This window comes from Oncorhynchus kisutch, linkage group LG10 (genome assembly GCF_002021735.2).
Source record: "Oncorhynchus kisutch isolate 150728-3 linkage group LG10, Okis_V2, whole genome shotgun sequence".
Lineage (NCBI taxonomy): Eukaryota > Metazoa > Chordata > Actinopteri > Salmoniformes > Salmonidae > Oncorhynchus > Oncorhynchus kisutch.
The window spans coordinates 57,106,708-57,158,232 of NC_034183.2; the positions used below are offsets into that span (position 1 = coordinate 57,106,708).

General features: G+C 40.0%; 5 protein-coding genes and 1 pseudogene across 5 annotated transcripts; 3 read left to right on the top strand and 3 right to left on the bottom strand.

The window, feature by feature from the left end:
* Positions 1–2,303: 2,303 nt before the first annotated feature.
* LOC109898490 (DNA-3-methyladenine glycosylase pseudogene) lies at positions 2,304–3,913 on the top strand (annotated as a pseudogene).
* A 113-nt stretch (positions 3,914–4,026) lies between these two features.
* Positions 4,027–15,809, bottom strand: LOC109897609 (GATOR complex protein NPRL3-like). Its single transcript, XM_031834123.1, has 13 exons — positions 15,300–15,809; positions 15,151–15,220; positions 12,799–12,931; positions 11,341–11,415; positions 9,774–9,927; positions 9,425–9,506; positions 9,192–9,329; positions 8,455–8,611; positions 7,680–7,801; positions 7,402–7,531; positions 6,797–6,989; positions 6,301–6,493; positions 4,027–5,781 (listed from the first exon to the last, which is right to left on the bottom strand). The coding sequence occupies exons 1-13, from the start codon at positions 15,496–15,498 to the stop codon at positions 5,616–5,618; spliced, it is 1,812 nt and encodes a 603-aa protein (XP_031689983.1). The 5' UTR covers positions 15,499–15,809; the 3' UTR covers positions 4,027–5,615.
* A 12,250-nt stretch (positions 15,810–28,059) lies between these two features.
* Positions 28,060–28,954, bottom strand: LOC109898492 (hemoglobin subunit beta-1-like). Its single transcript, XM_020493478.2, has 3 exons — positions 28,809–28,954; positions 28,373–28,595; positions 28,060–28,255 (listed from the first exon to the last, which is right to left on the bottom strand). The coding sequence occupies exons 1-3, from the start codon at positions 28,898–28,900 to the stop codon at positions 28,127–28,129; spliced, it is 444 nt and encodes a 147-aa protein (XP_020349067.1). The 5' UTR covers positions 28,901–28,954; the 3' UTR covers positions 28,060–28,126.
* Positions 28,955–29,919: 965 nt separating this feature from the next.
* LOC109898493 (hemoglobin subunit alpha-like) lies at positions 29,920–30,863 on the top strand. The gene is made up of 3 exons (XM_020493479.2): positions 29,920–30,142; positions 30,355–30,562; positions 30,672–30,863. Exons 1-3 carry the CDS (start codon positions 30,048–30,050, stop codon positions 30,798–30,800), a joined length of 432 nt encoding a protein of 143 aa, XP_020349068.1. The 5' UTR covers positions 29,920–30,047; the 3' UTR covers positions 30,801–30,863.
* Positions 30,864–33,292: 2,429 nt separating this feature from the next.
* On the bottom strand, positions 33,293–34,335 carry LOC109898494 (hemoglobin subunit beta). Its single transcript, XM_020493480.2, has 3 exons — positions 34,070–34,335; positions 33,671–33,893; positions 33,293–33,542 (listed from the first exon to the last, which is right to left on the bottom strand). The coding sequence occupies exons 1-3, from the start codon at positions 34,159–34,161 to the stop codon at positions 33,411–33,413; spliced, it is 447 nt and encodes a 148-aa protein (XP_020349069.1). The 5' UTR covers positions 34,162–34,335; the 3' UTR covers positions 33,293–33,410.
* A 1,556-nt stretch (positions 34,336–35,891) lies between these two features.
* On the top strand, positions 35,892–36,820 carry LOC109898495 (hemoglobin subunit alpha-4). Its single transcript, XM_020493482.2, has 3 exons — positions 35,892–36,059; positions 36,255–36,462; positions 36,553–36,820. Exons 1-3 carry the CDS (start codon positions 35,965–35,967, stop codon positions 36,679–36,681), a joined length of 432 nt encoding a protein of 143 aa, XP_020349071.1. The 5' UTR covers positions 35,892–35,964; the 3' UTR covers positions 36,682–36,820.
* The last annotated feature ends 14,705 nt before the right edge of the window (positions 36,821–51,525 follow it).

Consider the following 51,525-nt stretch of genomic DNA (forward strand, 5'->3'; position numbering starts at 1 on the left):
GGTAGCCTTCCACAAGCTTCCCACAATAAGTTGGGTGAATACTGGCCCAGTCCTCCTGACAGAGCTAGTGTAACGGAGTCAGGTTTGTAGGCCTCCTTGCTCGCACACACTATTTCAGTTCTTCCCACCAATTTTCTATAGGATTGAGGTCAGGGCTTTGTGATGGCCACTCCAATACCTTGACTCTATTGTCCTTACGCCATTTTGCCACAACTTTGGAATTATGCTTGGGGTCATTGTCCATTTGGAAGACCCATTTGCAACCAAGCATTAACTTCTTGAGATGTTGCTTTAATATATCCACATAATTTTCCTTTCTCATGATGCCACCTATGTTGTGATGTTCACCAGTCCCTCCTGCAGCAAAGCACCCCCACAACATGATGCTGTCACCCCCATGCTTCACGGTTGGGATGGTGTTCTTCGGCTTGCAAGCTTCCCCCTTTTTCTCAAAACATAACGATGGTCATTATGGCCAAACAGTAAACATTTTGTTTTATCAGACCAGAGGATATTTCTCCAAAAAGTACAATCTTTGTCCCCATGTGCAGTTGCAAACTGTCTGGCATTTTTATGGCGGTTTTGGAGTAGTGGATTCTTCCTTGCTGAGTGGCCTTTCAGGTTATGTCGATATAGGACTCGCTTTACTGCGGATATTGATACTTTTGTACCCGTTTCCTACAGCATCTTCATAAGGTCCTTTGCTGTTGTTCTGGGATTGATTTGCACTTTTCGCAAATCGCTCATTTCTAGGAGACAGAACGCATCTCCTTCCTGAGCGGTATGATGGCTGCGTGGTCCCATGGCATTTATACTTGCATACTATTAATTGTGATACAGTGAAATAATCTGTCTGTAAACAATTGTTGGAAAAATGTCTTGTGTCATGCACAAAGTAGACGTCCTAACCGACTTGCCAAAACTATAGTTTGTTAAGAAATTTGTGAAGTGGTTGAAAACAAGTTTTAATGACTCCAATCTAAGTGTATGTAAACTTCCGACTTCAACTGTACATCCAAGGGGCAGTCATGCTGTCCTGTTCTGAGCCAATTGCAATTTTCCTACGTCCTTTTTTTGTGGCACCTGACCACAAGACTGAACAGTAGTCAAGGTGGGACAAAACTAGGGCCTGTAGGACCTGCATTGTTGATAGTTTTGTTAAGAAGGCAGAGCATCGCTTTATTAAAGACAGACTTCTCCCAATCTTAGCTACTACTGCATCAATATGTCTTGACCATGACAGTTTACAATCTATTGTTACTCCAATCAGTTTAGTCATCTCAACTTGCTCAATTTCCACATTATTTATTACAAGATTTAGTTGAGGTTTAGTGAGTGTTTTGTTCCAGATACAATGCTTTTAGTGTTAGAAATATTTAGGGCTAACTTATTCCTTGCCACCAACTCTGAAACTAACTGCAGCTCTTGGTTGAGTGTTGCAGTCATTTCAGTTGCTGTAGTAGCTGACGTGTATAGTGTTGAGTCATCCGCATACATAGAAACTCTGGCTTTACTCAGTCAGTGGCATGTCGTTAGTAAAAATTTCAAACATCAAGGGGCATAAACAGTTACCCTGGGGAATTCCTGATTCTAACTGGATGATATTCTATAGGCTACAATTAAGACAAGTAACTCTTTATCCACATTATAGCAGGGGGTGTAAAGCCATAACACAAGTTTTTCCAGCAGCAGACTTTGATCGATAATGTCAAAAGCTGCACTGAAGTCTAACAAGACAGGCCCCACAGTCATTTTATCATCAATTTCTCTCAGCCAATCGTCTGTCATTTGTGTAAGTGTTGTGCTTGTTGAGTGTTCTTCCCTATAAGCATGCTGAAATTCTGTTGTCAATTTGTTTACTGTAAAATAGCATTGTGTGCTCAAACACAATTCTTTCCAGAATTTTACTAAGGGTTGGTAACAGGCTGATTGGTCGGCTATTTGAGCCAGTAAAGGAGCTTTACTATACTTGCGTAGCGGAATGACTTTAGCTTCCCTCCAGGCCTGAGGGCACACGCAGTAGGCTTAAATTGAAGATGTGGCAATATCGTCTGCTATTATCCTCAGTCATTTTCCATCTAGATTGTCAGACCCTGGTGGCTTGTCATTGTTCATAGACAATAATTTGTTCACCTCTTGAGTTGAATGATCTAGCTAAACATGGTAGTTAAAATGTGTGTTGTGTATTCCTGTATCAACATTGGAGTCCAGCTAGCAGTTGCACAGTCATTGGCACACATACACCATCAGCAGGGCTTATTGTGACCCCACACATGTAGTCTAGTTCTCTTCAGAGACAACAATAGCTCAAGTTCCTACTGAAGACATACCCACTGAGGACACACATGAAATAAAGTCTTTATTTAGGCCATCCCTTGTTTGTGCTGCAAGGTATTGGTGCGTCGGAGTGCAGATGGCACTGAGCTGAGAGGGAGGGTGGTGGAGACTGAGGCCTACCTGGGAGGAGAGGACAAAGCCTCTCACTCTGCTGGGGGAAAATGTACTGAGAGGAACACAGCGATGTTTATGAAACCTGGCACCATCTATGTGTACCCCATCTACGGCATCTACCTCTGTATAAATGTTTCCAGTCAAGGTAAGACCATACAACAAAACAGTACAACAGCCAGGCTTACCCTGAAGGCAGTGGAACAAACCACCAGTAATAAACCAAACTGCCATTAAAACCACAGGCAGTAAAGTTCAGTGTGTTGGCCTTATCTGTAGGAAAATCACCTAATTAGAGACTAAGTAGTGTTGCATCTCCCAGGCTCCCCCATGTTACTTTCATTAGGCCATAGTTCTCTTTTTTTCAACTGTTTCTCATTATTGAAGACGTTATATTATATGTTGCACCATGTTATTATCCATTCATTCACCCTGGAGAAAGGGCAGAGGAAGGAGATAATATGGCTCCACTCTATCATTCCCTGTGTGTGTTCTCTCTAGGGGAGGGTGCTGCTGTGCTTCTGCGGGCTCTGGAGCCTCTAAATGGCCTGCCTCTTATGAAGCAGCTGCGGACAACCAGGCGGAGGGAGGGGGCCCGGCCCCTGAAGGACAAAGAGCTATGCAATGGTCCCTCAAAGCTGTGCCAGGCCCTGGACATACCACGCTGCTTCGACCGGAGAGACCTTGCCTCAGACCCAGAGGTGTGGCTGGAGAGGGACACCCAGATAGGACCGCAAGAGCCAGGCCTCAGCGAGGTGGTCTCAGCAAGACGGATCGGCATTGACTCTCATGGGGAATGGACCAAACCCCTGCGCTTCTATCTGCATGGTCACCGCTGTGTGAGTGTAGTGAACAAACAGGCAGAGACACAGATTCACTCACTGGCAAACAATGTGATATCAGACTTTGCGTCCTCCTCAGTGGACGTATGTGATGGTGACACAGGACAGAGTTGAAACTGGGAATATTTTTGGAATTGTATCAAACCATGATGAGTATATACTTAATGTTTTTACAGACATAATGCAAGTGAAAAATGTCAGCTATGAGCTATTTCAGTAATTTGGTCTAGCTATGGGGAAATCATTGCAAAATACCCAAAGCCAAAATGTTTGCTATGAGGGGAATCCAGATTCAATATATAATTACGTCTACTTAGATACACACATTGTTGCCCAAACACAAATCCCACAGATATGGAATATGCCATATTTGTATGCTACAAATGATTAAACTACATTCCAAACATCTGTAAAATATTTGATCTAGCCTCCCCTCCCTGCTATCAAAGCAACTAGAATTTCCATTCCAGTCATTCTCATTAATAAACATCCTTGCTGGAAAAGTTCTCTTGGAATCATTGATTTTGCAGATGTTTGGAACGTCGTGCTCCTTCTCTCAAAGCAGAAACAGCATGTCTGATGTTTGGCATCTTTTCATTCTTTCCCTCCCACTGAGACTCCTAGGGGAGGCAGCCTTGCCTGCAGCCTGGAATGAGCATTAAGGTTGTTTTCCTACATTGTGTTTGTTGGAGATGATTTAGCACTTTTGGGAATCCCCCAAATGGAAAGGCTCAAGTGGAGTACTGTGTTTAAACTGCCCAATTTATAGGTATCACTAAAGCTCTTCACACACTGTTATTCAATCATGTACAGTAGTATTGAAAACAAGGCATTGAACGTAAAACATCTAAGAGAGAAAGGGACAAATTAAATCATCTAAAAGCTCCATATATTCACTCCCAGTCCCCTAAGCAGAGCAGACAGTTATTCTTTTAGAAATCTTATTGTTTTGGGTAGCATTGATATGAGTACAGTTGGCTAGAAGTAATGAGCACCATAATAAGGCCTTTGTACAGCAGCAGTCCGTATCATTCTGTCCGTCTGGTATTTCAGAAAGGGTCCCTCACCTCATGACAGACCTGTTTACTCTCTCTACCCTCTACTCCAGAAGAGAGTGGAAGGGGGAGATGACAGACCTCTCTACTCCAGAGGAGAGTGGAAGAGGGAGATGACAGACCTCTCTACTCCAGAAGAGAGTGGAAGGGGGAGATGACAGACCTCTCTACTCCAGAAGAGAGTGGAAGGGGGAGATGACAGACCTCTCTACTCCAGAGGAGAGTGGAAGAGGGAGATGACAGACCTCTCTACTCCAGAAGAGAGTGGAAGGGGGAGATGACAGACCTCTCTACTCCAGAAGAGAGTGGAAGGGGGAGATGACAGACCTCTCTACTCCAGAAGAGAGTGGAAGGGGGAGATGACAGACCTCTCTACTCCAGAAGAGAGTGGAAGGGGGAGATGACAGACCTCTCTACTCCAGAGGAGAGTGGAAGAGGGAGATGACAGACCTCTCTACTCCAGAAGAGAGTGGAAGGGGGAGATGACAGACCTCTCTACTCCAGAAGAGAGTGGAAGGGGGAGATGACAGACCTCTCTACTCCAGAAGAGAGTGGAAGGGGGAGATGACAGACCTCTCTACTCCAGAGGAGAGTGGAAGAGGGAGATGACAGACCTCTCTACTCCAGAAGAGAGTGGAAGGGGGAGATGACAGACCTCTCTACTCCAGAAGAGAGTGGAAGGGGGAGATGACAGACCTCTCTACTCCAGAAGAGAGTGGAAGGGGGAGATGACAGACCTCTCTACTCCAGAAGAGAGTGGAAGGGGGAGATGACAGACCTCTCTACTCCAGAAGAGAGTGGAAGAGGGAGATGACAGACCTCTCTACTCCAGAAGAGAGTGGAAGGGGGAGATGACAGACCTCTCTACTCCAGAAGAGAGTGGAAGGGGGAGATGACAGACCTCTCTACTCCAGAAGAGAGTGGAAGGGGGAGATGACAGACCTCTCTACTCCAGAAGAGAGTGGAAGAGGGAGATGACAGACCTCTCTACTCCAGAAGAGAGTGGAAGAGGGAGATGACAGACCTCTCTACTCCAGAAGAGAGTGGAAGAGGGAGATGACAGACCTCTCTACTCCAGAAGAGAGTGGAAGAGGGAGATGACAGACCTCTCTACTCCAGAAGAGAGTGGAAGAGGGAGATGACAGACCTCTCTACTCCAGAAGAGAGTGGAAGAGGGAGATGACAGACCTCTCTACTCCAGAAGAGAGTGGAAGAGGGAGATGACAGACCTCTACTCCAGAGGAGACTGGAAGAGGGAGATGACAGACCTCTACTCCAGAGGAGACTGGAAGAGGGAGATGACAGGGTCCTCATGGTTGGTGACCACCAGAACACTTCTGAATTTGTCAAAGAGGGTCTTCAGCTGAGATCGCCTCATGTTTTCATTATACATGATCTCCTCCAGGTGATGGTGCCCTCGGAAGTAGTGCAGCAGCCTGGAAAGAAGGAAGGAACATCACACAACAGGCCGAGAAATGAGACTAAAGCAAAATCTTCACCAAATCATTAGCTAAGTAAATCTAGCATGAAGCAGCACTTGTTAGAGCCAGTAATCACATTAGTGCATCCTGCACACTATGCAGTCACACTATTGATTCACTGCTTAGGGCTTTGGCATTTTCCTTCAAGCTTTTTCTCACTTCTGCAACTCAGCAATTGTTACACAACTGAAAAATAACATTATTTTTCCCATATATTCTTGAAGACGGGATGAGATTATTATTTTTTTTCAAAGCCTTGAACAAAAATCCTTTAATTCCCCACAAGACCAAGCTGACAGATGTATGTTTGTTCTGAAGATATACTAGTCACAAGAGCCTCCAGCCCCGGTCCTTCAAAATGAACCAGCCCACCTGTCATACTGGCTGTTACGCAATAGAGGGCGCCATTACGCCACTAAAAATACAGTAGCCCACCTTGGTGCCAACTAGTAAAGCGCAGGGGACATACTGTACCTGGCAAACATGCGCAGGTCTTCAGGACTTTGTGCAGCTGGGATATTGAGGATGACTTGGCGTTCGTGCTCTGTCAGGCTGGCCAGTAACGTCTCGGTCATCCTCCTGTTTAGTGGAGAGTCTCCACCAGGAAGCAGTTCTGCACTGGAGTTATCCATACTGGGACTGGTCAGGGTCATGTCATCACTGCTGGCTACACAGAGAGAGAGAGAGAGAGAGAGAGAGAGAGAGAGAGAGAGAGAGAGAGAGAGAGAGTGAGGGGTGGAGAGAATGAGAGAGACAGACATTGATTGAGGAGAAGGAATGACAGACAGGGGTTAATGATTAGCTGACTAGAGGCACAACTGTAGCAGGTAACCCTTTTGAACAGGAATTGAACAGGTTAACCAGGTACGGTAGTATATTAAAACATACTCTATCATAAAAACAGAGCGTACTTCATCAACACTTCACCCCCAGAGTGCAAGACAGCTGGTTGAAGGGGAAGTTCACATACTTGGAGATCCGAAGCTGAGTGCGCTGGGCGTGCTGAGGCTGCGTCCCCCCACCCGGGCCACCAGGGGGAGCTCCTCGTCCCGCAGCAGACCTGGTGCCTCCTCACTGGGGGGGACCAGCAGACACACATAGGTATGGAGCTGGATCAGCAGGCGCCGCTGGAGCATCCACACCACCATCTGGATCAGCTGGGCCTGGCCAGAGGTGGAGGGGAAAGGAGAAGGGACACACTGGGTTAGAGGCACCACTCAAAGAAAAAAACTGAACACGTGGAACTGGAAGAAGTGTCACCCTGTAACTGGGCGCATCTGTTTCAGACAGAAAGGTTCCAAACTGGCCCAAAATAGAGCCAAGAAATAGCTGCGTGTTCTGGTCCTGTTCTCATGAAAAATAGATGTTGAGAAGGATGGAGTTGATGTGATGTCTTTTATAATTTATCATCTTCGCTTAGAGAGCTCGGCCGTACCAGGATGGGTCTGAGAGAGAGCCCAGACGTTCTTTCTGCTTCAGACATCAGCATTTCTAAGGTATCAATTATATACTGAGTAGCTTTCTGGAAGCTATCTTTTAGTCAAAATGAGCTTGTGTATTTCCTAATAGACCTACCTCCTGCACAGACGCATCCAGTGGGTTCCTAAACTCAGACAGTGAGAGGGGCAGGGAGAACTTGGCCAGCATGGAAGGCAGGTCATGACCTGGGAACTGCTGGCCAAACGCCTCAGCCAATGGAGAGTACCTATGCAAGAAGAAGATAAAATGGATGTACAGATTACAGTGTCTGGTTCATTAGTTTAGTCAACTCTCAGCACACACCCTGTTAATGAGGCATGGCAGGAATGAGAGAAGGAGAGAAAGGGAGCACAAAGCTGTTCAAACACTCACACACACACAGATACTCACAGGCTGATGTGGCGTGTGGGGACAGCATGTAGACATTGTTCTCACACAGAGGGTACACTATGATGGCTTTTCCCCAGTACACCAGGTGAGCAGCAATCTGGAAGATCTGCACACACAACGAACAGAAACAAACATGTAACTGTGAAAATGCATTATTGGGCATGGACAGAACCTGTCTGTAAAGAAGATTCCTAATTTACCCCACTAGATGGCAGTATGAGAACAGCAACATTATGACACCAACAATATGATGTGACATTGAGGACAATTTGTAATGACTTGCTATTCTTTATATCGACAATTCTTTATATTGCAGCATGTTAGTGTTCAGCAACTTACAATCAAATATGTTCAAAAGTGGGCCGATGTCAACTAAACCTGGCTTCAAATACTATTTAGGGTATTTCAATTGCTTTCAAATACATTTGGAAGTATTTATATTTTATTTTTAAAGACAAGTAGTTGAATATTGGAACTTATTTGGAAATACACTGACTCAAATACACTCCTATGCATTAAATCTGGCCATTTTAAAAAAGTGTTTGAAAATGCTTTCAAATAGTAGGCTATTTATAGGAAATTATTTGAAATACATTGACATACTTCCAATAGAAGTATTTTATTCAGCCACATTATTTGAAAATACTCAAATACACAGAAAATAAGTATTAAAATAATAAACAATCAAATACCCATGTATTTGAACCCGATCAAATACCCATGTATTAGTGTGTACTGATGCAAGGTGCTCCTACCAACCTGTAGCAGGTTCAGGTCTGCATCCTGTGCCAGCTGCTGCAGGTTCTTGACTGCAGAGCAGGTCTTAATGAGGCGCACCAGAGCAGGAGAGCAATCCAAAGGCAGCTGGGCCAGCAGAGCCTTCTCACTGTCCAGCAACAGCAGAGCATGATACGGCCTGGGGGACAACAACACATACGTTTAACACAGAGCCCATGTTAATGACTAATTATCACTAGTTACATTCTATATAGTCTGTGAAGTGTATGGAAATACACTTAGCGCCCCTTTGTTGCTACAAATGTACAACATTTTCTCTCTTGGAAAATACTATGGCTTATATTTAAGTTCCAATGCATGTTTTACTAAGGGCAAAATTGTAGTAGCAATTTGAGATGAAGATACTAACATTGGTCTGACTAAACATAACCATGTGAAAGGCAGAAGAAGTAAATAAAGAATGCCATTAGGTGGCGCTGTGGCCTACAGGAAATTATTGGTGGAGCTGCTCACCAGATGCAGTTAATAGTTGCACATAAAGAAGCAGGCCACAAGAGCTAACTGTTACCACAAAGACTTCTCTCTCACAGCCTCGGTATATAATTGCTGTAAAACGTTCCATAATACAGATCTGATCAACCTAATGTCCACATACAGTGAAAGCCTACAAAGTTCTGCCGTCAGTTACAACTTGTAACCCACACGTCTCAAACAGTGTTCAGTAGCTCACAAAAGGACAACCTCACACACATACACACCTTATGGCCTTGAGGCTACGCTCCAGAGCCTCTGGGGGTACGTGGTTGCCCCCTACCCGGTGGATCTTGTGAGGTAAACAGAAGCTCACCTCCAGCCAGTTGTTGATATGGAGCCTCACCACCCCTGTTGTACACAGGCTAGACACACAACACAGACTCTATTATTACACCTGCACTGTAAGAACAAAGAAACTATCCACAAATACATGACTTTGTAGGGTGTTTTTACAAACCTGTCATATGCCTCCTTCAAGTCCCTGGCAAGCTTGCATTTAGGAAGGATTTGTCTGAACGGTGACTGAGGGCTGCCATCAGCTAAGAACGAAAACACAGAAAATCAAGTCACATACATTGACCTCTCCATGACATTGTAAATCCATGTCGTGTGAAGACTTTGACAGACACCTCTCATCCCCATCTTCTTTGGAACAATATGGAGAGGAAAATATATGCATTGTTCTGTAAAATGATATCAGAGTAAAGTAGGTACTTCATGGTATATGGTACTTAATGGCTGGTACTTTATGGTACTAGACTCAATCACTAAGTGGTGTGTTTTGGGTAATGTAGTATGTGACTCACTCTCGGTCATGTTGGTGACCTCGTCCTGCACGGCCAGCATCAGCTTGGCCTCTCTGGTGAGGTACTGGCAGCGGCGCTCCTCGTGCTGCAGGGCGATGGCGATACGCCGGGACAGGTTGTGCATGCAGCTGATGACGGACGGGTCGGCGTTGGCCTGTAAGAGGCGCCAGGACAGAGAGACGGCATTATGAGACACTGGTGCAAAGCAACTGGAACACTGATCACACTTCAACACTGGGTTAAAGTGATACTTCGAGATTGTGGCAATTTATCTAATTCCCCATAGTCAGATGAACTCGTCGATACCATCTGTCTCTGCGTCCAGTATGAAGGAAGTGAAAGGTTGTTTCGTGAGCCAATGCTTACTAGAAGTTTATAGACTTCCAATCATTGCACTAACACTAGTTAGCAATTGCGCTTGAGCTAGTTAGCAACTTCCTTCAAACTGCATGCAGAGACTCTGAAATATCCCTTACTTTTTTTACTACTAAAAAGTACTTTATTATTAGTTTATAGATGATTAGAAATCTGTAATGGTTATAACACATTGGTTGACATTGTGAGCATCTACTAAATTATTACATTGTAATTGTAACAAATAGGGAATCTATGGTCCGGCAAGTCAGTTCAATAATAACTTAATAAAAATGTGAGTGGTAAAATGGCCCTAGTTCCAAACTGCTAATTTAAAAAATGTGAGTGGTAAAATGGCCCTAGTTCCAAACTGCTAATTTAAAAAATGTGAGTGGTAAAATGGCCCTAGTTCCAAACTGCTAATTTTAAAAATGTGCATACTATAAAAATATATATATATGATATTTTATCAATACATTCATGTCAAATTGTATTTATTGCAGTTAAATAATTTTGGGTGAACCGACATTGAGTGACATTACTTATATGAATATAAAAATATGAATCAATAGCGTATTTAAACAAATTACTCATATTTCAAAATAAAAAACAAACAAGTCAAAAGTGCAGGACATCATTTTCTGCATTGTCATGTTAGGCGCAGAGCTGTGGAAAATGCCAGTGAGTGACTGGCTGGGTGGGTTGCTGGGCAGATATGAGGTTAGAACATGACTGTGCACATTCCGCCCAGTCTCAGCTGTGCAGGGCTAGGCAGCCTCCAGTGAATCAGCAGTCTGCCAGGCTGAGTCATGCCCAGGGGAGGGTAGTGCCATGCTGGGTAGAGTGATTAAACAGAGCCCACTGCCCCCGCCCAGCTCTCACCCTCCTTTCCAACACAGATAGACCCCATGCTGGAATGTTATCACCCCAAGAGACCCATCCCTTTCTAGGAAAGCACTCTCCCTGACCTGGCCTCACCCACCCAAATTACCAGCCAATTTATTTTATTTAATTAGACAAAATGTATTTTACACCAATGAATGTTTTGTATGTAAAATAAGCACATAATGTGGAAAACATTTAGCTAATCCAAAACCTGAGTATTAGCACTTATTCATCAAATTAAGATGAATATTATTGACATGACAGTAATTATATTCAAGAGGAAAGAAAAAGCTATTTATGGAAAATAAAATAAAAATTACATTCTTACCCTCAGAGCAAACACAACACTGAACAGGATCATGGTGGGCATCTCCCTCTTAGGTGAGGGGTCGGTCTTGGACACCTGGACAGAAAGAAATAAGATAATATTGTATGTATTGAAATGTATAAACAACACAGTGAAAACATTCATGTTAGTCCTGTGACAAAGCTCTATAGACAAGAATAAACAGCTTTAAATGGCTCCTTTTATTCGTGCCTTTTATACTGGTATTTTCAACATCTTATTTACAAAAATATATAATTGCACTCTTTAAAGCTTGGTTTATTACAGTAGGTATTCAATTAAGCTTTGAAATAACATTCTATGAGAGCGATAGCTCATGAATTGTTGGTATAATTTCTGAAAAGGGCCATTTTGTATAGATTCTAACATACAGCTCAGGCTCGGTTATTAGGGGATCACACTGATGAGAAATTGCCATTTGGATACAGTCAACAGCATACAAATCACATGGATTAAATACATGTCTTTATGGAAAGCAAATGATTCACTGCACTAGTTGAGTAATTTGTTATCAGGTTCATCAGGACACTAATTTCAACCCTCCAATAGACTACATGTAGTCCAGTGAATGGAATAGTACCTATCATCAACCTACTTAGGTTAGATACGTTTTAGTTACGTTACAAACCATTTCAATATTTGTCTAGAATTTCACTCCAAATGATTTCTCCACCCCCACCCCTTATATTCAACCATTCTATCTTACTTCTGTGAAACGTCAAATAATGATTGTGGAACACAGATGTAAGGCACTTCTTCCACTAGATGGAGCGAGTGACCTGAATTCACAGTCTCAGAGTGGAATTAGAAGTCAAAGGAGAATTGCTGTTTCAGATAGAGAGGAGAAGAACTGCCCCCTCTCAATGAAGCCAAAGCCGATCGCAATTGGGAAAATGTCAATCTTCGTGGTCAATCTTCGTGTAAATAAATGAAAATATTCTAAGACAAGCATGGTACCAATAATTTATTATATTACACCAGATGTATGTCCTTGAACTGATTATTTTAAAACCAAATCTGTCAATGTGCCTTTGAGCAAAGCCCTTAACCCAAGCTGCTCCTGTAAATCGCTCTGCAGAAGAGCATCTACTAAATGACTAATGGAAGCCTGCAGTACCCCAGTAGGCCTTCAACTTGATATATTCATTGAGAGGGAGCAGCACTGAGCTAGCCTGCAATGTCACTTTCTGGAGTAGCTCAAACTGTACATGTTATATATCCATGAGATGCCATATTAACTGAATTCCTTGGCTTCAAATGTTCTATTGAGTCTTCACAAAGGGATGAATTGTGTCACGTGACTGATGGCTTTGTCCATCCATTCATATACAGTCATTATTCAGATCTCATGGTACTGCTGGACTGACTGACAGAGAATCTCTGCGGGTGAATATGTATTTATGCTCAGGCCATCACAAATTCACAAAAAAAGTATCTTACCTGAATGGTGTGAGGATGCTGGAGGAGGGTGGGGTGCCCAATGAAACGCACATTGTCTATCTTCAGCTCAAACTTCTTCCCACACATATCAGACTTGGTGGCCAAGATAGTGGCGAGGATGATGTCAGAGAACCTTATTGAAGAAAGAGAGGAGAAAAAGACCTAAGTAAACCAGCTGAGAGTAGAGCAGGAAGGGAGGAGAGCAACAAGATATCTGAGAAAGTGCCAATTATATCTAATTCGGTTTCATTGTCTTTGTTTTATTGTTTAGTCCATCAACCTATAATGGTAGCCATAGTGTGACTATGGATAGGAGGGTTAGGTTAACCACATGGATCAGCCTGCAACCTGATTGATAGATCACAGTTTGAGAGGAGCTGGTGTAAATAGTACTTGGAGAGGAGAGACGACAGTGAATAAGCCCCCTCTGGCAGAGAAGGTGAGGGCTTTGTAAAGGGGAGGTGACAGACTCATGCTGGTTTACATAGCTCATGCTGTAGGCTGGTCCCATCATCCAATACAAATTATATCAACATCATTAGGTGGTATTATTCCACCAGACAACCGAAAAGGGACAGATTCTAATCCAATCTTAATCATGACTATGTTTTTTTTGTTCTGAGAAATAAGTTATTATGACTCTGCTTGGTTTAGCCATGTAGAAGAAGTCTGTATCTATTCAGAATTGATTTCCCAACAATCAAATATCATCAGATGAAGTGGATTCCAATGCTAAATGAACTGAAGAATCTATGTCCGCTGGTTTTGGAGCAATCACTTAACAAGGCTTAATTGAAATGCAGGATTTACCAAGATAGAATCATTCCATCTGTAATAATTCAACAGGAATTTCAGAGATTAAGGTTGGCGTAGGTATATATATATATATGTGTGTATATATATACACACACACAGGAAGGAAGGAGTGAATAAAGACAAGGGTGTTGTAAACAAAAGAAAGGTGGTTTTAGAATGACTTGGTCTTACCCTGCTACCAACTGTTGATCAGTTAATGGAGTTTGTTCTCTGAAATGGGAATAGGGCCATAAAAAAAGTAATATCATAGATGGGTTGAAATAGGTAAAGAGTAGGCCAAACTTGATGTAAATAGGCCTGTAGCTTTTATTTGAGTAACTATCAATTGTAGGCATCTGTATTTTTGTTAAATTCTTCCTTTTAAATTAAAATGAGTGACTGAAATTTTCATTTAAAAAAATCTTTATCTAGTGGCCACTATTTTGCATGCCAGCCATATCTTATTATCTGAATGTCACTTGAAAATTAAAAAGCAAACACTTTAAAAGCCCACATGTTAAACAAAAGGCACTGATGTAACAAGGTTAAAAAGCTCATGTAACCTATCCATTTATTTGACATACATATAGCGTGACTTTCATAATCACATATTCCAAACAACAGATAAGGGGTGTATTGCCATGAACCCATGCTGTAATATCCCAGACACATTTGCAAGAGGGCACAAATACAACCCTAGCCATCTTTGGTGATCCAGAGCCAATAGGACCCTAGCCAACACACATGCCACAATTGTTTTAATCAAATGTTGACTAATTTTGTTCTGATATGAGCATATCCAAAACTTGACTGGTTAACAAAACGTATGATGAATATGCTGAAGCCTGTCACGCTGGTGCAGTGTCACACAGTCCCCTACCCAATTCAGAAATGCTAACTACTTTAGCACATATTGATGATTGTATCTTCTGACTAGGGGAGTTTTGTTGAGCACCCAAACACTTGCTTTAAACATTAACAAGCATTGCCTGAGGTACTATATTGGAAACATAAGGAATGTATCTCTTATCAGTGAGAAATACTTTTTTATTTTTTATTCAAGTTACTACAAGCCTTTATTGGGTTAGTTTTCCTCCACGGACATATGTCCATGTTACAGAGCTTGTTGATGGAAGACATTGGCCGCCACCTGTGCAAATTGGCTATCTAGCGTGCTCCGAACACCTGTGTGTGAGATAACTGAGGAGGAAATGTAGTTCAAAAACTGGGGGCACACAAAGTGTATGGATCTGTGTAAAACTACTAAAGTAAGTGTATCTTTTTTATTTGAAAGATAGGGGGCATATCAGCATACGTTTTGAAAACCGCTTCGAAAGCGATGATTATTGACGTTTTTAAACCTTAAAACACAGCATCGGAATTGTAGTTTACACCGAGCCAAATGCGGGCGAATGTAATGGCTGAAAATCCGACACATGGATGAGGGTTTTCGAAAGCTAACAGTCCCCATTCAAAGGGATGTTGTTTATTTCCCCATCGTGATATAGACCTAAACATGGAAACATTATGTAGGTGACATAATATGATGACCAATACCTTGAGTCTCCATCTGGGTCTTCAAGAACATCTCCTGTAGTGTTCAATGCATATGGACTTCGCTGTTTTGCTATTGGGCAAAGACATCAAATTTTACATATCACACCACATAGCAAGCTAACGTCACACACACAGTAAGGACTACTTACTCGTGAGTGATGATGTGCAATCTGCAACCCGTTGAAATGGGTACCTAAAGAGCAATTTGTTCCCTCGGCTACCCGAAGTAACCAAAATTACACTGATAGGGCTTGTCTTTTCACCACATTTGAAGAAGCTATTTTCAGACTGTTTATACATAGATTTTCGCTCGCCTTGTAAATCAAATGATGATGAATGAATGTACATATTTTAACGTCGAGTTAGCTAATGTAATATTAAATATCAATTGACAAACAGTTTGCTAGCTACATGGTTATAAGAAACCTAGCTACCACTTGCCAGACTTTCCAATAATTATCAAATATAGCTAGCTCCGAGCTAACTAGCTTGTGCCAGCTAAGAAATGTTGAGGGTTAATGTTACCTATCGCAGCTACATTGATTAACTACTTAACAACATTCGGTAATATACTGGTGACAATATATTTTAATACTTATATAATTCCGTTTTCTGCTAGATGTGTTGTTTCTCTACTCCAGCTCAGGGCTGCCTGCCAATGTTGTGTGTTACACTGATATGTGATGTAGACCGTAAAAATAGTTCCGCTAGTGGGGTGTGAGATTAGTGATTCAGTCGATTCTAAAACAAATACCCTGTTGTAAAAACTCGCATTTTACCAGTTAATATCATCACTGTTATTTTTCATATTCAGTAGCAATGCAACTGTATTGTAGCCTCGCGAGCCAGCATGATAATGTGAGGCTAATACAACTGGAAAGCATAGAGCAGGGGTTCTTAAACGTTATCACCTAGAGACCCACATTAAACACCATATCAAATCGGTCACAAACACATATTTAGCAGAAGTAGCGAATTGCTTGTGTTCCTAGCTCCAACAGTCCAACAGTCAGTTAAAAACAAATTCTTATTTACAATGACAGCCTACCAGGGAACAGTGGTATAACTGCCTTGTTCAGGGGCAGAACGACAGATTTTTACCTTGTCAGCTCAGGGATTCGATCTAGCAACCTTTCAGTTACTGGCCCAACGCACTAGGCTACCTGCCGCCCAGCATGAGTAAAACCCTTTTGCTTGATACTGTTATCCATAATAAAAGTCGACATTAGAATCCAGTTTACTTTTAATAATCTGAGCGAAATTATCTAAAGAGCTCTAGTGCGCCTAAAGTCGTTTTCCATTGCTTTTTTAAATATATTTTTTAAACCTTTATTTAACCAGGCAAGTCAGTTAAGAACACATTCTTATTTTCAATGACGGCCTGGGAACAGTGGGTTAACTGCCTGTTCAGGGGCAGAACGACAGATTTGTACCTTGTCAGCTCGGGGGTTTGAACTCGCAACCTTCTGGTTACTAGTCCAATGCTCTAACCACCGCTTTGTTGCCATTATATCAGTTCTAGCGTGTCTCAATAATGACCATCTACACTGAACACAAATATAAACGCAACATGTAAAGTGTTGGTCCTATGTTTCAGGAGCTGAAATGACAAAATCCCAGAAATGTTCCATTTGCCCCTAAAAATGTATTTATCTCAGATGCTGTGCACAAATTTGTTTATTTCCCTGTTAGTGAGCATTTCTCATTTGCCAAGATAATCCATCCACCTGACAGGTGTGGCATATCAAGAAGCTGATTAAACAGCATAATTATTACACAGGTGCACCTTGTGCTGGGGGACAATAAAAGGCCACTTTAAAATGTGCAGTTTTGTCACACAACACAATGCCACAGATGTCTCATGTTTTGAGGGAGCATGCAATTTGCACAATGACAACAGGAATGTCCACCAGAGATGTTGTCAGAGACCTGAATGTTAATTTCTCTACCATAAACTGCCTTCAACATCGTTTTAGAGAATTTGGCAGTACATCCAACCGGCCTCACAACAGCAGACCATGTGTAACTGTAACCGATGTGAAATGGCTAGCTAGTTAGCGGTGGTGCGCAAGGGCCGCGGCTTTTGTGGAGCGATGGGAAACGATGCTTCGTGGGTGACTGTTGTCTGCAGAGGGTCCCTGGTTCGAGCCCGGGTAGGTGAGGGGACGACTAAAGTCACGTGGTTACATAACCACGCCATTCCAGACATATGTCTTCTTCACCTGTGATCGTCTGAGAGGGGGTGGAGAGGAGTATTTCTGAAATAAAGCCCTTTTGTGTGGAAAACGCATTCTGATTGGCTAGGCCTGGCTCCCCAGTCGGTGGGCCTGACTGCCAAGTGGGTGGGCCCTTCCATTGGTGCACCTGTGCCAAGTCATGTGAAATCCATAGATTAGGGCCTAATGCATTTATTTCAATTGAATGATTTCCTTATATGAACTGTAACTCAGTAAAATCTTTGAAATTATTGCATGTTGCGTTCAGTATAACGCAGTTACCTACAACTATTAAAAAGTTGCTACTCTGTCTCCGTGCAGCACTCTCTCAACCAGTGCTCTCAACGCACGCACACCCCTTTGTGCCTCCTCGTCTCCACCATTCATTCACTTACTCACACACTCAGTAACAGCCTTCTCACTGCCTGATAGTCAGCAGCAGGTCACATTGAAATATATATATATTTTTATGAAATGACATGGCGGCTGCGGTGCCATTTAGAAGTAGCCCAAAAACCTGCCACCCGCGACCAATACATTTTCACCTGCGACATCGTTTCAAAGTAGCCCAATTATCAGGAAAACAGACGGTTCATAATAGCCAATCACAACACTGGACTGGCCAATGCCAGGAATTTGTTAGTTCGTCCATCACTCCAGTAAAAGTGACCAATTTAAGGTTTATAGACATGCACCCGCCTGTAAACCCGCACCCCCATCAATCCTGGAATCCAAATTTAAAGGTGCCAAAACTTGAGAGAGCAATTTGAGAAATTGAAAGCGAATGACTATTGCTGTTGGACGATTTAATGCGCTCAAATACTTTTTCTGCACGTTTGAATCACGTTTGCTCACAGTTCTATATGTACTGTTTAAGACATTTTTCTTTTTGATCAACGATGAGGTTCTGCTCGCTTAAAGTCACACTTGCTAGCTCTCAAATGTAATTTGCGCTCTTGACCTGCCTGTGCACTCGCGGGACCGCTCTATTTTCTTCTCTCTTGACTCACAATGCAGAGGGCGCGGTATAGCTCCTCATTGACATGATTGGTTGACTGTAGGTAGGGGCGGGAGGTCCAGTATAAAATACAAACTCACTTCCTTGGCAACTTCCTTCACAACAGCTCTGCTTTGCTAAACCAAGAAGTATGAAAACCCTGACGACTGCGGAGGCTGCATGGGGCAGTGCAGAGCCTTTCACCCACTAATGCCAGATAGCCTAAAATAATGAAAGAAAAACCTTAATATAGCCAATAGTTATAAATTGCTCAAGAATTATACATTCATATATTTTTAAATGTATTGTTTTCTCTTTCAACCTTCCCGCCAGTCACACTGTAAATCCTTATGCTTTACTAGCACAAATATATTGAGTATACTGAACTTAAATATTTCCAAATGTTTCACACACTCAAACACTTTAAGTGCTACTGTCTGTTTATCATATGTGCATAGTCACTTTAACTATACATTCATGTACATACTACCTCAATAAGCCGGACTAACCGGTGTCTGTATGTAGCCTCGCAACTTCTATAGCCTCGCTACTGTTTATAGCCTGTCTTTTTACTGTTGTTTTATTTCTTTACCTACCTATTATTCACCTAATACCTTTTTTGCACTATTACTTCTAGCCTGTAGGTAAGCCATTCACTGTAAGGTCTACTACACCTGTTGTATTCAGCGCACGTGACAAATAAACTTTGATTTGATTTGACACAAAATTTGATGAAAAGTCATGTGAAATTTACATGTTTAAGTTGACCTAAACAAGTGCACACTTAAGTATTTATAACATATTATTTTTAAGTGACAGTAGCTTAGTTGTATAAGTGAATATAACAAAACACAGCTTGCACATTTCATATTTATTTGCTTGTAGATGCAACTTAAACGCAATTGTAACAAAACAAAACCTGATTTTTATAAGTTAGCATAACATTTGTTTTACTTTAAGTACATTGAACTCGAATGATTTCAAATGATTTGTAACATTGTATGAACATTTTGTGAACATTTTGTGTTCAGATCAGGTAAACATATTGTGTGTTTGCACCTTTTAATTGCCAACCTTGAATTACATACATTTGTTTAGCTGACTTCACAATAAAAGTATTATCACCTTGCTAAATGTAAGTACTTATGTAGCACTCAAATATTATAAGCTACTTTGTTGATTTATAAGTCCATGTCAGGTGAACATAAAAATTGCAATGGGTGTGTACAAAAACATTTCCAGTATTACATTACTTTCAATAAAAAAAGTATGATGTGGAAATTAGAGCAACATTTTTGTATTGACTTCAATGTAAAATATTGTGTGTCTTCAACTTACAACCTATTTATCTAATATGACTTACAGGTTTTCGTCCAGCTGACTTTGCAGCAAAAATAGCCGAATTTAAGTGATTATTTTTTTTTACTTCGATATTCACCGAATTTTGTTTACATATAATTTCATGGCGAAATTCCCTGCCTAGATATGTCATGCCATGCAGCGGCTAGAGGATCATTAGCTAACGTTACTCATATTCACAAATGTAAATTTAGAAACAAAAAAAACACGTGTTCTTACCTTACAAAAAGAAATTGAACTATATTTTAAGACAATTAAATACTCTACTAACAAAAAAAGCTGTTAGAATTATAAGTGTATGTATGTCCCTTAACCCTGCTGTGGAAACACATTTTATGTTGTGCAATGAACAGGCAGATGCCACACAATATTCCAAAATCAATTATCGTTGGAGCTCTGCTGTTAACACTGCCTGAAGTAGTACCTGGAGACGGTGAGCTCCCTCAACACCACAATATTATAACACAGACAGTTGACTGAGTATATTACTGTATAGACTGCTCTATGAATGTGCTCAGTATTAGTACTGTAAGTAGAGGTTATCATGATGACATGTTCTCTCAAAGCAAACCAGGGAGCAAAGTTCAAAGCCAACCCATTTAGCAGTTCATCATGCTTTGCTTTGTAAACGTCTAATGACTTCAAGTTAATTAAGAGTATTGACGTCTGATAATTCATATAATGATTTTGAATATTTGTTGGTTAGGCAATATAACCCAGAACAAACATAATAGCTGAAGTATTATTGTGTAACTCCTTCAAAAGTACACATTAAATGTATTTTTTACATTGTCTACAAAAGCAGTCATAGTTTACTAGACCTACCTCCTTGCTAAGACAACAACACACAAGCCAATCCCTCCCAGCGTGCTTCCATGTAGATCATTTAGGTCCAGGTGTAAATGTCATGTTGAACTGTACAAATGAATATTATTTATTATTGGAGAAAACCACAACAACATTTCATGTTGGACTGTACAAATGAATATGATTTATTATTGGAGAATACCACAACAACATTTCAAACACATGAGATTCACAGTTGTCAGTCAATTTTTGTTCCTCTGGTTACATTTCAAGAGAACCCACATGAAAGGAAATAACAACAAAAAGCATACACCAACTTTTTTTTGTTCCAACAATCACCTAGTTCTCTTTTCTAAGGTTGAAGAAAAAAAATCTGTTGTCTTACCACAGGCACATTTGACCTGTAATTAGGTTACAGTTTTATTTTTCAAGGCCAAAACTTGATTTGAGCTTTTCACAATCAACGTTAAAGGAACACTTGCTGAATGAATAGAAATGAGCTGGACATGGGTTATGGGTAATCCAGATGTAGAGCATAAACCAGGCCAAAAAGAGCGAGAAAAGCATCTGGCCAGGATTGGAAACTGTGCATCACCTCTCCATCTTTGAGGATGATGGAGACTTGGTGTGGCTGAAGGGAGACTGCAAGTATGCAGACTGGACCAATGAGGACACCAGGATTTCTTGACTCACGTCCCTACAGTATAGTATGACAAGCGGAAGAGTGTGAAATACAGATCAACCAATGCGGAAGACGTGTTGTGATTTCTAGGCACATCAATATTAAAAGGAGCAGTCTTAAACTCTGTAATAACCCTGAAGTATATGAATGAACCCTGCAGGTTTTGAACACCTCTGAGTCGCTTTCACGAAGTAGTGCTGGAAGACAATGAAGGGCAGCCGTTCGCCTGACATTCACATCCCTTGGTTGCTAAAAGGACACAGACAGAATATTAATAAATCAACTTGCAGAGGACAAATTGGAAAAGCATATAGACACTGTGATTTTAAACCAACATGGCTATCCATAGGCTCAATCACTAATCGAGACACAACACCCCTTTTACTACCATTTCACCCCAAACCAATGTTATGTATACTGCAGGTGGGGTTTGGACATTTCTTTATTTTTTTAAATAAAATAATAAATATGGGGAGTGCCCGCACAGAACCAATGAAACTGACCAAATATGTCAATTAGAATGTAACAAACCATTTCATCATATTTCTTCAGAATGGCAGAAAGCCAAAGTCCAAAGCTCCCCATCTGTCCCTGCACCTCCCGGGATAAAGCCAGCAAGCGTTCAGTGTGATGGTCTAGTGCAGAAAGAACAATCGCTGCAGGTTCTGATTAGTTATGTGATGAAACTCAGCACATACCTGTAGATTACATATTTTAAAGACACAGACGTCTTCTGTACTTAATACGATTATACATTACCAGGCTCTTACTGAATGACAATAACTCAATACATAGCTCTTGCCACGCCATCCAAAATCGGTTGTCTTTGGTTTCTGGTTAACACCAGTTGTCTTCCAAATTGGTCATACCCTTGATTTCACTCTCTCAGTATCAACTCAAGATCATGTGAAAAGGTTGGCACCTCAAAGTTGTCACTCGGTTGTCCTGGATGCTGTGAAGTTACGTGTGGATTACTCAACGACACCCCAAAGCTAGTCATGGCATCCTCCAATATCAAAAGCGTAATTGTGCCCATGTTTGGCAGATCATCAATGCAGGTCAGCTTGAAAAACTGTGAATCAGACTGTGAGTTTAGAAATTTAATGTCAATGGTGTAAGGAATGTCAAATTGCTGCCTCCGTAAAATTATAAATTGGTCAATAGTGGCTGGACATTCTGGTAGTATCATCCTTTCAATTCCACCAAGATCACTCTACGTTTGAAGGTAGATGATACCATATCAATTGATGCAAAACCAGAGAGAACATAATAACAATTACATTAAGATGAGTGATGTCAAGCCTGTAATTTAATAAGTAGTAATGGAATTAATATGCATATTATCGAAATAAGCATATTCATTATATGTGAATGTGAAGCTGTTTTGAGTGATGTCGGTGGCCACACGCAACAAAAAGTATGGTCCCACCACATTGGAGGTGGGCACAAACTTAACCTTCAATTCCATCCAACAGACCGGCATACATAAAGTATAGGTCACACAAAACACTTTTCTTTAACTAGCTAGCTACCTACCTTTGACCTCGCATATCACATTCGCTTATATAAGCATGCAAACATGCAGTACAGCAAATTAGCTTTCTTACGTACCATTAGAACAATACCGTCTCCGGTCCCGTGCGTTGTCGTTTGCTAGCTGTGGCAACGTAATCATAAATGAGCAAGTACAATGGAAGTAATCGCGGAGCTGCAGGCGAACCCTGAAAATTCTTAGCAGGAAGCAAGTAACGTTAGCTATTTATTTTAATTTTAATTAACAACAAATCAATACAGGAAGCACATGTGGGAACACAAGTATAAGAATAATGAATAATATACAAAGGACAATTGGGCTAGGGGGTACAATATCACATTACATAAGGACCTTAACTGGTGCATCTGAATATCACTGTTAGTAGGCCCAACTTCTAAGACAAACCATACACATAATTTTGAAACTAGGGAAATTGAACAGTTAGGAAAGGGGTGGCTAGTGAGGTCTAAGTCAGTCTCTCTTCCTGCCTATCGTTCGTTCTCCTCTTATGCCTTGTCATTTTACTTGCCTCCTATTGTCTCCACCCACAACACACACCAGCCACATGTGGATACAGCCACATAAGAAATGAAAGGGTGTCAAAAATGATTGGTGAGATCTTCTCATGCCCTCTACTCTTTTGTCAATTTTTTATGCCTTACACAATTTGTCCTCCCTATAGTCTGCCATCAGACAGAGTAAATTGTGCTGATGTACTGTCCTCTGCAATGACTTGTGTGCTGATCCTAGTCTGGCCCTCTATAACATTGTACTCTGTCAGTGCGTGTGGTGTATAGCTGGTAGACATGCTTACTCTCTGGCATGATGTAGGCAGAATTATGTAGGCACCTCAAAGCCTAACGGTGAGAATAATACAGATTGCTAAATGTAGTAATGACCCAATTGGTTAGGGCCAAACCTATTTGAACGGTGACAGGGTGAGGATGGAGGCCAACTCAAAATGTTGTCAGGAGGCCTATATTCCCCAAATGATGGCTCAATTACATTACACGTTCAATGTGTCCAGGACATGGTCCTTAAGCTCCTGGTGTCCAATTCCATTTCGATTTTAAATCTGTTTTGCATCTGATCGAGGAATTGGACTAGTGTTGATTAAATGTAGCTTGCATCTGGGCCTAAAAGTGATAAACCTGGTGTTAATTGGTAATTGGTAATTATTAGATTAGATGTATGTAAAGTGTCACTGTGGATGTATGTCTCCAAGAAAATGTGGCATATGACGCCCTGAATTAAGAGTAATGTTAGAGTAATGTTTTTGTTCAAGTGACAACTTCTAAACAGTTAGCTGCATGTCATAAAAAAGCTGGTTAATTTGACATTTTGGGCGGGCATCTGGAAGGATCATCGGTCAAAGGCAACATCTCCTCTGTGATCATACTGCACTTTCTCCAAGTGTATGTGCAGTAGTATACCTCACACACAGGCAGCTTACTTCCCGTCAAGGTTTGTACAATAAAGTATATATAATTTAAAGCTACATTGCATTAAGGAGCCAATTGTGAGCACGGAAATCTAATGTAGTCTCATTATTTAAGTGAGGGAGGACATTTCCGGAGCCTGACGACGTAGCGTAGGTCACGTTAACATTAGATGAAGTCGGTTAACTTTTCAGCAGTTCATGTTAGCCAATTAATTTAAGGAAAAGTGCTGCTGGGTTTTCATGACCTAGCCTAGTTAAATACAAAATGACCCAAAATGTCTCTAATGTTTTTGTCATGTTTCTCTGTAGCAACCACGTGATGTGAACACAGATGAACTGTTGTCCTCAGATGTCTTCCAGCAATACTCCAAGGGGATGACTTTTAAATTAGTTTTATTTAATTTCACCTTTATTTAACCAGGTAGGCCAGTTGAGAACAAGTTTTCATTTGCAACTGCGACCTGGCCAAGATAAAGCAAAGCAGTTTGACACATACAACAACACAGAGTTGCACATGGAATAAACAAACATACAATCAATAGTACAGTAGAACAATCTATATAAAGGTAGGATAGGATATGAGGTAGGATAAGAGAGGTAAGGCAATAAATAGGCCATGGTGGCGAAGTAATTACAATATATAACACTGGAAACTGGAGTGTTTCCACAACTGTGGATTGTTTGTGTGCGAGGTTGTTCAAATATTCTTTGACCCAAAATAAAGGAGGGGAGAAACTACTTGTGTGTCTTCATAAGAGTTTATTGTGACATGATAATTACATTTTCATGTTCTTTCTCATGAGGGAACATCCCAAGACCCTGCAGCCATCAAGAGACCAGCAGCCATCATCTCAGTCATTGATGACGATGGACATGTAGCTGCTGTGTGCGAGGTTGTTCCATCCAGGAAGAGTCTCCGTGGTCCTTGAGAACGTGGTTATTAAGGATTTCCAGTGCTGGCCTGATGCACTTGTAAAATTGGAAATTGATGGGAATTGATGTAAAAATGTATCACTAGCCACTTTAACAATGCCACTTAAGTAATGTAGGTTATGTAAACATTATATTATCTCATCTGTATATACTGTACTCTATACCAACTACTGCATCTTGCCTATGCCGTTCTGTACCATCACTCATTCATATATCTTTATGTACATATTCTTTATCCCTTTACACTTGTGTGTGTATAAGTGTAACAGTATAACTTTAGACCGTCCCCTCGCCCATACCCGGGCGCGAACCAGTCACCCTCGAAGTATCGTTACCCATCGCTCCACAAAAGCCGCGGCCCTTGCAGAGCAAGGGGAACTACTACTTCAAGGTCTCAGAGCAAGTGACGTCACCGATTGAAACGCTATTTAGCGCGAACACCGCTAACTAGCTAGCCATTTCACATCCGTTACACTAGGTAGTAGTTGTGGAATTGTTAGGTTAGATTACTCGTTGGATATCACTGCATTGTCGGAACTAGAAGCACAAGCATTTCGCTACACTCGCATTAACATCTGCTAACCATGTGTATGTGCCAAATAAAATTTGATTTGATTTTGTATGTTTGTACAGCCTAATGTACTCACTCCTACATGGATACCTGAATTGCACGAATAACACTTTTGGGTTTATACAAAAAGTGTTGTTAAACTTGGATGGAGACAGAATGAAGCCAAAGGTACTTGCTTTGAAAAACCAACTGCAAAGTACCAATACCAAAAACATTTATGCCGCTAAACAATTGTAAATAGCTACTTTATCCTATAAGGAAAAGAGATTTAGGGATTTAAAAAAATGTTTAAAAACAACTGAAGATGATTAAATGTTTTGTGGGCAACTAAAAAGTCTGCCTGCATTTGATTTGATCTGTGCCTTTAGTCAAACCGATCACAAAAATGAGAAAGTCATGCAATACTATTGGCCTTTAATCTTAACATGTACACAGATACAAGAGTAACTTGACTTCAGTTAGTGTAGAGTTTAATTGAAAGAGTTACTATTTTGGAAAACTGAACATTGGCATTGTGAAGTTACCTTACACATCCTTGTATATCGGAAGCTTTAGAGGCAATGGCCACAAATCTCACATTTCTGACGTCATCATATGAAAAATGGCCGAGGTCCCAGAGGATGAAAATGGATAGGGAATCTTCATGGAGTTGTAAGGAGTGGTCGTTTGCATATCTGTGTAGTGTTGTTGACCCGTACATATACGAACGTTGGGGAAACAACGTTCGCACACACTGTCTACTTGCATTTAGAACGTTTATATTTCAGTTTAATGATTCGGCGTAACACCTTAGTCAGAAATGAAGGTTTAGGACCGAAACATGCATTTTATAATCTGCAAGTATTACTTTGTTTTGTAAACATAATGGAGTGAAAATTGTCGTGGAGTAAGAAATGTAAATTGTCAACATTAATCTTCATTTTAAACAGTTGAATGTAGTCAAATTGTTAGACTGAAATTGAAGTCGGCACATCACTACCTCATTATTTTTATTTTAAAACCTCCAGCACAACTTTAATTGAATGGAAGCTAACACATCAATTGAAAGTGTTAATTAGAGAAAGAAGGGTCATTATACTGTGCTTATGTTTTAATAGTTAAGTTGATGGGGAATGTTGCAGTGTTACACAATATTGAATTGATTGAAAGTTGTAGGTTTGTTATCAGAGTCTTTTAAAAGTTCTGTTAAAATGAGTCATGCTGTACAGAAATGGCATTCATCTATTGATGGATGCTAAAATAGATGAATCATGTTTGGTGCGTTCATGTAATTAGATATGTGTGTTTCTGAAGCCGCAGTGTTTCAAATCAAATAAACTGTTGTAAAGCTAACTTGCTTTAGACTAGTTGACTGAAAGAAAGAACTTGGATTTTAAGAGTAGTTTTTTACTTAAAATGTTGACGTGCAGCTGGTTTCCAGAAATTATTTGAGTTATTTAACAAAAATTATAAAGTTACACAGGACTAAAATGTGATAGCATAATTTTTTTTACTGTCTTATGTTTAATTTCCTCAAAAGTTGCATGCAAACTTGAACATGTTGATTCGGTATTTGTTGAATGCACACCAAATAATAGAGTAACTAAAATAATTAATTACAGTGATACATGAATGATTTAAGTTATTAATCAAGTGAAATTAACATATAAAATAGTAATATTACTTGGAATTGTAAGTAAGTTGTGCAAAAGTTACACAGTTTGGATACTTAAACAATTAAATTCACAGTGACATGATGGAACCAAGTTAAGTGACAAGTTGTTATGGCTTTAATGTTTTGAGTACAAACAGAACTTTACAACTAAAGTTGTTGTAGGGAGTAAAAGCAAGTTAATGGACAGACATCTTTTAAGTATTCTGTACTCAAAAAAATATACTTCAACATGTTGCCCAGACTCCAATTATTTAGTAGATCTAGCTCAAACTACTATGTTTAGGTAACTCTGAAATTACCATTAGTGGACAAAAATTATTATTAGTACAATGTACTTAAAAGATTTCTCTACTTACTAAAACGTTTGTGTTTCAACTTTAAATGGTGGCCCATTTGGGATCATGAAACACTTATAGTTTGAGTAAAGCCAGCTGTAACGTTTTAAGTAACTGTACTCTAGAATCCTAGTGCAGCGGGTTTCCACAACACTGTAGAGTAATGATAACTAATAAGGGTTTACAGTGCAGCCGCCCTTCATTAACACAATAGTCCATGACCCTAAACCATCCGTTCCCCATCGGTCAATGCCCATCTCTATATTGCCTAATTATTGATGTTATGGGTTTTGTGGTGGAACTTTCCCCAAAAATTGCTACCCCCCCCCCCCCCCCAACCCTAACCCTAATGTTGTTTGTACAAATATGAATACAGCAGCTTGTTTCGATGACTTTATTTTCACTCAGGCAGGGATGTCAGAACATAATCACTTGTCTGGGGTACATTTAGAAGTACCGACTGCTCATTGCGGCGACAACCACTTTCATGAACTTCTGCCAGGTTGCCTGGATTTCAGGAGTGAAAGCGGCTCCGAATTTGGCGGCAATGACAATTGTGAGGACGTCAGCCAACACCTGTGGACAGAAGACAAAGGAGGAACATGTTAAATAAGACTGCCGTTTTTGTTTTACCTTTGTAATTAGACGTATTGTTCTGAATGTTATACGTGTAGCCTAAAACAAAAGGCCTACCCTGAAATTTTCAGGGTCGACGAAGAGTTTGTTGGCGTGGGTCTCGCTCAGTGACTTGTATGTGGCCAAGATGTTGCCCATGTTCTTCACAGCTTTATCCAGAGCTCCACACACGACCTTGCCGTGAGCAGCAACTTTGGGGTTGCCCATGATTGCTGCGGCAGTGGACACATCTCCGAAAGAGCCGAAATAACGCTGAGTCCAGGGGTAGACGATCAGGACTCTGTCATTGCAAAAACACCGAAGTATGTGAATTATTTCAAATCTATTTAAATTATATGCCTAGTTAATACTCTAATATGCTCCATTCAAACTTAATATCAACTCAATATTAATAAGATAACAGGACAAGTATAATATTGTTATAATTACTCATGATCTCCACTATAAACTATATTAGATGATATATTTGAATGAGGCTGAAGCCATAACCTACCTTCCCAGAGCCAGTGGTCCGACCTCATTGATATCTACTTGGCCCCAGACAGCACTGATGGTGCTCTTCTCGGCGTCTGTCCAGTCAGCCATGTTGCCAGTGTTTGTTTTCCGGTTTTGCAACAAGATTGAACAATTAATGTATTATGTAGGGAGACGCTGCATGCAACTTATATTTATGAGTGTTCTCCGCCCACTGGAGGCGGCGCATGTGATTGGCTCTGGTAAAGATCAGTATTGGCCAAGTGTTTAATGAGCTCTTATACCTGATGTTATTGAGAATTCAGTTTCAAAATCCAATAATTGATCTGTTAAAAACAACAGTAAATACTATTTTATTAGTTTGTATTAGTTTGTACAGAATCAAGCTAATTCCGGCCTATCCGTTCCTTATCTACGACAATATTATGCCTTCCTTTTTTTATCGGGGGATTCAGACCGTTCCGCCCATTTTAAGTGATTAATTTCAAGACATTACATATGATAAGCAGGAATGTCCTGTATTATTTGCAGATAGGTGTGTACCCATGTCCTCGCATGACTTCTGACTTTTTTCCCGATCATCATTCGAAGTCTAATCAACCTTTTCATTAGAGATCATATCGAACAAATGTCAAATATGTCACCTTGAATAAATATTTTCCAATTGAATGCAGGTCTTGAAGGTGGTTTTGATTTGTACAATTTAATTTACTAAGGTGCATCGTAATTTTAAATAGCTAATTAGCTAGCAATGAAATATGTTGATATTTTACCAGAAGCAGCTTTAGAATTAGCCTATTGGAAATATATGATTGATTATACAGACATATTTCGTTTGTGCAACGAAATAAATAGTCATTATTATGTATTATTATATTTATCAATCAAACAAATTGTAACATTGTTGACAGGTACAATTTATTTCCAGACATTGTTTCACAGTACAGTCAGAAGACGAAAACATAGGCAAAAAAAATCAGAAAAACGTTAATGATGTATATTATTACAAACATAGCCCTCTGACATCTTATGGGAGGGCCTAATATAGAAATTCTAACTTAACATTTGATAAAAGCCAAGATAACGTTTCTTACTCTTGGATTTTGACAAAGATGGTTGCAGTGTACCGGGAGTGTCCCCTAGTAGCTGGGCGTGTCTGCCGCTCTATGGTAATATAAAGGGACCTAGTTGTATAGGCAGTCATCTTGTTAGGTTAAATTCTTGTAGATCTAATACACGTCAATCAAAAAGGAGCAAAATGAGTCTGACAGCAAAAGACAAATCTGTGGTCAAGGCCTTCTGGGGCAAGGTTAGTGGAAAGGCAGATGTCGTCGGCGCTGAGGCTTTGGGAAGGTAAGCCTTCTTAATGAATGAATGATGAGAATGGTTGTGTTTAACCCGCTGACAGCGGCCTATGTGCCTACCCCGAATAAGCATTTTAACATACAATAAGTCAACTACTTGCATTACATTGTAGACAGACGATGGTAAGAGTAAGATACGCATAATGCTTAAAAGTTAAGGCATCTAAATACGCCTAAAATGGTATGCAAACTCATTTGCAGGATGCTGACCGCCTACCCCCAGACTAAGACCTACTTCTCCCACTGGGCAGACCTGAGCCCCGGCTCTGACCCAGTCAAGAAGCATGGAAGCACCATCATGGGTGCAATTGGTAATGCTGTCGGAGTGATCGACGAACTCGTCGGAGGACTGAGTGCTCTCAGCGATTTGCACGCCTTCAAGCTGCGCGTTGACCCTGGCAATTTCAAGGTTGGCGCCCAGATAACTTATTATCTTTATTTTTATCACTCTCGACTTCAACTCTAAGTCTGTTGCTGGCTTAATTCGTCAATATTAACTTTTAAAATCTACTTTTCAGATTCTGTCCCACAACATCCTTGTGACCCTGGCTATTCACTTCCCTCGGGATTTCACTCCCGAAGTGCACATTGCTGTGGATAAATTCCTTGCAGCTTTGTCCGCTGCCCTGGCTGACAAATACAGATAAATTGTAGTTCAGTTCCTGCGCTGTTGTTATCACAATAAAATACACGGGCAATGAATTAAGTTATGTTCTGTTTTTGTGTCCTTATTCCACCATATTTCACCATCAAACTCATATTTGAATGTTAGCAATATAGCAGACTAAATACAGTAGATTCACACATTTTAAAAAAATGGAATGAAAAAGGAATGAAGACATGATAAAAATAAAGTGGTTGTAACGTCTCTCGTCGAAAGGAGTGGACCAAAGCGCAGCGTGGAAAGTGTTCATGATATTTTATTTTCAAAAAACACTCAAACAAAATAACCAAAGTGAAAACGAAAGCGCACAGTTCTGTCAGGTACAGACACTAAACAGAAAACAATATCCCACCAAACCTCAAAAGGAAAAGGACAATTTATATGTGATCCACAATCAGAGACAACGATAGACCGCTGCCTCTGATTGGGAACCACACTCGTCCAAAAACAAAGAAATAGCAAACATAGACTTTCCCACCCGAGTCACACCCTGACCTAAACAAACTTTGAGAATAATAGGGATCTCTAAGGTCAGGGCGTGACAGTGGGGATCCTATCTGACCTAAAACAGGGCATTTTTACTAGGATTAAACGTCACGAATTGTGAAAACTGAGTTTAAATGTATTTGGCTAAGGTGTATGTAAACGTCGAACTTCAACTGTATATTGGCCATATACCACACCCCCTCGGGCCTTATTGCTTAAATTACCCAGTGGGTCAGATCAGAAGATTGGAGATATAGTTTAGGGATGTGGCTTTCAGATAATTATTTTTATCCACCATGACAGTTGTGTAGTTATTACATGTTAAGGTTGAACATTCACTTATGCAAATCACATTGTTGGGATAAATACCACCTTATTATAGTATGTAATACATAATCCGAATATTCTAGAATAATGTTTCAAATGCAAACATTTTAAAAACGCTTAAATGTAATCTAAAATGTAATCTACATAATCCACAAAAATAATGATTTATCATTAGAGGGCTATAAACAATTGTAATGCAGCACTCCAAGAAATGTTAAAATCTCCACTTCCTGGTAAAAAAATAATTGCTGAGGTGTAGTCACTTTTGAGGACACAAGCTCAGGTACACAGTGCAAATATGATACAAATGGGAAGACATTAAATATTTAGATGATGTATTTCCTATTCAACAAAACTGTATGAATAAGACTTCAAATTACTTATATGCTTTCTAAATATAGTAGAATCAAATTATAAAATGACTAACTATGAGATTTCACCTTCCTTATAACTGTAAAATACACATTTGTATATACAGTGTCAGAGAAAATGTGCATATTTTCTAAACGTCTCTCTTGATCCGAATGTCTTCCCCCATTGCTGTGAATGTCTCACAGAACTCTTCCTGAACTAATTAGGAATTCGCCTTTCATCGCATTTTAATCTGGTCCATCTATGAGAAACAGAAAGTGGTTTTCGTTTGAAATCTATGAATTATTTAAGATTACTGTCTATTAATCAATCTCTGAATGTGCTACAGCGACGAGACCACTCACTATATCATGTTGCTTTGTGATGTAAGGATTCCAGGCATATGGGTTGTTAGTTGTTAGTGGCTGTGACATAGGGTTCCGACAGGAGTTGATGGACAGTGAATTGATGCAATAAATAATATATATAGGCCTTTTTCCCCCTCCAATTCCTTTATATCCAATTGGTAGTAGCAGTCTTGTCCTATCGCTGCAACTTCCATACTACAGATCCGAGTTCGCATGGCTCTCGACCTTCGCCTCGCCTCTAGCACTGCGCTGTGCAATAGACCGCTGCGCCACTCCGGAGGCCGCAATAATACTTGCAGCTCTATTTTGTATTTTATCGGATTTGTTTGAATAAAGCTCGACATCAGTTGCCCTCGTTTTGCAAGACGGCGCGATCTGTCACATTGCTGTGGATAAATCCAGTGATGGCGAGGGCAAGGCTCCAAAATCATATTTTAAACGGATTGTGTTAGGCTACTCAATTAATGTGTTGAAAACAATTTCACATGATTGTGGTATGACGTTTAAAATGTTGCTAAAAATATTGACAAATTAGTTTTTAGGTCCAAAAATGGTAAAAGCATTTGTTGACAGTGGATTGCAGTCATTCTAAGGACATACATATTTAAATATCTAAAACAAAGAAAATACATATGCAAATATACTGTAGTTATCATATTACAAGTAGCAAACATTATGTAATGGTCGGCAGGTAGCCTAGTGGTTAAGAGTGTTGTTAACCGAAAGGTCTAATTCAGCAGACTCTCTGGATAAGAGCGTCTGCTAAATGTAAAACATGTGATCGTCTGTCCAAGTTTTAAGAAATCATTTATTTTTCAAACTTGAAAATGTGTAGGCTAGGCATCGCTTATTTGAATCCACTGAAGGCCTAACTAGAACCCATTTGCCATCAGTAAAATTGCAGGAGAGCGTTTTCCATAAAAAACAATACTTCAGAAAGATAAATGCTTTTACGTGTATTTTATTATTTTCAATATGTGTAGCTATGGCACAGCTTCCAGCCTAACATACTGGAGTTGGAGTGTCATCTCTCTTCCATATTGATGCTGTCGAGTGATGCTCTAGTGGTACTGTCTGCCAAGAGCGGACACAACGACAGCCAGGAACTTCTGGAAGGCTTCCTGAGTATCAGCACTGAAAACGACGGGACCGAGCTTGGCGGCCACGCACACGGTGATGCAGTCGGAAAGGAGCTGTGGAGAAGGAACCAGAAAGAGAATGTAATATTGGAATAAGCTTTACATCGGCTCATAACGCTATTTAATTCATAAGACTAATTATTTTTGTATTTTGTTTCAGTTTGTTAACGTGCAATACTCACCCTGAAGTTGTCGGGATCCACGTGCAGTTTCTCGGAGTGCATCACACTCAGGGCAGCATAGGTGTTCTTGATGTCATCCAGGTTCTGCACAGCTCTGTCCAGTCCGTGCATCACGGTCTTTCCGTGCTTGGCCACCGCGGGGTTACCCATGATGGCAGCGGGTGTGGACAGGTTGCCGAAGGTGCTGAAGTGTCTCTGAGTCCATGGAGACACGATCAGAAGTCTAAAAATAAATAAAACAGGCTGCCATTAAAATTATACTTCACAATCAATATGGTCTGTATCGCACCAAAGGTGAACACCGCGATTTCCTACTACGCACTTAGTGGTAAATATTCTAGGTAGACTATTATCGTGTTATTATTTAATGATATCTACATAAATATTATAAGAATGTACCTGGCCAGGGCCTGGGGTCCGATCTCATCCACGCTGATCTTTCCCCACAGGCCTACGATGGCACTGCGCTCAGCATCTGTCCAGTCGACCATGTTGACGTTTGTTTGTTGATTTCCGTTGGTACTTGCAAAATGTTACAAGGGACTCCTGAGCTTTTTGTCTCTTGCGACGTCCAATTTATTGATGTTCAGTATCTCCGCCCTGAACAGAACACAGAAAATGATTGGATGAATATCTGGAGGGGGCAAGGTCATCGAGTGTGGCACATATCGGCATTGAGCCAACTTCATCCCACCTTTAAAGATAATGCTTGGTCATTTAGGCGTTGCCAAATACAAATGATTATGGATGGAATAAACAAGTCATGATGAGCCTCCATCGGCATTTTTGTCCAAATGTAGTTATTGACATAGCCTTGTTCTGTTCAATGTTCTCTAAATACTGCATACTAAAATACGCCAATTCATATTGTTAAGTTCAAAATAATATCTGACACCACTCAAACCAATGTAGGTTCGGAAACTTTAATGCCAATTCTCTCAGGATAGAACCTTATTTAGCACAACATTCTCTTTTAATTTATCGTTGTAATATTCACATTGAATTGCAATATTATCGTTATAAAATTCTAATTATTGATGTAAGTGTTTATTTAGGGTGTCTTTTTTTAAGCCTAGATTGGGAGTAAACTATAAAAAAAAAGAGCATGACTCAAAACGTGTTTTATCTTCATATTCAGACGGCCCCACCCATTTGAAAGTTCCATATATCTGGTCTTTTTGAATGATTATTCTAAATGTCAGTTGGTGTCAAGTCGTTTTATAGGCTTTCATCCGGGGAATTGATACGTTCTAACTGGACACTATTCAATGTGGATATTGGCCTATTTCATTCAATGAAACTACAGCTTTTTGTTTAACTCCACTGAAATACAATGCACGTAGCCTATATATTGTTACAATGTTTAATGATAGGCCTAGGCTACGCTTTGCAAACAAAGCAACACCGTTCCGATTATCAGGTCTATAATATGTCTCATATTAACTGTGAATATTGACTACAACGGCCAAATTGGATATAAGCCAACACGTCTTGATTTGGTTGCTAGTTGCCAATCCAATCACGTTGCAAATATTTGTCAGTGTTGGGGAAGCTACTCTGAAATATAATTGACCAAGTTAGCAATTATTTTACACTGGAAGAAATTAAGCTACACTAAAGATACCCCTAAGAAAAATATAAAGTTACTATGGCAAAGAAGTTCAATAGCCAAACAACTTCGTAAAAAAATGATCATATGTAAATCTGAAATGTAATAGAGTAAAAATTGTCAGAGAACTTTGGGGTATTTTAGCCTATTAACACTAGTTAACTACTGAAAACCCTAACTAGATTTCAATGTAGTTCAACTCCCACCAAGCTACTACGAAATGTAGTTTCCTTACTCGTTGAACTACATGCAGTCCACTACTCCCCAACACTGCCTTGTGTACAGAATCACATACTCACCAATGAGTATAGGCAATATTAGACCGTACGACTAAACCTTAACTGTAAAGAAAATATTGAGATATTAAGTGTTTCAAAAACACTTTGTTATTCAATCTATATTACATAAATACATGCAATGTTATGACAGCATTTTTACAAACGAAATCGATTTTGTGCAATTGTCATATTTGGGGCATTACACGAATTGGCTCAGTTCCATAACATATACAAAAAAAAAACATGAATCATGTCTTGGAAAAATGCCCAATGAGAGGAGGAGCCGAGATTACATCGGGGTGTGCCTTCTTTCATGCCTCAATAAAAACAGCCTCTGAGAAGTCTACGCTCACACGCTTCTTTTCTCAGCATCTTCATCTAAGTGGATAAACGGACAAGACGCAGCTATGAGTCTCTCAGCCAAGGACAAAGCTAACGTGAAGGCCATCTGGGGCAAGATCCTCCCTAAATCCGATGAGATTGGAGACCAGGCTCTTTCCAGGTAATTACATAACGATGTATGATCAATTATAGACTAGGTACATGTATTCAAATTACTAACACAACTCCTCAGTCAATTATATGGAAGATATGAAAGCTTTGCCTATCTCAGCAAAAATATGGACGGGATCCCCGACCGTGTGAATTTTTATTTAAAATGATTTTTGGCTCACCTGATTTCTAATGTCCTCGACAGGATGCTCGTCGTCTACCCCCAGACCAAGGCCTACTTCTCCCACTGGGCTTCCGTGGCCCCCAGTTCCGCTCCAGTGAAGAAGCACGGCATCACCATCATGAATCAGATCGATGAATGTGTTGGCAACTTGGACGACCTTTTTGGTTTCTTGACTAAGCTCAGTGAACTGCACGCCACCAAGCTGAGGGTGGACCCCACCAACTTCAAGGTAAGAGAAAAATACACAAAAAAACACAAAAAAAATCTACGTTTTTACCTGTGTGAAGGTGAAATAATCCATTTCCATTTTCCTTTGTAGATCCTGGCTCACAACCTGATTGTGGTCGTTGCCGCCTACTTCCCCGCCGAATTCACCCCCGAGATCCATTTGTCCGTGGACAAGTTCCTGCAGCAACTGGCTCTGGCCCTGGCGGAGAAGTACCGCTAAACTGGAGTTCAGCTGCTAAACTGTCATCCGAGCTTCAAGCTCTCACAGTTTTACATCAGAATTAGACGTTCATCCATGTTTCTTAAACGTAATGTCCTTCCGATATTGACACACTGACAATAAACCTAAATGAAACGCATACTGAGGTGTTTGTTTTTCATTTTCACATTCAGTGGGGCCATACCCATAGGGGGCACAGGGGCATGTACCCCCTCAGATTTGTCCTCTTAAAAAACGTAATAATAATAATAATTTCTCTGTAATGCTACCAGCCATTTAGCAATGGTATGACGTTGGCTTTAGCTAGCTCAGATGGGTTCCCAATCTCCCAAACTCATAACTATCTACCAATAAGCCATTTCAGGCTATCAATCAAGTTAGAGAAGCAAGATTGTCAAAATTATTCAATTTAGGGACCACCCCACAGCCACCCTCACTTACTCTGTGTCCCCTCAGGTTTCTGCGGTGCATGAAGCCACTACTCACACTGTCTTGTGATTTACAGTGCATTCGAAAATAATTCAGACCCCTTTACATTTTCCACATTTTGTTACGTTACATATTTATTTTAACATTTATTAAATCGTTTATTCCTTCATAAATCTACACACAATACCCCATAATGAGAAATCAAAAACAGGTTTTAAGAAATGTTTGCAAATGTATTAAAAAACAACAACAGGAGCATGTTGGACCGCCAAGAAAGATGGCAGCATTTTAGAGAGCTCCTACCGGCATGCAAATATTGCAATTCAACGGCATACGCTTTCATTTTTGTCAAAATGTATTGACTTGAAGTACAGTTTAATATAAAGATCATTTATATTTTGAAACATCTCGCTAAAGTGGCGTTATTGGAATGTCGACACACGCTAAAAACGTATTCAAGCCTAACACACGGTTTTCACAGAAGGCCACACTCGCTAGCAAACAAACAGCAATACTCCCACCAAGACACTGGAAAACACGTAAACCAGAGAAATCGGTACATATTTAGGATCTATTTGAGCAAATGGGAAATTGAACACGATTTTGTTGGACGTTCCATCCGATTTCTCCACGATAAAAACAAGCAACACAGTCTCACATTCAATTCGTGCACATATGTACATAATGCATTTCAGCAAATTTCGTGCGTTTAAATTTCGTGCATTTTTGTGCGTTTGTGTGTGTTTTTTGTGTGGCTTAATTCGTGAGAAAAGACACGAATTTATGTGCTTCTTAATTCGTGCAAAAAGACACAAATTTAAACAGTAGGCTCCACACAAGCCATTGCAACAACCATATAGACGTGATAGTCTATATTTAATTTGGTTCTTCTTTATGGCTAATTCAACGTTATGAATATACAAAAATGTTGTCTTTGTCCATGGACTCAGAGGCACTTTGTTTACTGTTTTAGACTTGCTGAACAGACATTTTGAGAAAAGACACATATTTATTAATGCCAATGTTGTTTTCTGTGCTTGATTTCGCTTGATACTTTGGGATAGTGGTTCACTTGTAATCAGAAAGGCCATTTTCTTCGTGTAGGCAACAGTACACGATGTTCTTCATAACCCATTTCATATTTCGTTGAGTCTAAATTACAAAATTTTCTTCATAATACATTTATTACATGTTAAACAGGTTGGCCTAGCGTCATCGGGGTTAGGTAGGGCTTGGCCGGTAGGGATGTCCTGTGGCGGGCCGGGCGCAGTGCGCGCTAACCAAGGTTGCCAGGTGCATGGTGTTTCCTCCGACACATTGGTGCGGCTGGCTTCTGGGTTGGATGCGCGCTGTGGTAAAGAAGCAGTGCGGCTTGGTTGGGTTGTGTATCAGAGGACGCATGACTTTCAACTTTCAACCTTCGTCTCTCCCAAGCCCGTACAGGAGTTGTAGCAATGATACAAGATGGTAGCTACTAAAACAATTGGATACCACGAAATTGGGGAGAAAAAGGGGTAAAATATATATATATTTTTTTTAATGATGTCTGTCTGTATAACAGAACTGATATGGCAGGCGAAAACCCGAGGACAATCCATCCAGAATTCTTTTTTTCAGCTCACCTCTGATTACAATGGCTGGGAATGGGAATATAAAAGCAAGTCCTCCAGATTGCAGTTCCTATGGCTTCCACTAGATGTCAACAGTCTTTAGAAAGAATTTAAGGCTTGTTTTTTGAAAAATTAGCTAAAATTTGTAGTTTTTCTAAGTGGCTCCCATTTTGGATGTAGTGTTTGTAGAGCATTCCGGTGAATGTGCGTACTTCGTTATTTATCTCCGGTAATGGTCTCCAGGATTTTCGTCTTAAATTTGATAATTTATTTACATAATAGCGTACCTGAGGATTGATTAGGAACATTGTTTGATATGTTTTAAACAAGTTTATTGGTAACTTACGGGATTCATTTGTATGTATTTTGAACGAGGGAAACCGGTGGATTACTGAGTCTAGCACACCATTGAAACATACTTTTTGGGGATCTAAAGAAGGAATTTATCGAACAAAAGGACCATTTGTTATGTAGCTGTGATCCTTGTGATTGCAACCAGATGAAAATCTTCAAAGGTAAGTGATTTATTTTATCACTATTTCTGACTTTCGTGACGCATCTGCTTGGTTGGAAAATATATGTAATGCTTTTGTGTGCAGATAATTGCCTGGTGTGCTTTCACTGTAAAGCCTTTTTGAAATCTGACAACTCAACCGGATTAACAAGAAGTTAAGCTTTTAACTGATGTATGACACTTGAATTTTGATGAATGTTTAATATTATGATTTCTGTCATTTGAATTTGGCACTCTGCAATTTCACCAAATGTTGGCCAGGTGGGACAGTAGTGCCCCAATGATCCGTAAGAAGTTTTAAAGCGTATTAAAGTCATACTACATGAAACCTTTTATTTAAAATACTAAACTCTGGAGTATAGATCCACATTTCACATTTTAGCTTCACTCTCCAAATACATATGGTTTTGGCTGTACCTTGGTATTGGACGTTACAGTGCCTTGCTAAAGTAATCATACCCCTTGGAAACTCCTTTGACAGTGATTACAGCTGTGTCTTCCTGGGTAAGTCTTTTAGAGCTTAACGCACCAGGATTGTGCAAAATTAGTACATTATTCTTTTCATAATTCTTCAAGCTCTGTCAATATGTTTGGGATCATGACTAGACAACAATTTAGAAGTCTTGCAATATATTTCCAATCAGATTTAAGTCCAAACTTTAACTTGGCAACTCAGGAACATTCACTGTAGATTTGTCATTGTGTTGTAGGTTATTGTCCTGATGAAAGGTAAATTCCTCTCCCAGTGTCTGGTGGAAAACAGGCTTTGCATTTAGGCCAAAAAGTATATTCCTTTGCAGTTTTTTCAGTACTAACTCCAGTGCCTTGTTGCATACAAGATGCATGATTAGATTTAAAAAAAATATATGTATTCTTCTTTTCACTGTAATTAAAGTCATTATTGTGGCGTTAATACAATGATGTTGATCCATCCATCAGTTTTTTTTTACCATGACAGCCTGTAACTGTAAAATCACCAATGGCCTCAGAAGGACGACTATCTTTGATGTGTCTGGGTGGTTTAATACATAATACACACCATAATTATTAACTTGATCATGCTTAACGAGATATTCAATGTCTGATTTGTTATTGTTACCCATCTACCAATCCCTACCCTTCTTCATGAGGCTTTCGAAAAGCTCCCTGGTCTTTGTAGTTGAATCTGTGCTTGAAATTCAATACCTGACTGAGGGACCATACAGATGTTCTATGTATGGGGTACAGAGGTATGGGTAGCTATTCAAAAATAATGTTAATTCCTATTGAGTCCATATAACATATTATGTGATTTGTTAAGCCAAATTTAACTTGTGAACCAATTTAGGCATGCCTTTATAAAAAATCTACATTTTCTTCCACTTTGACATTAGAGTACACCATTTTGAGCTGCTTGTTGACAAAAAAAATCTAAATTAGATCAATGTCAATCCAACATTGCAACACAATAAAATGTGAAGAAATCCAAGGGGTATGAATACTTTTGCAAGGTACTATATGTAGTTGAAATATTACATTTGAGAGGAGAAGAAGGCACTTGACCAACGTGAGATTAGGTGCAACCAAAAAGTCATAAAATCCTTTGAAAGGAATAGGTGCAACCCTTGCTCACAATTATATATTGAATTATTTATTTTCTATTTCTGCTTAAAAACACTTAATTCCTTTTTATGTTTTTTTTCTTGTCTTACAGTGGAAAGAAATGGGACAATGACTGGATCAAGGCCGAGGACCAGGTTTCTCCAGTTTAACTTCTACTTTATGCACAAATGTACTCCTCACTCTCCCTTCACATGAATCACTATCAATCAGAAATGGTTGGAGCATGGAGCATCAGCATTTCTGGTGAACCGTTTAGAAATTACAGTACGTTTTGTACATAGCCCCCCATTTTAGGGGACCAAAAGTATTGTGATAAATTCACTCATATATGTATTAAAGTAGTCAGAAATTTAGTATTTTTGTATTTTATGTTTGCATTGATTCATTTTACTATGTTATTAAATATATACATTTAATTTCACTGTTCATTTTTTACCTTTAGCCTATGCCTATTTCTATAACACAATGCACATAACTGATTATCTTATGGAGTAGATACAATTATATTTACTAAAGAGAGTTCATTTGCAAGTATAAAATATATTTTTTTCCAAATCAAACGTGTTGGTCTTTCAGTCAAAGCACCCCATACAGAAGCAATCAGTTGATATAATAATGAACAAACATTAAAAAATCAGGCTATATGAATCAGACAGTAGTAGGTCAGATGGTTGAAAATCACAGATTCATATCGTGCATGTTTACAGTAGGCAAAAATCATCTTGTGGTCTTCATATCTGTTGTTAGTGATGCTCTCCAGTCTCCACTGCCGTGGTTCTGAACTTGCCACGACAATCCCTGCATTTCTGCCGCACTAGCTAACAGTAGCTGTCCGTGGTCCTGAAATAAAACGCCGGCGCACTATTAGAAAAGGCGCACAGGTTAACATACACAGTTCTTCATTTTACCTGGGCCTTTTCCAATATATTAAAGCTACAACATTATGTTTGGAACAAATTAATGCAAATCTGAGACTTACAGGTCACTTGTTTCCTTCTGTCTTTCTACTGGAAGAATGTTAGTTCAATGGATAAAGGTACTGGATCATTTCTTTCCAAATGCCACCCTATTCCCTTGAAAGTGCACTACTTTTGACCTGAGGCCTAGGCACATATAGTACAATGTTGATATATTAGTTATGAGCAGTGGATTAGGCTGATCAACTTTAGTACTTAGTGAATGTCTCATTAATGAGAAAATAAGCATCAAAAGTTATGAGAATGTTGCATTGAGACCGACTGACCTTGAACTTCGCAATTCATGTCCAAGTTTATTATAGGCCTATAGGCTAGGCGTAGCCTTTGAAAGGAATAGGTGTAACCCTTGCTCACGCTATGTATTATAATACAAAGGCCTACGTGTATATCAACATACCTTACACACACATACATACATACATACATACATATATATATATATATATATAATGCTATTACATATATCACTTTACCTGCATTAAATATGTTGGATATATTCCTGCCCCTGAGTAATATTGACATGCAACATGTTTAGCGCATAGAGGCAGACCGTCTATCTGCTTGGTCTCTAGGCTAGTTGTCCGCGGAAAATATGTAATGAAGGTGAAAGTCAAATCATTCCACAACTGCTTTTTTTGAATAGGCAGTGAGAATACATTTTCATCATTGTTGCTTATCAGGAATATGATGCGCCGAGGACCATGGCAATAGAGGTGCGGTTATGCGGCCATGTGGGTCATGGGTATAGGGGTTGAAAGGACACATATAGACTGTTGAATGTCTATTTTTGAACATCTAGAAGCGTCAATATCGATGTAACAACGTTTATATAAGCATTTTTATATTTACACTTGTTTTCTGCCATGAACCTTTATACACCCCTAGGAAACCTTTGTAAGAGATCAGGTCTGGTCAAAGAATCCTCAAAAATACGTTTTGTTGTTTTTTTGTAGCTCAGTCTTATAGCTCGGCACAAATAATCCTTTGCATGAATTAGACATACTTATGCAATCCCATACCCCTGGTGGCCATGGGGTGCTCAGTAGCGCCACCAACAGTTGACGTTTCCCCAAACTTTGATGATTTTTAATTCAAGAATAGATTAACATATCCGAACGTTATTTGAAATGAAGATTTAGTAAGGGGTCCTTATTAAATAAATAAAAAATCACACATGTCAAGCTTAAATAGTTGTGACGAAAAACACATTTCAAAAAGTGCACTACCTCAGACATTGAATTGGCATGTGGTGATGCAGTACAGCGTTATGTGTGTCCTAATGAATGTACACATCATTCTAGACATCAATTAGAATGATATTGGCGAAGATATTGATAAAGAACAAACCTGTTACGGTTAGGAAAAAACAACAACATTTGTAGAGTTTAGAACTTTTCTGTAACATAATCATTTATTAGCTACATCAATAATATAATAATGTGACAATGTATATGACATTCAAATGAAAGTAACGTTGCGCAATAATCATTTATGAATAGTTTTAAAATGTAATCAGAAAATTCAGAAACGCAGTCTATTACGTCACGCGCATTGGGACGCACATAACCAAAACAAACTCTGACCGAACGACCAAACGGAAGACGTGGCCAAACGCTGTGACAACACAGATATACGTGCATGTTCACAATTCTCCCACTGTGTCAGACCTGCCTGCATAAATGCAATTTTTTCATCTAATAAAAAAATAACGAACAAACGCGAACATGCTCCGCTGTTGCTAATAGTCGCATTAAAAGTATGTCACTTGCAACTGGCCTGTTCAGGAGGGGACAATCCATTTCAATAGGAACATTTCCAAGTTTGCAGCTTAATTGATATGCATTAATCTTCCCAAAATATGTAATGGGTCATAATTGGGTCAGCATAATAAAATACAAGAATTACTTCAATCATTCTGTGTCCATACTTTTGATAATTCATTGCGAGTGCCTGTAGATTCTAGGAAACATTATTATTCAACTAACCTGTTTCATCTGCAGCTGATGAGAGTCAGTTCTTGTACTCACGTACAATTAAAGTAGCCCTCTTAAAAACTACTTGAGTGAGAGTAAAGACGTAACTGGTCAAAGTACTCTGTACTAGTTAAGCATTTGTACATCTCATACATACATAAGGAATCGTTGACTTAAAAGCCCATGACTAATGTACTGATGTAGCTCCATCAGGATGCAAATGATTACTTGAAGACAAGGATAACCTTTTTTTGTTATTCATTAACTAAACTATTAAGCACACACAAGCACAGTACATTACAGTTCAACAGTGTTTAAATCCGCAATCACCAGGTGAAACAATAAATTGTCCTCCCCGCCAATGGTTCTGTAAAAAGAAGAGGGATGGGGCAGGATAAATGTAACCATATGTTTCGAGGCTATAGTCCAGTGGTGTCAATCTCATGGCATGGAGAGCCTAGTGTATGCTGGTTTTAGTTTTCCCCTTTCAATTAAGACCTAGACAACCAGGTGAGGGGAGTTCCTTAGTAATTAGTGACCTTAATTCCTCAATCAAGTACAAGGGAGGAGCGAAAACCCGCAGACACTCGGCTCACCATAGAATGAGTTTGACACATATTACATTTACTTTGTTTACAAACATTGGAGTAGAAAAAAGCTTATATTTGAGGTTCTCATGGGGTACGGCTGTTGAACTATGTTCACGAGGCATTTATAAATTATATTCTTCAATAATCCAAAAGTGGATGTAGCAACAGCAGATTAGCCATTTAAAGGGGTGCATCAGACCTGGTCATGTAACCGGGCAAAAGCAGTAACAGACAAGCGCAGATAAAACACATATGCAAAACAAATGGAATCACCTTTCACCCAGTGCAAACTGCACCCACCAAAACAAACACGTTCAGTCTGTGATAGATTCCTCGTCATCAGAGCTGTAATGGATGCTGTCATAGATGTCATCTAGGTCCTCTTCCAGGAGGTCATCTAGGGAGGTGTCTTGGCCCATAGCTTTGCTGCATATCAGTTTGACAGAGTCCCGGTGTCTTCTGAGGCTGCTGACTCTCCTCTGAAGCATGGAGAAGAGACCTCTGTTCCCAGCTTCCGACTGATTCAAATGCCAGCCTAACGCCAACAATCGTAATGTGTAGGGTAAATATAATGAAGTATTCCTTAAATACAATAGCAATTACAGGGAACCAACATCAATTGTACATATTAACGAAAGTACCCCTACTTTGCCTACTTAGGTCAAGTGCCACATGTGAAGCAAGGTCTTGCACATTCTCCGATTCCCTCTTTAGGTTTTCCCAGTGCTGCTTGACTTCCTTTAGGACAAATAACTCTTCCTCCTTCAGCCGTCTCAGGAGCATCACCCGGTCAAAGGCTATTTTCTTTATGAGTAGGTGTTAGGAAAACTATGATTAAATGACTGAACAAATCATTTTAAATGGAACTGTAACTAAGTAAACTTATACTCTGTTTTATTATATCTGATTAACAATATGAGATCATAAGAAGGGATTGTGTGACACGGACAAGGAGTAATTAAAGTTAATGAACACCATTCCAACTAGGAAGAAAGGAATGGTTTGTGGATTAAGTAAACAGAAAAGGTAGTTAACCTATGGTTGAACCTGACGAAAGGCAGTGAGTGCATTCCTAGGTTTTCTGTTAATTAGAACTGTCAGCTAAGTGGTGATCGATAATGGTGAGGAGTCAAAAGTTAATTCAGTTGTGTTGTGTGTCCTGTGTATGTGCTAGGGGGTCAGAATGAACTCAGAATGAACTTTTAAAGTTCCCTTTGACCCGGTCTGGAGGAGGAGAGTCATTTTAGGAGCAATGAAATGACGTCATGTTGTTGTATATAAACTGTTGCTCGTGGTAACGTGGCAGCGCGCTCCGAGAATAAATTCTGTTACCTATTATTGAAAAGACTGGTCTCTGTCTATTTTATGCAAACAAGAATCTTACAAATTCTCATAAAATAGATTAAGGGAATTAAATTAATGAAAATATATTGGAATAACTAAATTACAGTAACTGTAGGTCAGCTGTAAATTCATAAGAATGCAGTGGCAGGCCAGTACCCATTCTTAAACAGATCTGCCAAGTTTGCTGTCCAGGTGCTAAGACAGGTTGTACAGGTCAGCACAGGCACTGTGACATAGTAGCGACCTTGTGGGGGAAAAAATGTAGTCTGAATTAATGTTGTTTTACATTGCTACATCACTGTTTGGTTCGTGAAGGTATTGCACATACCATTTATTCCTTTGAGGATTATACGTTTCCCAGGGCCAACATGGATGGTGCTTGTCAGGCAACCACATATCACCTCTGGTACATCCAATGGTAAGAAACAATCTAGGGACAATATTTTATACAACAATAAACAAGAATACATTTGAACTTTGATATAATACATTCAGCTGCAAAAAAACACAAACGCACACCCTGTTCATGAAGTGCATATTTGCCATCACTGAGGAGAGATCTGGCGGTTGTTGGAGGAAGGGGAGTGTAGAATCCCTCTGTTGTGCAGAGGAAACTTTGCATGTGTAGAGACCTCGCAGTCTTCGCAGTAAAGTTGTTTCGACAGACGGTCTCTACATCACAGAATAGCCCTGTTCACTTTGCATGACTGACAGATCGTCAGAGAAGCATGCTCTGCAGCCAGCAGAGAATCTACAATCTCAGGCCTGGACTCTCTCCACCTATCCTGTGAGAGTTCCTTTCTCACACTCCAACTGTGTGATGCACCAGGCACAGCAGGATTTGAACACTCAGAGTCTTCTAAGTCAGCTAGGAGGATGTTAATTTCTCGATGAAGTATTGCTTTTTTGAAAACACAATAAAAATGTGAAAAGCACTAAATTAAGAATATTACATAATTAATCTATTAAAATGCACATAGGGCTGTAAGTAGGTGACAGCAAATATATCTCTGCACAATCTATGGTGTGACAAGCCAAAAACCTCAGCTTTAATTCTACAGTAAATTCAATTACAGGGCAGACCAACATATTGGAATATCAAACAATAGAGCTTGATCCCATCGTCGAATATAAATTCTGAATGTTCTTAAAATAGCAAAAACACACTGAGTACAAAACATTCTCTTTCCCTGACAAACTGACCAGGTGAAAGCTATGATCCCTTATTGATGTCACCTGTTAAATCCATTTGAGTGTAGATAAAGAGGAGGAGACAGATTAAAGGAAGATGTTTAAGCCTTGAGACATGGATTGTGTATGTGTGCCATTCAGAGGGTGACTGGGCAAGACAAAATATTGAAGTGCCTTTGAACGGGGTATGGTAGTAGGTGCCAGGTCCAACGTTTTGTGTCAAGAACTGCAACGCTGCTGTGTTTTTCACGATCAACCGTTTCCCGTGTACATCATGAATAGTTCTCAACCCAAAGGACATCCAGCCAACTTGACACAACTGTGGGATGCATTTGAGTCAACATGGGCAAGCATCCCTGTGGAACGCTTTCGACACCTTGTAGAGTCCATGCCCTGATGAAATTAGGCTGTTCTGAGGGAAAAAGAGAGTGCAACTCAAATTAGGAATATTTTGTACACAGTGTATTTTGACTACAGAGTAAACTCTCCTTAAAGGCAAATGCTTCCAGCTTCCACAATTACAAACAGTGGTTTCAAAAGGAATGACACTGTGTAAACATTCCAATAGTGGATTTGAATGAATTCAACTAAGACTAATTCCATAATGTGGAATGGCAGATTGCTTCATATTAAAGGAAATGTGGAGGAATAAGCTCTGCCAGGATGGTGTTATTGCCCTCCCCTACATAAGTACTTGGATGTTGTTATTGCCCTCCCCTACAGAGGTACTTGGATGTTGTTATTGCCCTCCCGTACAGAAGTACTTGGATGTTGTTATTTCTCTCCCCTACAGAAGTACTTGGAGGTTGTTATTGCCCTCCCCTACAGAGGTACTTGGATGTTGTTATTGCCCTCCCCTATAGTGGTACTTGGATGTTGTTATTGCCCTCCCCTACAGAGGTACTTGGATGTTGTTATTGCCCTCCCGTACAGAAGTACTTGGATGTTGTTATTTCTCTCCCCTACAGAAGTACTTGGAGGTTGTTATTGCCCTCCCCTACAGAGGTACTTGGATGTTGTTATTGCCCTCCCCTATAGTGGTACTTGGATGTTGTTATTGCCCTCCCCTTCAGAGGTACTTGGATGTTGTTATTGCCCTCCCCTACAGAAGTACTTGGATGTTGTTATTGCCCTCCCCTACAGAAGTATATGTATGTTGTTATTGCCCTCCCCTACAGAAGTATATGGATGTTGTTATTGCCCTCCCCTACAGAAGTATAAGGATGTTGTTATTGCCCTCCCCTACAGAAGTATATGTATGTTGTTATTGCCCTCCCCTACAGAAGTATATGGATGTTGTTATTGCCCTCCCCTACAGAAGTACTTGGATGTTGTTATTGCCCTCCCCTACAGAACTATATGGATGTTGTTATTGCCCTCCCCTACAGAAGTATAATGATGTTGTTATTGCCCTCCCCTACAGAAGTATATGGATGTTGTTATTGCCCTCCCCTACAGAAGTATATGGATGTTGTTATTGCCCTCCCCTACAGAAGTATATGGATGTTGTTATTGCCCTCCCCTACAGAGGTATATGGATGTTGTTATTGCCCTCCCCTACAGAAGTATATGGATGTTGTTATTGCCCTCCCCTACAGAAGTATATGTATGTTGTTATTGCCCTCCCCTACAGAAGTATAAGGATGTTGTTATTGCCCTCCCCTACAGAAGTATATGGATGTTGTTATTGCCCTCCCCTACAGAAGTATATGGATGTTGTTATTGCCCTCCCCTACAGAAGTATATGGATGTTGTTATTGCCCTCCCCTACAGAAGTATATGGATGTTGTTATTGCCCTCCCCTACAGAAGTATATGTATGTTGTTATTGCCCTCCCCTACAGAAGTATAAGGATGTTGTTATTGCCCTCCCCTACAGAAGAATATGGATGTTGTTATTGCCCTCCCCTACAGAAGTATATGGATGTTGTTATTGCCCTCCCCTACAGAACTATATGGATGTTGTTATTGCCCTCCCCTACAGAAGTATAATGATGTTGTTATTGCCCTCCCCTACAGAAGTATATGGATGTTGTTATTGCCCTCCCCTACAGAAGTATATGTATGTTGTTATTGCCCTCCCCTACAGAAGTATAAGGATGTTGTTATTGCCCTCCCCTACAGAAGTATATGGATGTTGTTATTGCCCTCCCCTACAGAAGTATATGGATGTTGTTATTGCCCTCCCCTACAGAAGTATATGGATGTTGTTATTGCCCTCCCCTACAGAAGTATATGGATGTTGTTATTGCCCTCCCCTACAGAAGTATATGTATGTTGTTATTGCCCTCCCCTACAGAAGTATAAGGATGTTGTTATTGCCCTCCCCTACAGAAGAATATGGATGTTGTTATTGCCCTCCCCTACAGAAGTATATGGATGTTGTTATTGCCCTCCCCTACAGAACTATATGGATGTTGTTATTGCCCTCCCCTACAGAAGTATAATGATGTTGTTATTGCCCTCCCCTACAGAAGTATATGGATGTTGTTATTGCCCTCCCCTACAGAAGTATATGGATGTTGTTATTGCCCTCCCCTACAGAAGTATATGGATGTTGTTATTGCCCTCCCCTACAGAAGTATATGGATGTTGTTATTGCCCTCCCCTACAGAAGTATATGGATGTTGTTATTGCCCTCCCCTACAGAAGTATATGTATGTTGTTATTGCCCTCCCCTACAGAAATATAAGGATGTTGTTATTGCCCTCCCCTACAGAAGTATATGGATGTTGTTATTGCCCTCCCCTACAGAAGTATATGGATGTTGTTATTGCCCTCCCCTACAGAAGTATATGGATGTTGTTATTGCCCTCCCCTACAGAAGTATATGGATGTTGTTATTGCCCTCCCCTACAGAAGTATATGTATGTTGTTATTGCCCTCCCCTACAGAAGTATAAGGATGTTGTTATTGCCCTCCCCTACAGAAGAATATGGATGTTGTTATTGCCCTCCCCTACAGAAGTATATGGATGTTGTTATTGCCCTCCCCTACAGAAGTATATGGATGTTGTTATTGCCCTCCCCATACAGAAGTATATGTATGTTGTTATTGCCCTCCCCTACAGAAGTATATGTATGTTGTTATTGCCCTCCCCTACAGAAGTATATGGATGTTGTTATTGCCCTCCCCTACAGAAGTATAAGGATGTTGTTATTGCCCTCCCCTACAGAAGTATATGGATGTTGTTATTGCCCTCCCCTACAGAAGTATATGTATGTTGTTATTGCCCTCCCCTACAGAAGTATATGTATGTTGTTATTGCCCTCCCCTACAGAAGTATATGGATGTTGTTATTGCCCTCCCCTACAGAAGTATATGGATGTTGTTATTGCCCTCCCCTACAGAAGTATATGGATGTTGTTATTGCCCTCCCCTACAGAAGTATATGGATGTTGTTATTGCCCTCCCCTACAGAAGTATATGGATGTTGTTATTGCCCTCCCCTACAGAAGTATATGTATGTTGTTATTGCCCTCCCCTACAGAAGTATAAGGATGTTGTTATTGCCCTCCCCTACAGAAGAATATGGATGTTGTTATTGCCCTCCCCTACAGAAGTATATGGATGTTGTTATTGCCCTCCCCTACAGAAGTATATGGATGTTGTTATTGCCCTCCCCATACAGAAGTATATGTATGTTGTTATTGCCCTCCCCTACAGAAGTATATGTATGTTGTTATTGCCCTCCCCTACAGAAGTATATGGATGTTGTTATTGCCCTCCCCTACAGAAGTATAAGGATGTTGTTATTGCCCTCCCCTACAGAAGTATATGGATGTTGTTATTGCCCTCCCCTACAGAAGTATATGTATGTTGTTATTGCCCTCCCCTACAGAAGTATATGGATGTTGTTATTGCCCTCCCCTACAGAAGTATATGGATGTTGTTATTGCCCTCCCCTACAGAAGTATATGGATGTTGTTATTGCCCTCCCCTACAGAAGTATATGGATGTTGTTATTGCCCTCCCCTACAGAAGTATATGGATGTTGTTATTGCCCTCCCCTACAGAAGTACTTGGACAGTGATGCTAAAATTTTGAATTTGTCTCTACACTCCAGCATTTTGAATTGCATTGTCGAGAAGCTACCTGCAAGTAAGCATTTCGTTTGATGATGTTACCCTGTCACGTTCTGACCTTTATTTCCTTTGTTTAGTCATTATTTAGTATGGTCAGGGCGTGAGTTGGGTGGGCAGTCTATGTTTGTGTTTCCATGATTTGGGTATTTCTATGTTTCGGCCTAGTATGGTTCTCAATCAGAGGCAGGTGTCATTAGTTGTCTCTGATTGAGAATCATACTTAGGTAGCCTGGGTGGCACTGTGTGTTTGTGGGTGATTGTTCCTGTCTTTGTGTTTTGCACCAGATAGGGCTGTTTAGGGTTTCACACGTTTCTTGTTTTTTGTAATCAATTGTTCATGTTTACGTATTAAAAGAACCATGGACACTTACCACGCCGCATATTGGTCCTCTGATCCTTTTCGCCTCTCCTCTTCGGAAGAAGAGGAGGAAATCCTTGACATACCCTCAGTATCCTGTACATACGACTAATAAAACTTGCAACTGGCCCCATGAAATAAAAGGTGACATTCTGTACTGTAACCTCATATC

Coding starts and splice junctions, on each gene's coding strand:
- LOC109898492 (XM_020493478.2), bottom strand. CDS start 28,900: ATGGCTGACTGGACAGACGCCGAGAAGAGCACCATCAGTGCTGTCTGG. Junction 28,596..28,808: donor GGACCACTGGCTCTGGGAAG/GTAGGTTATGGC, acceptor TTGCAATGACAG/AGTCCTGATCGTCTACCCCT. Junction 28,256..28,372: donor TCGACCCTGAAAATTTCAGG/GTAGGCCTTTTG, acceptor TTCTGTCCACAG/GTGTTGGCTGACGTCCTCAC.
- LOC109898494 (XM_020493480.2), bottom strand. CDS start 34,161: ATGGTCGACTGGACAGATGCTGAGCGCAGTGCCATCGTAGGCCTGTGG. Junction 33,894..34,069: donor GGACCCCAGGCCCTGGCCAG/GTACATTCTTAT, acceptor ATTTATTTTTAG/ACTTCTGATCGTGTCTCCAT. Junction 33,543..33,670: donor TGGATCCCGACAACTTCAGG/GTGAGTATTGCA, acceptor CCTTCTCCACAG/CTCCTTTCCGACTGCATCAC.
- LOC109898493 (XM_020493479.2), top strand. CDS start 30,048: ATGAGTCTGACAGCAAAAGACAAATCTGTGGTCAAGGCCTTCTGGGGC. Junction 30,143..30,354: donor GGCGCTGAGGCTTTGGGAAG/GTAAGCCTTCTT, acceptor ACTCATTTGCAG/GATGCTGACCGCCTACCCCC. Junction 30,563..30,671: donor TTGACCCTGGCAATTTCAAG/GTTGGCGCCCAG, acceptor TCTACTTTTCAG/ATTCTGTCCCACAACATCCT.
- LOC109898495 (XM_020493482.2), top strand. CDS start 35,965: ATGAGTCTCTCAGCCAAGGACAAAGCTAACGTGAAGGCCATCTGGGGC. Junction 36,060..36,254: donor GGAGACCAGGCTCTTTCCAG/GTAATTACATAA, acceptor TGTCCTCGACAG/GATGCTCGTCGTCTACCCCC. Junction 36,463..36,552: donor TGGACCCCACCAACTTCAAG/GTAAGAGAAAAA, acceptor TTTCCTTTGTAG/ATCCTGGCTCACAACCTGAT.
- LOC109897609 (XM_031834123.1), bottom strand. CDS start 15,498: ATGTACATTCATTCATCATCATTTGATTTACAAGGCGAGCGAAAATCT. Junction 12,932..15,150: donor GACCCAGATGGAGACTCAAG/GTATTGGTCATC, acceptor TTCTTCAATAAG/GTTCTCTGACATCATCCTCG. Junction 7,532..7,679: donor GCCTGTGAGTATCTGTGTGT/GTGTGAGTGTTT, acceptor CTTCTTGCATAG/GTACTCTCCATTGGCTGAGG.